Here is a 72,089-nt window from a genome sequence, read left to right on the forward strand (position 1 = left end):
AGTCATGAATATGACAATAAGAGGGATAGAAAGTCACAACACCATTTAAGGATTTAAGAGTTTATGAATGGATAGCAAATTGAATTTGAATGATGGAACACAAAGAACATTATCAAGCTCACTTTTTGAGGTCACATGAACCTTTCCGATGTTAGTGACCAGGTTACACTATCCATTTGCAAGCTTGATGGGTTTTGAAATCTTATGAGAATCAAAGCAAGAAAATATGGATGAATCACAACACATATGGTCGGTTGCGCCCTTATCAATAATCCAAATTTGAGAGGTAATGGTTATAGAGTTTAAGAGAGATTTACCTTCCATATTTGCCATCGAAGACATTTTACCTGACGGCACAAGAGAGATAAGATGTGAATATTACAGCTATAACAAGGTAACAAATCTCAACCCTTATTTTTAAGAACTAATCTATTGAGGTTGTTTCCATTTGAATTCATATGGATGACAATCTTATCTTCAACGTAATCTGTTGTGAGCTGGCCATTTGGATCACCTTTATCGGTGTATTCATTTGGATTTGGTTCAACACATATGCATACATACTCAGTAGATGTCATGCCACCTCCACCTAATTTGCTCGGCAATCAGCATGGGTTCGCAGTGGGCAGACCTTCAGTCAAGGCTTGGCATTAAGAGATGTCTTCAACACACTGGAGAAACAGGAAATAGAGTATTGTGTTACAGGAAATTGATGGAGTTAGCAGGTTGCTAGTCATTTCCTGCCATTTGGAAGTTGTGTTAACCATACAATCGTTGGTCAATTTGAAGTGGCCAAGCATGATACAGACTGGATAGTGGTGAAACCGTTGGGTTCTTACACTACAAGAAAAATGCTACTTAGCAACGGAAATTGGCGACAGATTTTTTCCGTCGCTAATTAGCGACGGATTAGCGAGTGAAAACTATTTGTCGCTAACGTTTAAAATATTTGCAAAATTAGCGACAAAAATATCTTCGTCGCTAAAGCCGTCGCTAATTAGCGAGGGATTAGCGACAACATTTTTTCGTCGCCAAAAATGTTACAAAAAATGCTAATTAGCGACGGAATTAGCGAGGGAATTTTCCGTCTCTAATCTGTCGCTAATTAGCGACGGATTAGGGACGGAAAAATTCCCTCGCTAATTCCGTCGCTAATTTTCGTCCCACCTGAGGCACGAAATTTTCCCTCCCTCCTTTCAAAAATTTTCCTCAATTTGTTTTTCCCTCCCGTTCGATTTAAACCATTCCCACTTGAGGTGCTTCTCAGGACGCCGGAAGCCCCGCTGACGACGTGCACAAAGAGTCGATCCCCACCTATGGAGAAGTCGCAGATGGAGCCGTCGTGGCTTCGTCGGAGCCGAGATGTCAAGGGGGCGACGAAGAGGAGGCTGCAGTTGGGGAGCCACTGGAGCCTGCCAGAGTCGAAGAGAGTGGCGATGAAGAGGAGGCTGCTGTTGGGGAGCCACTGGAGCCTGTCGGAGTCGCGAAGATCCACACGGAGTCGCGAAGAGCCTGCCAGAGTCCCGAAGATGCCGTACTCTTTGCTCCTCCCTCTGTAGCTCGCGAAGATCTGCATAGAGTCGCAGTTGAAGCTGAGCGCCCCCGCCGTGAAGCTCTTCGGCTGGTTCTCATGGCAGACTTGTGGAACTTGAAGAGAAGCTCCCCCTGAAACGCGCCCCCGTCGTGAAGTTCTTTGGCTGGTTCTCATGGCAGACCTGGAACTTGAAGAGGAGCTCCCCCCGGATCCACGCGGAGTCACAGCCTGCCAGAACGCGGCGGTTCTGTGCAAAAAAAAGTGCTCCTTGCCGAAGAACGCGCCGGCAGCAAGCAATTTTTTTTAATTTTTTTTTTTAAATTTAACGATGGATTAGCAACGGATATTATCCATCGCTAATTTAAAATAGCGAAAGACTCGCGATGGATCATATCCATCGCTAATCCGTCGCAAATTAGCGACGGACTTAGCGGCGGATAAGTTCTGGCACTACTTAGCGTCGAAAAATTTGCGATGAAAGTTTTCCGTCGCTAAACAGTTTAGCGACGGATTAGCGAAGAATTTAGGTCATCGCTAATCCACGGGTTCCTTGTAGTGTTAGGTGGTTTCAGTTCAAGGAAATGATAGCAAATGAAGGTGATTATAGTTGATGGAATTTCAAAAAGTAGAAACGATAGGGAACACTGTTCTTGGTGTTCTGTTTTCTTAGCTTTATTGCTTTGTTTTTGTGCAGTCAATACTAAGATATGTAAATTTTTTGGTGTTTATATTGATCTTATTAAGGGTGACTACTGGTCACTCCAATAGTTGTAATGTTCATTACATCTAACTATAATAAATCTTTATGAAAATTTCATACATTGACTTAGCATATCAGATCAATCGTTTTAGAATTGTATTCTAGCTGCTGGTAAAAGACTCGCTCAATTCCGAGCTATCAAAACAAACTCCTTCACCCTCGATTTTCATCATCCATTTTTTGTCTTGAACATTGATATTCTATTGAGTATTTTCATTGTGAAAGCATAGCAAACAGTAACTCCGATATTTGCAAAAAGAGGAAGAAAATGAGGGACTCGGAAGATTTTGCCAAACATAATATATCTAAATCAGCAATTGGCAATGGATGTAACTATAGAAAGTGTGGCAATTAAGTCCTAGTTTTGCCATATTTGTACCCTTCACACTATGGATCATGAAAGCACGAAGCTCTCTCTCTCGCTCTCTCTCTCGCTCGCTCTCTCTCTCTCTCATACCCAACTGTGAAAAATGGTGCTACAGGATACAAGAAAATATCAAATTAATGCATAAACATGGATATAAAGGGAATTTCAAAATAAAGGTTTCTTAAATACATTAAAAATGCATTCAATTGAAAAAAAAAGAAGTCTAGATACAATTTTGCTGAAGTACAATATTTAGGTTCCCATTTAGAGCCATGATCTTCATCTACATCAGCAAGCGAGTTTTTAACCACAATAGTTAACCATCTGAGTGCTTAAGGCAAGATATTCTTGGTGTTCATTCTTGGTCTAGAACTAAAAGCACAATAAAGACCGAAAATCCAACACTCATGAATAAATTATGCACTGGCTATTGTTCTTTCCGTCAGTTGTTCCATTCAATCTATCATCCTGCCAAGTCTGCAAAAAAGATAAAGAAACCTTAGTACCTGAAGAATTACAATTTAACAATTCATGAATTAATAGTAACCAAGAGAAAATTGAGAATAGTGCAAAACTAAGATGACATAACAAAACAAAAATTTGAGACCCTCAAAAAAATGATCAGTGCTCTTTTCGCTGCTAGGCAAAGCAAGTTTTTGCAACTAGGAACATGTTGAGTAGAAAGCTTTACAAAACACATGCCTTTCGTACATGTTGAGTAGAAAGCTTTGAAAACACATGCCTTTCTAGTTGTTTTTACAAAGATATTTAATGTACAAGAAAGATAAACATTTGAAAAACAATATTCTTTTCAATGAAACTATTGACTTCAATGCACAGACTGAATGACCTTGATGAGATCATTCCAATGCATCCAAAAGTCACTCTAGTCGACTCTAGTGTTTTTATCAAAAAATCACATTCAAGTGTCGTTTCCTTCATTAAAAAAAATGTTGTTTCCTAACAAATCAACCATGTTGAACGCATCTGTAGGGTCAGGTTTGCGCTGAAAACATTTTTTAGCGGCTGTCACGATGCTAAAAATGCTTTCTTTTGTTGCGTGGTTGTGCGTCCAAGCATCGTTCAGCGCTTATCCCGTCCATTGTTACAGGTTTCCATATATATATATATATATATATATATATATATATATATATATATATATATATATATATATATATATATATATATATATATATATATATATATATATATATTAGCGAACCGTGTACGCACGTATAAAATCATGTCTGCATGTATAGAACTTAGTGTTATATATATATATATATATATTACCGAACCATGTATGCACGTATAAAATCATGTAAGTTCTATACATGCATACATGATTTTATACGTGCGTACGGTAATATATATATATATATATATATATATATATATATATATATATATATATATATATATATATATATATATAGAGAGAGAGAGAGAGAGAGAGAGAGAGAGAGAGAGAGAGAATGTGTGTAAGGAGGTAGGGGGTGAGATTCTTACAGTGGGGATAGATTCATTGAGGATCAAGCATGCACAATTGAAGTACCGTTTATCCACTCAACCTGGATTTGATGGCCAATCATTGTCAACTAGCCATACCTGCCACCGAGGGGTGGGCAACAGGTCAGGCAACCCACCAAGACAAGTCAACCGGATCCATCATGAGCCAGGTTTGGGTCAGGGTTTTAAGCCTAGCCCATTAGTTACCAGGTTGAAACGAGGCCTGTTATATAAATGAGACGGGCCTAGGTTGTCCCACAAGCTACCGGGCCAACCCCATGGACCTGATGTACTTATTTATTGCCTTAGTAATATGGAAACTAAAGATAATTAGGCGGCTGTATGGTAACTTGGTAATTGTTGAGTACTTGAGTTATCATTTATCTAATTATTTGCATTAATTTTATAGAAACTAGAAAGATAATTAGTTGGTGTTATGAACTTTTGATTTGGATTTTATAATGTCATTTAATTTATTGTATTTTTATCTTATAAGATTTAATTTATTAACTTAATTCTAAAATAACTTGCAAATGAATTTGGATCGAGCTGGACTGACTCACTGAACATTGGCTCATTCGGCCAATGGGCCGGGCCATGTTTTTTTCTCAAAGCCGAGTCCATTAAGAACCAGACCTAAACCGGGCCCATTATTAAATGGGATGAGTCATTTCCCGTGCCAGGCATGCTCGAAACCTGATGAGCCAAGCTCCAAATGGGCCTGGACCAGTCAGATGCCCACCACTACTACCAGGTGAAGTTGCTATAGTAAGTAGAGCATGATCTTGTTCTCTAGATATCATCAACATTTTGAGGCAAGAAGTTGATTAGTGAAGAATGAGAATGGTGGTCTCATTTGAAACATTTAGATAATGCATGTGCTATACAACTTTATTGGTGATCGTTTGGCGGCATGATGCAAATCATGAGAAGATGCTAACTAAGATCCATTTGAACTCATTTTTTCTAGTATTGGGAAATTTATCAGAATTTTTAAATTGTCTTTTGATATTAATTTTTTGTTATTTTGTAGTTAATTGATCTTTTTTCCAATTCTTTTCTATGTTAGCTTGAACGTTGGTATCAATCTGTGAACTTCAGAAATGACCTTTCTGTATCTTACATCATGGCATATCTAAGGTTGAGTTGTAATTAGAAGGGTCACATACGATCCAATTCTTGCAGCATGACAGCCACAGCGAAAGTATTCAGCCTTTAGGGAAGCTAGCTTAATTTGGATATGGACTATTGGAAATAAAGAACAGGACCTATTCTGACTTTAGCTGGCATAGGATGTTTTTTTTATAGGCAAGCTGGGGTTAAGCAGATCCCTACCAGTTCATTAAACATAAAATCAATTTATATCGATCTTCCTAATTAAAGGAAGCTAATCCATAGAATACTAATAAAAAATCACTAGAGATAACCTCCCAAACAAAAATCCAAGACCCAACTCAATGTCATTGATTTACAGTGGACATGGATAAGATCAAGAGATTATTTGGGCTTGAAAAACTTCTTTTCAATTCTGGATCTGCCCAAAGGCCTGGTCAATCAAGCTGAAGCGAGGCCCCCGAGCGTAAGCTAAAGAAAAATTTAAGATTAATTTATCCAAGACCCAACTCTGGCTTTTCCATAAATCTTGACTCAACTATATTAATCCCACTTAAGAAGGTGATTAAGAAAGTTTAGCTGTCATAGGATACCAAGATGGAGATGCAGTAGTTGGTGATGTTCACTGGTTCTACAACAGAATTAACCATGAGTCTTACTTCAGCGATAGCTTGATTCTCCAACTGCAATAATTAAATTGCCATAGTGATGGGCAAATGGCTACAGTTTCCCATTAATGCATGCAGTCTTGTTGCATGAATTATGTCTACACATTAAGGCCCTCTGCATTGTGAATGAATAGCTCTGCAGATCCTTTTCAGAATTGATTTTTCAAAAGTCTGACAAGAAGCAATAAGTCAAATACCCAAGAGAGATTTCATAATCAATACAGTGAGAAAAATTGGAACTGCAACTGAGATTAACGAAAAAGAGGACATGAACAACAATGTGGTAATTTGAATCACAGAGACGCCTCTAAATTAGAAATGGAACAGGTTGTACTTCATGAAGATCTTAAAGAGTTCATTCATCAGATCTATGGAATTCATCTTAAATTATGGCATGTTTCTGGTCTCCTCTTTAAAACTAATGAGTGCACAATGGTGGAAGGCATTCTTCATTCAGATCTATGGAATTCATCTTAAATAGTGCTAGGGGCGGAGCCAGGAATTTAAACTAGGGTGGGCAAAAACATACAGTAAAAAAAAAATAATTATTAATAAAAAATATACTAACAATATGTTTTCAAAAAAAGGATCAAATAGTTTTTGTAAATCCTAACAAACATCATTTATAGATATTCTAATTGAAAAAAAAAAAGAAAAACCAACCTCAATTAAATATTTATGTTATTTAAAAAACCAAAATAAAAAATTTAAATCCTAAAAAATTAAAGATTTAGGGTTTTTTTATTTTTACTTAGAGAAACCACCCCAAGATCATAGACCTACTCGCACGGGCTCTGATTGCCGCACTTCCGGTTGTTGTCCTGGCAGCATAAAACTTTGAGGGCTTAACCCTTGGCCCCAGGGAGAGAAGCACTCTTTGAAATAATAGTTTGAGAATTAATGGAATCATATTTAATGATAGTTGAAAGGAAAAATAGCACAAAAAAATCCTAGAACCATAATTGAACATTCATGTCATTTGAAAAAAAAAAAACAAATCAATACCCTAAATCTTAAAAAAAAAACAATTTTTTGCTAATTGAAAAAAAATAAAACCCTAATATTCTAACAAAAATCAAGTATTCATTATTCATGCCTAATGCTAACTAAAAAAAACACTAAACCCTAATTAAACAATATTCATGCTATTAAAAAAACTAAATAAAAAAACCTAAACCCTAACAACCATCATAATTCTTACATTATGCTAATTGAAAAAAATTGATACCAAAAGAATAAAAATATCAATTTTATTCTTTCATTTTATCCATAATAGCATCTACCATTACACAGCCAATACCAATAAAATAAAATATCACATTGAAACAGCTCCAACTGTTATACTAATTATACAAAAGAGGAAATACAATTTGGTATACATAACATGATTCATAAATAATTCCTATCTTTGTTGCTCCAATACACAGTGAAAATGAAGATTACCCTATTGAACAAATAGTGCCAAACTCAACAGATCACCAACAAAACAACCACTATCTTCCCCTGTTTAAGTATAAGTTTAGAGATGAGTTGTGATAATGAAGCCTATTTTTTTATGATCCTGGTAATGAAGCCTTCGAACCACATTTAGTAACAATGATTTCTTTAAATCTGATAAGATTCTACAGTCGATTGGCCCATATTAATTTACGGCATAAATTTGAAAGAAGAACAAGAATCATGCAATTATCTCCAACAGATGATAAAAGAATCTTTAAATGCTTGTATTCTTCAGCCACCCTACTATTCCCTATGACAATATCATCACCCTTCATAGCATAGACTTGAATTCCGCCGATTTAATTTGGTGGATAGAGTCGTTCCTCCACTGGAAGGATCAGGATAGCTCACAGAGAAGAGACGAGGGTCAGATTCTAAAATACATTTCTTCTTGTTCGTTCTTATAGCATTTCAAAAGGTCTGCACGACTAGGAGTGAGGTTGTCTTCATTCAAGTCAATAAAACTTGCAGTGTACATGTTTTTCATACCCCACATAAGTTTTGGTATAGAATCCTACCCAGTGGAAGAAAGTCACCAAAAACACTATCTTCAATAGTGTTGTTTTTGAATGATCAGATCAAGCCTCTTCAGCTATCCATCAGAGGTTAATAGCCTCGTCATTACTAATTTTCAAAAAGCAAAAGAACATTGCAATTGCATCTTGAACCTGCTAAACTACATACAGTTAAGCTTCCATTTGATTTTCTTTCTAGTTTTTCTTCTGTCCATATTTTCTGATGTCTGCTTTTCTATCATCTACTGCATTATCATAAAATTATTAAGGATAACAACCATGGTAGCAGGCACATCAGAAAGCCTTGATCTCATGCACATCCGCTTTCCATCAACGCAAATGCTTCTCATAAAACTCTCAACTATTCACTGGATTCATGCAGAGCACTAAATGCATACTAACAAACTCTTTCGTATTATTTAGTAGCTTGCGGCATTCGTTATGCAATACAAGCACAGCAAGTTGTCGACCTTGAGAATATGTTATAGAACTTCCTCAACGTTTGGACAAAGCAAACTACAGTCAGTGTGGATAGAGAGAGAAATATAAGAAAAAAGTATCCCACTTAGACAACATAACATGAAACACATTTCTTTTCCATCAGAAAATAGCACATTTTGCATATTTCCATTCCATAACAAAATCATCATATTTACATGCAAAACTGATCACAAACCCAACCCAAAATCCAGTTATCAAAGTGAATAACCAAAACACTATATGGTGTAGTCTATCATAACACCCTGTAGGTAGAGATCAGATAACTGTATCTTACACTCTAATGCATATAATCTTTCTACCTGAAGTTGCAACCAACTTTCACTGGCCTGTTTCAGAGCCTAAGTATTGCTCATCTATCTTTTGCTCAACTTATGAGTTTGTGCAATTTTGCTCCTCTGCTGCAAGAGTATTTAGGAGAAACAAGAGTTTCCACATAAGTACAAGTATCACCCCACCGAGACCACGTATTTTGATCTCCCACTCTCGTGCACTTTCGTTCATCTTCATTGTTGGGGAACAAGCATGCGCTGAGCGCCCCTTCTTCCACCTGAGGAAGCCACGGAGAGAAGAGAGACTCAAAATTCTCACTTGGATTCCCATTCAAATATTTTTCTGTTTCAGAATATGTGCTTGGAGTAGAGTTGCCAATCGAGGAAGCAGGAGCGGAAAGCATGGCACTTCTAAAATTTTAGGAACCCGAAGGCGCAGGATGACTTAGAAGCAAACCCAGAATAGTCTAAGAAGCAAAAAGAGAAGTGAACCCCAAGAGGAAAGCGACCTAGGATTTGAGTGGGAAGCGAATAGGAATCGAGATTTCTCGATATAGGGCAAAAAAAATTTGTTAAAGACTCCAAGCCTAAAAAAAGAAAATTTACTTACTGATATTGGGAAGCGAGTGAGAAGTGAAATGGAAGCGTGTTTCAAAAGTGATGTGTTTCGTGCTTCCAAAATATGTTTCGGGAGCATTTTCGGTAACACTCGTTTGGAGTTCACCAAAAGTCTACAATTTTCATAATTCTGAACTTTTAGCTGTGGATAGTTTGACAAATATCACTATAATTTTGAAACTATAATGAAAATTGTCAGCCATTTTTAAACAGCCAAAATGGCACAATATTTTTTTCAAATTATGATAATAATTGTTAAAAAATTAATGATTTTTATTGTGGTATTTTACATTTTTGCTAGTGATATCTTGGGATGAGAACATCATTTATAATTTTTTTGGTTTTTTATGTTTGTTTTTATATTACGTTCATTTTCCTAATTTTTCAAATATATTTGTTTTTGAATACTTTTTCCAATAAGAATTGAAGAAAAATATGAAAATTTTGATTTTTGACAAGAAACAAATTTTCTTTTGATTGTCATTTTTTGTGTTTTATCCCTAAGCTTGTATGAAAGCCAAAGCACCCAAGAATTTTTAGATCCTCTATGACATCAAATGATGAAATGTGTTAGTGTTAGGGTTGCCCACAAGTGCACCCATCTGGTGGGAGTGACTTGTGATCACCAAGTTGACAGGACTTCACTAGTTTGAAACCCATATGGGACATCCTTTGCTGCAAAGTCGAAGCTGGGTGTACTCTCCGGTGGGCGGGGGACCTCAAGAGTTTTATCAATCGGAGGCCAGCCAATGTGAGGTTGATGATAAGAGTCCCTTGGCCTAGCCAAAAAAAGGGTTGCACACAAGCAGAGAGTTCATGCTCTACTCATTTTAAAAAAGAAGAAGAAATAAACTCAAGCCTTGAATATTTTGAGGGTTTTTTTTATTATTATAACAAGAAGAAACCATTATTATGGTTCAGAAATCCCCTTGTAGAGGCGCCATGTTGATTGTGGCCCTGTTTTATTGTCCATAATGTAAGACTTCACAGAGAAATCCCTCTATCCACTGCAGCTTATTTTAAAAGAAATTTATATCGAATAAACACTTGAGGAAGCTGGACTTGTGAGAGCTAGACATCCTATCTGATAGTGGTGAGACTTGTTTTTCCCTTACCAAACATATTTCACCAGCCCAATCGAGCTTCATTGATCTCAATAGAGCTTATAAAAAAGCTTACTATGCTTGGCTTGTTTTATAAAAAAGAGTGCATGCTGCTTCTACTCAAATTTGTCTCATTTATGTTCACGAATGAAGTCTAGAACAAAGCCGAGCTCAAGTTAGCTAGCTCGGCTCATCATGCTTGTATTTGCCAATGTATGGATAGCAAGTTGAGACTTGGTTAAACTAAGCTTCTGTATTGAACATATTGAGTTGAACATGGAATTAGTGTAGGTTCTAAAACAGTCTGACCTGCCCAATCATAAAGGAGAGAGAATTAGTGGTAAATAAGACATATGTAGGAGTTTCAATGGATCGGGTTTACTCAAACTCGACCCAAACCAAACCCTATAGGGTCAGGTTATGGTGATAATCAATATGACCCAATTAAGACCTGGCTATCGGACCCGAAGGTCCGATTAATATATGGACCCGGGTATAGTTTGTGAAATTTTATACCAGACTCGGACTCGACCCGAGTTTCGATTAAGACCCATAATTTTTTGATGTAAAAATGATAAAAAAAATACAGTTTTACCGGGTATGGTTTGGATCTAGTTCATGTAGTTCTTATTGGGTTCGGGTATGGTTTTTCTTATAATAGACCTAATTAGACCCGAGTCCGGACCCAATACCATACCTAAAAACCGGGTCCAAGTCTGGTACCACCTGGGTCCGAACCAAACCTGACCTGTTGACACCCCTAGACATATGTGTCCCCGGATCAGATCGGCAAGCATCTATAATGATCTATACTTCAACTATTTATTGCGCACCTCACTACGTGATATAAAATCTGTTTTCCACAGACACATTTCATCATTTCGATCAGTATTTTTGGTCACACCAAATTCAGATTCCGATCGAAGTTGGATCCAATTACATTTTTCACATGTAAATAGCTTGTTTCTAATCTGTTTTTATCAGATCCAGTATTACCACATATTTTCAAATTATGATTCTATTCTATCTCATGAGAACCAATTCGGATCTGGACTCAGATTCGGATTTACTGTTTGCATCTCAGATTTGGATTCGAATCTGGCAAGACATGGCCCATACCCGACTCTTTGCACCTTAGCTGCAACGGACCAATGGTCCCATCTCGAGATGGACGGCTCATCACAATCCTGCATGAAGAAAACGGCCCTCTATTATGGAACCAACACCACTTCATCTTCAAGCTTGGGATCAAAGCATATTCTTAAAGAATATTATGGTATTTCAGAAGAATCTTCCTTTCCTCGTTCCACCATCCACATACAAAATGAATAGGATCTCTCTCTCTCTCTCTCTCTCTCTCTCTCTCTCTCTCTCTCTCTCTCTCTCTCTCTCTCTCTCTCTCAATTTTGTATCAAAGGAGAATATGGTTTCACAAAATCCAGACTATGAGGTATGAATCTTTACCTTGCTCTTGCTACAATCACTGGTCCAATTTCATGATACCTTTTTATTGTGTAGTTTGTGCATGTTTCATGTTTAATAATTGGTATGGCCTTGGATGTAGAATGGTGTCTTAACCCAATTAGTTGTGTGGGCTAATGCCACCGACCTTACCTGCTATTCTCTGAATCCCATGTTGGTGCAAACTGTAGCAACCAGAACCTGTGAAAAACTTGGGCACAAGCTTCATTGCCTACTTGGTATGCCTGCCTACCATGGTACTTAAAACTGCTGCAAACCACTTTGGGCACTCGTCATGTGAGTGCATTTGCGCTAATTTATTTGAAGAATCAAGGGTTTGAAACATCAAAAAGATAGTGTGATCAGGTACATGTATGGCCTTCAACAAAAGATCTAGCTTGTCTCAGGAGCTGATCAATAAGAACTGGGAAGAGGTTTTAGGCTGAGTTTAGAAAGAAAGGAAAGGTACACGGGATTCTAGTTTCTTAGTTTTTGTGAGACGAACCGTTTCAAATTTGTCGCACATTATATATATATATATATATATATATAATTGGCTCCTCCTACCGTCCATATGGTGTGAACAATGCTGATTTTTAATATTTCAAGCTCTATTTTGTGAGTCAGACCCCATATATGTGTTGAGCATGATTCATTAAATAGGAATCAACTGTTGAATCATGTTTTTTTTTATGAAAAAAAATATGATTTTATGATCTTCAAATTTTATGAAAATTCTGAGACGCTGATTTTTGAAACCTTATGAAAATCTACTCACATGTCATAATTGGATGATCTAAAAGCTCATTCCCACTAAATACGTAGATCACATATGTAAGGCCAGACTCCAAAAAAAGTACCAAAAATGAAAAAAAAAATTAAGTCCACACCCTCCTAGAACCAATCTCTCTCTCTCTCTCTCTCTCTCTCTCTCTCTCTCTCTCTCTCTCTCTCTCTCTCTCTCTATATATATATATATATATATATATATATATATATATATATATATATATATATATATATATATATATAGAGAGAGAGAGAGAGAGAGAGTATATATATATAGAGAGAGAGAGAGAGTATATATATAGAGAGAGAGAGAGAGAGTATATATATATATAGAGAGAGAGAGAGGGGGGGGGCTACCCTCGACTGTATTGTACCCTTTAGTAGAAACCACCTGTTCACATTTTCGTAGTTTTTTTGTGAATCAAGCACTTAGTCAAAAAACATGTTTTAGATCATCCAATGGTGTTGTATCAGCAGATTTTCTAAGTGCTACAAATTCAATGGTCCACAATGCCTCAAAATTTAATATGAAGAAAAACATATTTTTACATCGAAACCACCCATTCCAAAGTGCATTTCCTAGTAAATGGACCACGCATTCAGCATTTGTGGGGTCAAATTACCCAAATAAAGCTTTCACCCATGAGATTCAGCTAGAGAGTACATAGTCTAGAGTGTAGCCAATATTTTCCCTGCATGTATGTGCCTGTGAAAATTGGTAGTTCCTAAATAGTTTTGTTTTCATCTCCAAAAGATTCAAACACTTCAATAAAGAACAATTTACAGGGTTTTTTTCTCCTTGATCTAAAACCCATGGATGTATTTGTTATTGTTTATTTACTAAGAATCATGCTTTGGATCTTATCAATTTAACTAAAAAAAATGATTCTTTCCATTATCAAGTTTTAGTGTGATATGAGCCATTGTTTTGATTACTCCAAAAGCACATCTAACATAACAGCTACTTCATCTAAATATGTTTTCTACTAAGTATACGTAGAATACGTCTGAAAGTTCAGTTTAAGCAAAATCTGTAGCATGTTTCTTTAGGTTGGGATCTAACAAGGAAAATCATTGTTATTTGTACTTTCGTGGAGTTTGATTTTGGGAACAAAAAATTTTGATGCTACTTATTCTCTAACATCTGCTAGCTAGGATTGCTTGATGCCCTCTGAAGAAAGAAGCTCCCACTGTTTTCCACTGCCAACTGCAAAAGCGTAGAGATGAGATAGCTTTTCCCCAAAAATTTCCATCTTATTTTTTGTTCATCCCCCGCCATCCTGTTCTATACACACGGTAAAATTTATATCAAGTTCATTTAGGGTGATTTACATCATTTTACACACCGTCATTCTTCTAGCATACTCTTACATCTTTCTGAGATATCTGATTTATTCAACTGTGGTCACATATATCATGATAATACATCCTTTATACCAAGTTCATTTAGAGTGATCTACATCATTTTACACGGACATTCTTTTAGCATGGTTTTAAATTTTTTTGAGATGGCTAATTTATTCAACTATTGTCACACATCATGAAAATACAAGTGATATACATTGTAGTGTCGAATTTGAACCATATACAGTACAACTGATTTATGCTCTCTTTTGGGGTAAACTGCAGCTTTCCGTGAAAATCTGGACACAGATAGATAGACATACAAGATGAGCAAAATGTGAATGTACATAACACTTTTAAGCAATAGTTCTTATGACAATTCATTACATGCTATGGACTACCCCAATACATAAACATGGGTTTCTTCTCAATATTCTTGATTACATGTGCCGGACTCTTATTATCAAGAAAATCTTGGTATCTTTAACCAATGAACTTTATTCTTCATGTATGTTTCTCTGGAAAGAAATACAACAGCCCTGAGATGGAAACATTTTTATTCAATTCTTATAAATAGTTGGTTATCAGCACTCCACAGAACCTGCATCTGCTGTATGACTTTGGACATCCGGCATTCCTATTGAAAGGAGCTTCAATTACACCTTCAACCACCAATGATTCTTCAGATGACTTGTTATCATCCTATTGAAGGACCACTCGTAACAAGTCCTTATTCCAATGTTATCTTACAAAATCACCACATGCTTCATGCTGTCAATTATACAAGTGGGGTCCTTAGCTATCTTATAGTCAGTGGATGCCACCTTAAGATGCTGCAGCTGCAACTTTCACTGGCTTTAGGTTCTGGACTGCGTTCCTTCCATGATCTAGCAGCATGGCAAGTAAGCCCAAGAGGTACAAGAAGCTAAATTGTAGCTTCATGACATAGTCTAGTGTATGCATAGAAATGAATCCACTTGTCCTCCTAATCCATGACAGTGTTGTTATCTCCTCCCCACCTGGTGACAGAAAAAGATGCAGATAGACAAAGTCAGCTTTCAACAGATCCACACATAGGGCTGGTGTGTGTGTGTGTGTGTGTGTGTGTGTGTGTGTGTGTGTGAGAGAGAGAGAGAGACTCACTTCCAACCCTGAACAAGTTACTCCACTCAGCTGCATCCAACTCGTACTTTGAGGCCTTGAATAAATCCATTAGGGATTCATTGACCTGAAAATTATTGCATGGAATATGATGACATCATCAGTAGATATCATCATATTAATCAACTTTATCCATTGATTCCAATTCAGTGTCAAATTCTGGTTGTTAGGATTTCTCCGATCATTACACATGCAAAGTCGACCATGGTTTCCACCTTTAATGGCATGCTTCTTTTATCAGCGCAATGTCATAATTTGTACTGCTATGCCAGCGCATGGGAACATGAATTTTAAAAAGGATAACCAAACAATAAGATAAGCTCTATAAACTCCTTATGCATTGAAAGTTGAAACCTAAAATGTTTCATGCACTTAGGTTATCTGGTGCAATTTTTTCTCAGTTTACAATAATTAACCCACCTCTTCAGGTTTCTCATGGCTCACCAGATGGGCACCATCAAGTTCTATCATTCTTGCCACAGGATACAATTTCTCTGCAATTCTCCTTGCATGAGAAACCTGAGCAATTATGTCATCTCTGCAAAAAACAAACCTTAATTTGTATGCCATTCTTCAACAAACCATTTTCATTAAATAATGACAAGCTTCCTAGATGCATATCATACTATCTGAATCAGAGTTGCCAGTTGAAGAAGTGGGAGCAGGAAGTGATTCGAGAAGTGGAAGCAGAAAGCAAGGCACTTCTAAAATTTTAGGAAGCAGGAAGTGTGAGACAACTTAGAGGCGAAACAGAAATTGTATCGGAAAAGAGAAGAGAAGAGAAGCGAACCAGAAGCGATTTAGGAAGCAAACTGGAAGCGAGGGAGAAGTGAAAAAGGAAAAAATAGGAAAAAAAAAGGAGAAGCGAGCTTCCCCTAAAAAATTGGCGCTTCCAAGCACGTTTCGGAAGCGCCACTTTTCGCGCTTCTGAAATGCACTTCGTGGAAGCACGCTTCCGGTAACCCTGAATTGAATGCTAGAAATGCAATGCTTGGTAGCTGCAGAAAGTGGTAAAAAGAAGCTTAGTACATAAATAATAAGCTTAGTACATAATAAAATTCAGCATAAAACCAACCTGCCATGAATGACAGAAACAAGAAACCCAGACGAGCGAAGAATATCATATTCCTTCTGTGTCATGTTGTGTGTCCAACAGGCATGTACTTGCCCTTCAAATCCATGGTTGGACTGCATGCCAGTGGAGGATATGTTCTTCACATACTCCTGCAAAATGGTTTTCTTTCCAAAGGTGAGCAGACCCTATCCTTTTGACAATGGAGAGGTATCATGGTTTGAACATTGCACACAAACAGCTTGCTACATTACACTATGATGCTTAACACAATTGCACATTTACTTGAAAGATTTAGCAGCTAAATTAATCTCTTGAAAATGATCATTATTTTTCCCTTGTGAGAAACCATAAAAAACATGGCATAGTAACAGGAAGCATTTGATAAAAACGTTTACTTTCTTTCATTACATGGATGGATGGTAATGTGAAAGCCAGAGACATGAAACATGCGCTAGATATTGGTGCTCGATTGTACGGTGACACATATTATGCTTTAAACTAGTTATTTGCTCGTACAATTAAAGGTAGCTTCACTTATGTCACAGATTGGCTGGTTCTCCGTGAACAACAGATGTATTTTCATCCAATACACTGTATAGAGAATCGAGGTGTGGTTGATGGTTTAACATTCTAATGGTTTTTGAATGATTGATGATGATAGCAGTTTATGCATGGATATTAGATTTATAACTAGGGTTATAAAAAATGCTAGTTACATATTAGCCAAGGAAATCATTTCCAAAATGTGAAATGCAATATTTTCAGAACAATTGAGAAAGGCCAGTTAAATATGAAGGGAAAATGTAATATGATATACAAGGGAGATTATTTATGTAATTTGAGTTCACACTTAAAACAATAGTTTTTGAGAATTCATCTAAAAGTTCTAAATCTAACTTCTAGACAGTAAAGCCCCATTGTAGCAAGCCCTCGACACTTAAACTTGTGTGATTCTCCAATCCTTCTTTAACTATCTTAATATTTTGTTTAATTATTACAATATATAATTTTTGTATCTGATATAAGTAGCCCTACAGTGCCCGATTAATTTGTTGGTGCAAAACATGAACAACTTGCATGAATATGTAATTGTAAATTTATACAGATGCAATCAATGTATTCAAATATTTTATAAAAAAAAAGTTGAGAAAAAAGTTGTCAGTTAATGTATTGTATTAGTATTGTTTTGAATCTTTTAAACACTTGAAATTAAAATGGAAAACTACCTTCACTTTTCAAATGCTTCCTAATTCATTTCTTGTTTTGCTTATCAAGTTCATTTAGAAGTGCAAATGGATCAGATGTTCGATCCGAATCTGACATGCTATTTCCAGATTTGAATCCATAAAGTAAGATTCAAATGTGCAGTAAGATCAGATTCAGATTTGTTTAATCAGATTATTTGTGCATTCAGATCAGATTTGGACCATTTTTTTAGACCGGCCTAATTTAGGTTCAGAACAAAATCTGATCCGATTGCATTTAGGATAACCTCCGTGGGTTCAAAGCCCAAGACCCTTCAGTTATAATGCTGCAACGTTACCATCCAGCTATGTCATTCAGCCTATCCAATTGCATTTTTTACAAATAAAGAGCTGGTTTCTAATCTTTTTTTATCCTGACCCAGTTTTGCCACATATATTTGGATCATGATTATACCCTACCTCATTGGTTATGATTCAAATCTAGGCTGGGATTTGGATCTACTATTTGTATTTTGGATTTGGATTCAGATCTGGCATGATCCAGACCGTAGCCAATCCTTGTACACCCCTACCCCATTTAAAAAAGGAAAGACTTCATTCCTTGTTTCTATTTTGCTGCTTGCTCCATTCGAAAGCAGGCCTCACTTGTTTGTGGAAACTATATTGTGTCCAATTTCCATTTTCATTTTCGACAACCTTAGTTACGACAATGATGCAAGTACTGGAAGTTTAATATAATCACATGAATGTGGTAGGGATGGCAGTGGACCGGGGGACAACGGGCCCCCACCCCGCCTCGCCCCGTTTGGACCGGGGATGAAGGGCATGAAACGGGGATGGAGGCGGGCATGAAGGTTAAAATCTATGTCACATGGGTGCGGGTGCGGCACTTTCAAAAAACCCGGGTGCGGGGGTGCGACAAAAATATAAAAAATTATATATATATATATATATATATATATATATATATATATATATATATATATATATATATATATATATATATATATATATAAAGTCCAAAAGTTGGACATAAATGACCCTGGGTGCATTGCTTGCACCCAGGGTCAGGTTGACCGCATCGGGTGCAGGTGCGACATGGGTGCGACACCTAGTTGGAGAATCCCTGTGACATATAGGGCAAAAAAAAAATCTTGGCAATTTTTTTTTAAGTTCGAAAATTGGACCAAAATGACCATGGGTGCGTTGACCGCACCCGCATCGCATCGCGTCGATGCGTGTGTGGCACCCTTCTAGCCGAATCCCTGTGACATAGGTTAAAATCTATCCCCGTGCGGGGATGGACTTACACTTTCCCCCACCCCGTCCCCGTCTCAATCCCCGCCTTGCCCCACCCCGCCCTGTCTCCAATCCTTCAAGGGATGACTATAGACCAAGGAGAAACGGGGCCCCGCCTCGCCCCCGTTTGGACCGGGGATGGAGGACATGAAACAGGGATGGAGGCGGGGGTGGAGGTTAAAATCCATCCCCGTGCGGGGATGGAGGCGGGGATGGAGGTTCGGATTTTGAAACGGGGCGGGGGTGAAGACCTTGTCCCCCGCCCCGGTCCACTGCCATCCCTAGAATGTGGTGATGACATATAATGAATATGGTAGTGTTGTTTTAGTTCATGGCTATGATAGGATGATACAGCAAAAGTACTGTTCTTCAACGATGATGATACTGATACACAAGAGATTGAGACCAATGCAAGGCACGGTCAATTGATAGTTATACAATACCCATGGATAGGATGGGCATTCTGACTATTTATCATTGGAGAATGTTGTTAGTTCTCACTCACTATAGACAATATAGAAGTCTCTATTATTGTAAGTCGTTAAGCATTATAGACAATTAGATGGATAATTGTGTTTAGACAACACAGTCAAATTATCAATCCAATAAAGTATGAACCAGTGTAGCTCTTGCCACGGGGAAACTGAATTAATCATCAACCAGTGAGTAGCCATTGAGGTTAATCAAGAGGCTTCCTGGCAAACTAATAAACTGCTGACTGATGACACAAATTATTTTGTGTTAGTTATCTTAAGTTACATGCATCTTAAGCCAGCCAGGCATGCAAATAACTATTGCTCAATAGGCAGATTTCTTGCTAAGCAGAAAAAATGTTAAAATAAATAGCACCATGTAGATCAACATATTTGTCTACATAACAAACTGGTATTAAGCATGTTTTCACTGAATTTCACTTGCACTATGGCAACCATGGACCAATAATACAATCTCCTCTGTGTCATGTGATTATTCTCTAAATTTAGTCATAGCAATCTAAAGACTCCAATCTGGATCTATATTCTGAAGTGTTTACTGTGTAAAGGCCTCCGGTCTCTTCCCTGATCATAAATATTTGTGATTTCATTAATGTGAACTGCACACAATTAGTTATTGTCTGTTGCAAATAGTTATCAAAATATACAAATGCATCACAGCTACTCATGAAGAATCATGACAGCAACAATATTCACAAGTTTAATCCATGTAACCTTGAGCCAAGATTATGACATGGTGCTGTTGCATTTACAGGCATTTCAGACTTCATTTCTTACAAGGTTTTATAACTTCAAACCATCACTAGAGTAATTAGAAATCCAAGACTTTTACAGATCAGAATTGATTGTACCCAGTGTTATTTGGGTATGGTTCCAAGGGTACACATACCAGGGCATTTGATATCTATTCACCTTACAAACCAGTTTGCCCTTTGTTTGTATAACTAGATTTGTTTTAGTCTGATGGTTGACTTTGTACCTGTGTAAAATTTGGAAAGTTGTCTCATTATCTCTTATGGACACCAGACTTCCTCCAAGTTCTTGGAAGGAAATCAAATGGTAGATCCAATGTTTATCAACATGCAAAAGTTGATTAAGCGGATATTCTACAACTGCACACTCAAGATCTTTCAAAAGCTTAAGCATTGTCTGGAAAAGGAAAAACTCACTAAGTGTTCAAGTAAAATGTGAAATTATGTGTTCTTATGATGCTGATTGCCCTTACTTGGTGCAAAATTGTCCTTCTTGTGTGGTTTCCAATATATTCATTGAGATATTCCTGCAGACACAAACACAACAATATGACAAATGTCTAGAGGTTACACTACTTAATTTACAGCAAATTTAAGAATGATTATTTGAACTCAAAATATGTGCAAGACAAATAACATATTATGTATCAATCAAAGCAACATGCACAATAAGCATCACAAAAGCACAAGAACAATATTATACTTGATACAAATGAAAGCCTGCCAAAGAAAAATGAAGCATGTAGAAGATGGAAATTCATGAAATGAAATAAACTAGGTTGTCACAAACCTACATATTCCTTGTCAAAGTTCTAACACTGCCATCAAACATTAATCTTGATGCAGAACAACACACAAGTGTATAAGCAATTTATTTAGAATGAGGTAAGTGAACTATATTAAATTTACAATGACGCCAGTGAACTAATAGCAAGTGTAACATTTCTTTTCCAATATGGTCATTTTAGATGCAGCAAGGTTCTTGGCATATACAATTCAATGTTAGCTAGCATTTTAATGATGACCACTACATAACATGGTTTCAGAAGTGATTAATTGAAAAAATCAAGAGAGATGTCAATGCATTTTGACAATAACATGGAATAGAGATACTGTCCTCTAATTTGATGCAGTAGGCATCTCAAAGTGAATACTGGCTTTTAAATCTAACTTCGTTCCATATACATTTTTCTTAGATCATGAAAAGAAGTATATTTTAGTCAATATGTGCTTTTTATATTATAAGTGAACACGAATTTGAAGGTTCCTGAAGTCATTGCTTCCCAAGATGAATATTAAAATATCTTCTGATCAAGGTTATAAGAGCCATAAGTTAGGGCAAGCTTGAGATACTCTAACAATTTGAGACTCATTGAACTTGAACATATGCTGCTCAAACAATGCCGAATTGCAAATCTCCAATTTCTAATCATGCATTCTCGTAAGTCTAAATTTGTTCTGCTTTCTGCAGGCGACTCTGCTGGGAACTCGAGTATGCATCATTTGATATGAGAATCAATATCATACTATAAATTGTGTTTCTCCTACTGTATTTTTTCTATCAAGCCTAGTAATCTCATTACTTAACAAAGTCTCTCACTAGACAGACGAATTTGTGACTAAACATTTATTTGGCATCCAAAAGCACATAATGCATCTTGTGATGTTAGTTGAGTATAGCATGTGCATGTTTATGTGTATATACTGAGAAAAATTATAAAAGCAAGCTTAGGGGTAATAGCAAAACAATTGTTTTGTGCCAACGATATCTAACAGTTGAACACTTTACAGCTACAGTTAATTTTTTTTCTCATACATAATAAAACTTGATTACACTAGGTTTGTATCCAAGTTACTTACACTGCTTCTAGACAAACATACCACACGATATTAACTTACAAAGGATAAGATTATAATTTCTTCCGAGGCAAATTCTGATACTGATATTAAGAGTAGAATACCAATCTTCTCTTATAAAAGAGATGCATAAGTATAAAGCCTCAACTAATGAAGATAAATATTTGGAGATGTAGAAAAGATGTGCTCCATCGAATATGTTTCATAAACTGCACTCAAACTTCATGCTAGTTCCATGAGGAGTCATGCTAAAAAGGAAAAGAAAAAGCATGAAGTTGTTCTAACATGTCCTATGGTTACACTTTATATGTAAATGTTCACCACTGTAGGATGAAAAGACAGAAATGAGAGGCAAGAGATTGAAGAATCAGCCATATGCTCAAGGGTTAAATTTGTTAAAATGTAAACTGTAATATATATATATATATATTATTTAATATTATTATATTTTCTTTTATTATTTTATTTTTCTTTATTTTCTTTTTTAGCATCTAGTTCAATAGAAACTAGATATTTGATCCAGTCAAGTTCCTGTTGGAACTTGACTGTGCAAATAGTTGTTGGACTGTAGTCCAACAGCTATAATAAATGTTGTTGGACTATAGTCCAACAGCTATAATAATAAATGCTGTTGGACTGTAGTCCAACAGCTATATTAAGAGACGTTGGAATCCAACGTCTCTTTTGGAGAGCTCAAAATGAGCTCTCCTCTCTCTTCCACTTTTTTGTATATATAGGGGTGAACCCCTTCAATGTAAAGAACGATGCTTCTTAAGCATTTTGTTCATGAATAAAGTATTACTTATTTTTCAAGTGTTCTTCCTTTTATACCCTTTCAAGGGTCATGCTTGTAGTGTCTCCAATAGACACTTGTTTGTGAGTTATTTGTGCATTTGTTGAAGACCACCATTTCATTACAAAATTATATGTATCTTTGTAACTATATATATATATATATATATATATATATATATATATATATATATATATATGTTTTCTGTGTTGTGTAAACTGAAATACCCATTAGGGGTATTTCAGTCATTTCTCATGTAATAGGTGTCATCCTCTAGGGACTGACTTATTTTTTGTTTCCTTATTTTTTTGTTTTCTTTTTTTATTTTTTTTGTAATATAGCTGTTGGACTGGTCCAACGGCTAGTTGAACCAGCCCCTTGTATCTTGGAGTGCCTATTTAAAGGAACTTCCTCTTGTATTTTTCTATGCTTGTTCTAAGCATTTGGCCATCAATAATAGTTATTTTTTTAATCTTGTAGTGCTCTCACTTGGCTCTTCGAAGCTTGTATTTGCACTTTTGTGCTTGTGTAGTGCCTTGGTGCCTTGTGCTGTCCCTTAGTGGACTTGTATTTGTGCTTGCGCACTTGTATTTTCCACTTTCCATTTGTTTTCTTACATGGTATCAGAGCTTAGGGCTCTTGGGATTGTGTAAAGCTTATTCAACGTTCATGATTGCTAAAGGAGGATCATCACATGCTAGCATAAAAGAAGATCTTAAGGATTCTATTTGTCATCTAATGGAAGCATTACAACTATTCCTTAAGATATCCTCCACTTCCATTTCCGGTGCCGCCGCATCCACTTCCTCTCCTCCAGGTTCGCTCTCTTGGATTCTTGAATTGGGTGCCTCCTTTCACATGACTCCTTTAAAATCCTCATCCGAATGTACAAAAATCATTTATAATTATTGCATTTCTATGACTGATGAAACCAATTTAGAAATAAAAAGTATTGAAACTTTCACCAATACTTCAAAAGATTTTCAAGTCCCTAAAGTTAGAGTTGTTCCAAAACTTAATCTAAATTTGTTTTCAGTATCACAAATTTATGATTATGGGTATAAGGTTTCCTTCTCATAAAAAAATGTTGGGTGCAAGATCGTCAGTTAGAGAAACTGATTGGGGAAGGCCATAGGAGAGAAAATCTCTATTACATGAACTTTTTCATCTTCCTAAAGATTCTTTTTTTAGTTTTGTTAAGGAAAAAGACATTTACTTATGGCATCAAAAAATCAGGTCATCCCAATGCATCTAAATAGACTCTTTTTCCTTTTTTGAAAAACTCTTGTATTAAAAGGTTAATATGTAATGATTGAATTCTTGAAAAAAATGAAGAAAAACCCCTTTGGCTCTAAAACTTTTGTTTCTACCAAACCATTTGAACTTGTGTATTCAGATGCATGGAAACCGGCTCCAGTCATGTCAAAAGGAGGGTTCTCTTATTATGTTATATTTTTTTATGATTATACTAGGTATACTTGCATCCATTTCTTTAGGCAAAAATATGATGTTTTTTCATACTTCAAAGAATTTTATAGAGTTATGCAAAATCAATTTCAAACTAATATTGTCATTTTTTGATCAGATTCCAAGGGTGAATATTTGTCTGATGATTTTAAAAATTATTTTAAAGAAAATGGGATTTCACATCAAATATCTTGTCCAAATACTCAACAAAATGGATTAGACGAAAGAAAAAACCGTTGTATCATAGGAACTTTGCTTATTTCAAAAAAATACTCCACCTTAAGTGTTGTATATCTTATTAACCAGATGCCTTCATCCTCTCTTGGAAATGTGTCTCCAATAGAAAAACTTTATCAAACTTCTCTAGATTTAAGTAGATTAAGGATTTTTCGATATAAATGCTTTGTATTTATTAAAAAAAGAGATAAATTATCCACCAAAGAACTTGAATATGTGTTTCTTGGTTATGTTAATAATAAAAAAGGGTATCGATATTATGATATAAAAAATGATAAATCATATATTTCAAGAAATGTAAATTTTCTCGAAAATGAAAATGGTTTTGATAGTGATAAGCCTAAGGATGATCCTGAGTAATCCTTTTTATTTGACTTCTTGCCTAAAAAGGTTTTTGATGAAATTATACATGTTGATGATATGCATATTGATGATTCGAGTGTTCCCATGGATGAAACCCAAAGTAGTGATGTTTAAGTTTATTCTAGAAAAGTTGTTGAAAACCCTCTGTTGGAGTCGGCTAGGGAGACGACATGAAGAAAAGAAAAAACAGAGAAAAGAGAGAGAGGAAGAAAAATCGTATATTTCATTTGATAGTTAGGTCTAATCTCTCACTTAAATAGAGAGATTAGACACTCCTTATTTACAATAATGCCCCTGTCACATATGAGTAGTTACTAAACTAAACTACCCATATGTGACGACTACTTCTTAACACTCCCCCTCAAGCTGGAGCATATATATCAATAATGCTCAGCTTGTCACAACATTTCGAAAAAGTTGAACTCGCTAAAGGTTTTGTGAAGACATCAGCAATTTGGTTTTCTGAAGATATGTGCTTGGTGCAAATGTACCCAGTCTGAACCAGGTCACGTACATAGTGACAATCCACCTCAATATGCTTTGTTCGTTCATGAAATATTGGGTTATTTGCAATATAGGTAGCAGCTCTATTATCACATATCATCTCCATAGGTAATGAGACTTTCACTTGAAGATCAGTCAACACAGATTTAACCCACATCATCTCAGCAACAGTTTGAGCCATAGCCCGATATTCTGACTCAGCGCTTGACCTGGCAACAACAGTTTGTTTCTTGCTTCTCCAAGTAACCAAATTCCCTCCAACAAAAACACAGAATCCAGTTGTGGACTTTCTGTCAACAATCGACCCTGCATAATTTGCATCTGAATAGGCAATAACATCTAAAGACAGGTTTTGTTTAAACCATAGTCCTTTACCAGGGGAGAACTTTAGATATTTGAGAATCATCATAGCAGCATCCCAATGCGTCTTTGTAGGTTTGTCCATAAATTGACTTATCTTGCTCACTGCGAAAGATATGTCAGGTCTAGTCACAGTCACGTATAATAGCTTGCCAACCAAGGAGCGATAACGGCTATAGTCCACGTACTCGGATTGTTCATCAAACAGATGAGACTTGGGATCCATAGGAATCTTTGCAGGTTTGGCACCTAACATCTCTGTCTCCTTCAGCAGGTCCAAGACATATTTTCGCTGTGACAAAACTAGTCCATCTTTACTCTTTGCAACCTCTATTCCTAAGAAATATCTGAGTGGTCCCAGATCCTTAGTTACAAAGTGTTTCTGAAGATGGAGCTTTGTGTCAGAAATATCTTTTTCGCTGCTTCCTGTGACTATAATGTCATCAACATATACTATCATGACCACAATCCCTGTGTCGGTCTTTTTAATAAGAAGAGAATGATCTGAGGCAGAGCGGACAAACCCAAATGTTGACATGACCTCAGTCAGCTTGAAGAACCACGCACAGGGACTCTGTTTGAGACCATAAATTGCCTTGTTCAACTTGCACACCTTCGGACACTCCCCTGGAACCTCAAACCCCAGAGGTTGCTGCATGTAAACTGTCTCCTCAAGGTCTCCATAAAAAAAGGCATTTTTCACATCAAGCTGACATAGAGACCAACCATGGTGTACTGCGACAGACAAAACAAGACGAATAGTCCCAAGACGAGCGACAGGAGAGAATGTATCAAAGAAGTCCACCCCATAAGTTTGAGTGTAGCCTTTCGCAACCAGGCGAGCTTTAAACCTTTCAATCGATCCATCGGAGTTATACTTAATAGTATAGACCCATTTATAACCAACAATATCAGCCTCAGGCAGAGGATCAACTAAGTCCCATGTTCTTCGAGAAAGCAGTGCATCCATTTCATCCTGCATGGCCTTCGCCCATTTGGGGTCTAGAAGGGCGTGATGGTGATTGAGAGGAACTGAGGTAGCAGATAATGCTAATACAAAATTATTCATATTTTCCCCAAGTCTGGCCTCGAAAATAAACTAAGAAATAGGATGAAGTGTACATTGCCTTTTTCCTTTCCGAAGAGCAATAGGTAAATCATCATCAACAAGAGAATTGTCAGTAAGGTCAGGAACACTCACCTCAGGAGAAGCTACTGATGGCACAGGCATAGAGTTGGGTGGAGCTCGATGTGTGTACACTACAGGAGGATTTTTGTAACGAGACGGAGTCGGACTGGGAACAAGAGGCTCAAGACAAACAGACTCTAATGGAAAAGGAGGAACAGGAAGTGGGAATAAATCACCTTGACTAGCATGTATTCTCGGAGAAGTACTTGAAAAATATGGGATAGACTCAAAAAATGAAACATCCGCACTGACATACTCTCTCTGGGATATGGGATCATAACAACGATATCTTTTTTGGTGCTTAGGATACCCAACAAAAACACATTTTATAGATTGGGGTGACAATTTATCTCGGTTAGGACCAAGTTTATGAACAAAGCACACACAACCAAACACCTTTGGAGAGATAGGGAAAAGAGGAGCTTCGGGTTTGAGAATTTGAATGGGAATACGATCCCCCACCGAGGTTGAAGGCATACGGTTTATTAGGTATCCTGCAGTTAGAACCGCATCTCCCCAGTAAGATGCAGGCATATTAGACTGAATCATAAGGCAACGGGCAATATTTAAGATGTGTTTATGCTTGCGCTTTGCTACTCCATTCTGTTACGAGGTAATGAGGACAAGAAGTCTGAGGTTGGATCCCAAGATTTTTGTAAAATTGTAATAAGTCAAAGGATTTGAATTCAAGAGCATTGTCAGTGCGAACAACTTTGACGCAAGAATTAAACTGAGTTTTTATTTCAATAATCAAAGATTTAAGAATAATGGGGGCTTCAGCCCTATCTTTTAACAAGAATACCCAAGATAATCTGGAAAATCATCTACAATGACTAAATAATAACGACACTTAGAACAACTAAGAATTCTACTTGGACCCCAAACATCAACATGAAGAAGATCAAACAGATTTTGACTCAAAGGACTCTGACTGGATGAAAATGAACTCCTATGATGCTTCCCAAGCTGACATGCTTCACACAGCAGAGTAGTGGATGGCGAGATGTGAGGAATAACTCTACGCAATTTAAGCAACGGAAGATGACCAAGACGATGATGCCAAAGCAATGGACTAGAAGAGGACTCAACTGCGGAATGAACAGAGACAACTGGTTGGTGTAGATAATAGACTCCACCTTCCTCATAGCCTCCACCAATCGTCTTCCACGTCAGCAAGTCCTGAAAAGTGCAACAGGCAGGATCAAATATTACTCGACAATTCAATTCCTTTGCAACACAACTAACAGATAACAAATTTTGAGGGAATGAAGGGGCATGGAGAACATTTGATAACTGAAGAGTAGGGGAGATAGAGATATTTCCCTGGCCAACAATGGGAGAGGAACTCCCATCGGCAAGAACAATCTTTTTATGATTAGCAACACTATTCAACTTTAAAAAATCATATTCATTTCCACACAGATGGCTAGATGCCCCTGAATCAATAATCCACCTACTACTTTGACAAGATAATTCATCACCTACAGAGCATGCCGTATCAGCCACGGTAGAACTAGACGGAATATGTGCCAACAAATCATCATACTCAGCACGAGTGAGTGTAACTGAGTCACTAGGAAGAACAGTGGGGGACTCGGGTTTGGTCACTTGTGTTGTAGGAACAGCTTTAGCTGAAAATGCAGGAGGTCGTCCATTCTTGTCAAAACATCTATCTTCTAAATGCCCAAATCTTCCGCAGTAGGTACATTGGAGCTTGCCTCGTCCTCTAGGGCCTCGATCACGTCCACGACCTCGAGAATTAGGAAGAAAACCTCGGCCTCGACCATAGGAAACAGACAGAGCAGAGGTTTGTGAGTCTGATTGAGATGAGGGAAGGGACATGGCAAGCCTGCTCAGTCGATTATATGCCTCGGGTCTCTCAAAAGCCGCCTTCACAGAGGCATAATACTGGGCCAAAGTTTATTCTCCTTACTGGAATTTATAGATCTCCTGTTCTACTTGAAGAATACGACTAACATTGGTTTCTTGAGAATAAGTATTTTGCAAATTATCCCACATTTGTTTTGCATAGGTGTAATAAATAAGCTTGTCGGCTATGTGAGGTTGCACACTATTCATAATCCAAGACATAACAATATCATTGTCCTCTTCCCATGTAGCATACTTTCCAGTTTTTTCGGTAGGCTCATTTTCCAACAAAATATGTTTTCGACGATGCCCTGAAACAGACATCATGAACATACGCGACCATCTAGCATAGTTAGTCTCATCCAACTTTACAGATGATCCGTATGGAAAAGGATTAGCAAAGGCCTTATAATCGGACACACTTTCAGTCTTCATGTCTGACCGCTGCATATAAGCCATAAAACTACAACCACACGCAACTACCAACTGCTGAAAACTCAGGTCTGACGTGCGCACCAACGACTAGTCTTACACTATCAGATTTTTAATCATACTGATAAAATCTGATATATATATAAAAAAAAACGTAAACGCAATATGTTGTTCAGATCAAAAACTATTGTGCACACCAACTACCAACCAAAAAAAATTCTACCAGATTTAAATCGCCCTGATAAAATCTGAACTATTCACCTTAAAAGCTGCAACCAGATGAAAAAAAATCGACGACCTGCATACCACAACTGCATCTTCGGGGCAATTTCGACATCAACGCAACCATCAACAACCATACCTGCTGCTATGCACCATTGACACAGTCAGGGCTTCCCTGTTGCTGCGTGCACATACCTGCTTCATCGACTACAACTTCAGCCGTAATGAATACTGGTTGCATCACCATCAATCGACCTCTTTCATTTCAGACCTTGGTTGTGGTCATGAGGCTGCTGTGAAGCCCAGACCTGTCTTCCATACGACGGTCCAGTCACGGCAGAAGCATCGGCAACCCCAACGATATTGCAATCGGTCGCATCACCTGCGCACGGAGGAGACCCCAGCAATACTGCAGACATCTTCAGGCAATGACGTCTCACGGCGTGAACCTGCAGTCCTTTGCATCACCTGCGCACAGAGGCGATCTCAGTGATATTGCAGAGAAGTCTTCAGGCAGCGACGTCTCACGACGGTGGCTGAGCAGCGTCGCCGACGACGTTAGGCACCCAGGGTGGATGGCTCTGATACCATGTTGGAGTCGGCTAGGGAGATGACCTGAAGAAAAGAAAAAACAGAGAAAAGAGAGAGAGAGGAAGAAAAATCGTATATTTCATTTGATAGTTAGGTCTAATCTCTCACTTAAATAGAGAGATTAGACACTCCTTATTTACAATAATGCCCCTATCACATATGAGTAGTTACTAAACTACCCATATGTGACGACTACTTCTTAACACCCTCCATGTGCACTTGATAGATATACTCAAAACCAAAATCTAGATGCAACTAGTGTTAGAAAATCTAGTAGGATCTCTAGACTTCCTGAAATGTTTGTGTCCTATGAAACCTTTTTTTCTAGATATAGAGAGTGCCTTATGTCTATCCACTCATTTCATGAGCCCTCAACCTACAATGAAGCTAAAGATATTCCTGAATGCATTGATGCTATGAATCTAGAACTAAAAGTCCTCAAGAAGGCCAAGACTTGGGAAATTCAATTGATACCTTTAAGGAAAAAGACTATAGATTGTAGGTGGGTTTATAAAGTCAAAACCAAAGAGGATGGGTCTCTAGAAAGATATAAGGATAGGCTAGTAGCTAAAGGTTATGTCAAGAGTATAGGATAAGCTATGAGGAAACGTTTTCTCCTGTAGCTCGTATTACTAGTGTTAGAACCCTCATTGCCTTAGCATCCATTAAGAAGTATCTCATTTACCAACTTAATGTTAAAAATGTCTTTTTGAATGGTGACCTAAATGAAGAAGTGTACATGGAGCCTCCTTCTAGTCTTGAGATCGAGAAAGGAAAAGTTCTTCTATTAAGAAAAGTTTTGTATGGGTTTAAACAAGCCCCCAAAGCTTGGTATGATAGGTTTAGTAAAGTTATGATAAACTTGGGTTATAAATCTTGTTATATTGATTCACTGCTCTTTTTGTGAAAGATACAGATACGGACATCGTTGTTCTCTTATTATATGTTGATGATATGATCATTACATAGAGTAACAAAAAGGGAATTGATGAAATTAAAAATATCCTTAAGAATCATTTTGATATGTCTAATCTTAGTTATCTAAGATATTTTCTAGGTATCAAAGTGGCTTATTCTCCTCAAGGATATATCTTGTCTCAAATAAAGTTGTTGCAGATATTGTTGTTAAATCTAGAATTTCTGATAATAAAAAGGTTAACACGTCAAAGGTTGTAAATGCAAAATTAAGATTGGAAGATGGGTCTCCCTTTGGAGATCCAACCCCATACGGGCAACTAATTGTATCATTGGCCTACTTATCCATCACTAGACCAGACATTGCTCATGCGGTTCACTCAACTAGTCAGTTTTAGCATGCACCATCTGCTATGCATATAAATGTTGTTCTGCGAATTGTCAAATATATCAAGAATTCTATAACCAAATGGTTATTTTTATCCTCCTCTTTTTTTAGATTTAATTACATATATTAATGCAGATTGGGAAGGTAATCCTAATGGTAGAGTCTCAATTACTGGTTTCTGTGTGTTTTTAGGGTACTCTCTTATTTCTTAGAAGTGTAAGAAGTAGCAGAAGGTCTCTCTATAATCCACCGAAGTTGAATATTGAGTCATGGCAACAACAGCTATGGCAATCATTTGGTTGAGGAGTCTCCTCAAAGATATGAGTTGTCATCTCTAGTACTTTGAAGATGTATTGTGACAATAAGAATGTTATCTATATTGCAACCAATCACACCTTCCATTAATGAACCAAGCATGTAGAGATGGACTGTCACTATGTCCGAGAGAAATTTTTGGGAGGAACTATTGAATTGCCTTATGTGATTTCAAAATGTCAGCTGGCGGATTTATTCACTAAGGTTTTGCCCTCACTTTGGTTTTTATCTTTTTTTAGCAAACTTTTGGTGATCACACTGTAAGTTTGAGGGGAAGTGTAAAATTATATATTTATATATATATAGAGAGAGAGAGAGAGTATTTCAATCATTTCTCATGTAATAGGTGTCAGTCCCGGACTGACTTATTTTTTTGTTTTCCTTTTTTTATATTTTTTTTTGTAATATAGCTATTGGACTGGTCCAACTAGGCTATAATTATAGTTGTTGGAGCTGGTTCAACAGCTAGTTGGACCAGCCCCATGTATCTTGGAGTGCCTATTTAAAGGCACTCCCTCTCTTGTATTTTTCTATGCTTGTTTTAAGCATTTGGCCTTCAATAATAGTTATTTTTTAATATTGATGTGCTCTCTCTTGGCTCTTTGAAGCTTGTATTTGCACTTTGTACTTGTGTAGTGCCTTTGTGCCTTGTGTTGTCCCTTAGTGGACTTGTATTTGTAGTTGTGCACTTGTATTTTTCACTTTCCGCTTGTTTTCAAGAGAATGGTTGAGATGAACAAAATGCAAATTATAAAAGGAAGATCATATAGTGTGGTTTGCCAGGAACAATTGTTTTCACCCACAGACACACACCATATTACTGAAAACCTTGTAGGAAATTGTATAAAGAAAGATAAGATTTCAGGTTAAGGCTGTGATCAGAGAACCCTTAACACAACAAGATGATGATGATGAAAAGCAACAATCACACCAAAAGAAATTTTCAATGTAATCAGGAATAACAACAATAAAAGGTATTTGATCAGGAGTTTTATTACCAAAAGTGTTTATCAAAAATATTGTGACAAGCTAAAACTGTTACATCAAAAGTATCCATAGGCCGACTAACCGCTGTATAATGAGTATCCAAATCAACAGCAGCTCTTTGCTCAGGAGTCTTTGCTTTTAAGAAACGAATTGCAACTGATAAGAATTTCCGATCGACCTACATGTCGAAAAGAAAGTAACTTGTTGTAACTTATCTATGGCCTTCCATAATATTTGATTTCTAAGAGCAAAGTATGCTAATGCTCTGCTGCTAAATAAGCAACACAATATCAGTATGCCTTCAACTGTCTATGAATATTGCATTTAATTCCCATTCTAGTGATCATTTCTGAAAATTTTCAGATTGCATATAACAAGGATTTGTTCCCTCATATTCATGTTTTTTAATGTCACTGATTCACAAAGTGGACTTCATGCAACTACTCTATGTATGGTGGTTCTGCATGAGAAATTGATGGAAACTTGTACACAATATGCACAGAATTTCCAACTGAGGCTGGTCATTAAGAAATAGGATGGCCTTGGTGACAACAGAGTTTTTAACCATTTTTACAGTTAATTTTTGGTTTCTTCTTACCAAGGTACAGATGGGACCTACCTCTCACTAGGTGCAAAATGAGCTTAAAGAAAATCTTGAAGTATGCAACAATGCCTGAACCAAAAACCAAACTGTTTTTTCATCCAGTGCACACATATGACAGAAATGAATATCCATGACCATACATATTGATTGAAGATAGCAACATATAAAACCTCATTCTGTAGACTGGTTGCATGGAAACTAATGATTTTTTCCATATAGATCAAACTTAAGCTGGCATTGCCTAGGTCATTTATACTTCTATTTTTTTTCTGCAGCTTTTCAACAGGTTATAATGTTGCAATGGCATAATGAAGGTCTGTTAGCTTCTTATACTAAAGCTAGCTCATGCATCCCAATGGTTTGGATCAGAAAATCCAACTGCTTTTAAGGTTTTGGACTTCTATTAGCTTGACATCTTCATTCAAAATACTTGACACGTTTCACTTAAACCTGTAAACAAGGAACTATTAAGCTGAAGTTAGCATGATCATCTGACAGCAATCCATGCATATTCATTGCACCTCAACATTCAATAACATGCAAGGCCAATGTGCGCAAAAGCATGTGCAACAATTCATGTTTAGAAAAAAGAAATGACAAACAAATTTAGTCACAATTTAATCTGATGCAATTTAAACCTACATCTGAAAGTACTAACACAAAATAAGGTAAAAGTCTTCAGCCAGATAAATTGTTCCTTCCATTTTGTTCACACTCCTAGATAATTTCAGGTTATCACGATTCTCAACCTGTTCAGAAATGGCAGGAGCTTATTTGAAAAGAAGCAACCAGCATAAAGTGGAATTTAACGATTTATCCACTCTAGATCACAAGAAGTTGGGGTACCTTTTGTTTTGTGCATGTGGCTCAAAATAAACTACAAGGAATTAATTGCTCCAGACTTCCGTTTACTAAATAAGCAAGAACATACCTTGGGGAAACATTCAAAACCCCCTCCCGTAACATTAAGTAAAGCCAATGATAAAATTCTCTCTGGTGCAATAGATGCTAGTTTACTGGCTATCATGGCACCTGTTCTAAGAGCAGCAACAGTCAGAAACAATTTCCCATGGTTGCCAGCAATGATGCAGAAGGATGACAGGAAATATGCAAAACCCTTTTCTCCCAAAAACTATAGATCATCAAAGCTTTCTTGATATCAACCAAATTCTTTTGATAAGATATCATGATATCATGGCTGGACATGAAACTCAACCTCGTTAAACAAGCTAGCCAGAGTCTTGAACTGAAAGTCCTATGGATCCAGACTATAATTTCATCTGCATTCTTAACAGAGCAAATCAATGTGGAACTCCAGCCAATGCAGGACATGGTATTAAACTATACTTTCATGAGTATGGACGTGCATCATTCAGTATAATACAAAGTCAGTTTATCATGACATGGGCCAGATATTTAGAAAAGTAGTATCAAGAGCACATGGACTCACCCATTGAATGCCCAAAAACATGAGCTTTTTTCCAGCCTAAATGATCCATAAGAGCTAAGGCATCCTTTGCCATGATAGTTGTGCTGCCATCAGTAATAACTTCAGTAAGCACATGAATAAATATCTTATGCTTTTTCTCCCCCAATTCATTTTAAAATGCAAAATTTACAGAACCATTTTATTTGAATCTGTGCTCAATTATATGATGGCATTAATTTTCCTGTTTCAGACTTGGAAATAATATAATAATGCAGAATTATGTAGAAGATAGGTACTGGCAATGCAGACAACGAAAAAGAACACAAAAAAAGATAAGATAGTAAAGAGGGAGGGGACAAAAGCCATATACAGCCGTGAAAAGGAATAACTTTAGATTTACTGTGTCCTTGATAAACTAACCTGTTCCTTTAAAAGATAATATGGGAGGTGGAGAGAGTGGACAAAATCCAGACAGAGTCATGAAAAGAAAGCAGCTTTAGAAAATATAGTCTACTCTGTATCAATGATAAACTAACCTGTTTCTTGACATTCTTTAAATTCAATCTAGCTATTGTTGTACTCTTTCCAAAAAGAAAAAGCCATTGCTGTAGGGAAACAATAACGGTCAAAGAGAAAAAGAAACTTCGTGGTTAGCCTTACACTTATGAGAGAATGGAGGCCGTACAAAAATTATTTTATGGCTATAAAACAGACCAAATAGCCGATAACGTCAATGTTCTAGAAAAATAGCTTAGAGGCGTCTCCTCTTTTCTGTGTGCAATGCATGATGACCGTGTCCCCTTCAAGTGCAAATGGAGAAGATAATAATAATAATTGATTTTCATACTAGACCTACAGAATCAAATCCCAACCTCAAGAATCAAGGGGAAAACAAAAGGTCACATTGGGAATCCATGGCAGTATTGTAATTGAGCAACATAAAACTAAATTTCATATGGATTATCCAAGAAAAGGAATTTTTTAGGGAAAAATCATAAGTTGTAATCTGGTTTATGGCAAATTTTTAGTGGAAAACAGTCGGGCTAATAAATTAATCTATTCAGATACACTCAAGCGGCAAGAAGAAAGGAAGTTATGGGAGACACTTTGGGCTGGAAATTTGCACAACTATTCTTATATAAAAATCTCTTGCTTCCATTAAATCAATCCTATTAATCAAATCCATCCTTATAAAGGAAATGTTGGAAACAAAAAGGAAATCATGGGCAACAAAGAAATCAAATATGTCCGTCATGATTTGAAAATCTAGAACACACTGTAATGGCAAACAGCAGAAAAGAAATTGAATCCCATCATACCATGCAAACTGAAGGAGTCGCAAATTAGGAAATTGATGCGCAAAGAAGGATCAAAAAGTGGATTCCAATTACGAATTCATGCCACTAGGCAATTGTCATTCGAGTGAAGATCAACACCCAAAAAAAACTGACAAAAACGATTCGAAAAAACGATACATACGTATACTCCGACTTGTCTTTGAGCACGGAGCTCCGGCCCATTCCGCGATTGTCGAAAGTGCAGACCTCAATGCCATCATCATCGCACATTGAACCACCATCGTCCAGGCCGTTTGATACAGGATCAGCGACCACGAGTGGATCCGGATGGTCCCTCCCTTCTTGGCTGTTGGGGGCGTCCGTCCCTGCTAATCCTTTGACCTGAGGACCCCATGAATCGTGGGTACCCGCCAAACCTTCACAAAATTCCACGGACAACTCGATAATCAGATGCCCACCATGAGAGAGAGAGAGAGAGGCGCGTACCAATTATGAGGAGGACCTTGGTGAAGCCGCGACCATAGGTCTGGTAGAATATTCTCATCGCATTGGTGAAGATTGACCCGTCCTCTCCTTTCTGATACTTGTTCACCTCGCAAAACGGCATCTTTTCGAGAGAGAGAGAGAGAGATGGTGATTATTTCTAGACAGAGTTGGTTTCTTTTCCTATTGGTCAGTTATGTTTCTTTAATCGATGAAAAATAAAAAAGAGGGAGGCTGGTGACTTGTGTGTCTCTGTTATTATCGTGATAGTTGAGAGAGAGAGGGTGGTGTGTGTGTGTGTGTGTGGTGTGGGGGGGGGGGGGGGGGGGTGGCGCTTCTCTGTTAGATAAAAACGAATCATCATCGTCCTTCCTTCCTCTACCTTGAAAAAAAACAACTCATTTTTCTCGTGTTTTACAGAAAAAGTGTGTGTGGTATGTTGACACATAGGCCGTCGGCTGCCACCCTTTTTGTTAGAAGCCATCCTCATATTAATGTATCATTATTATCACTTTGGAAGTCTATGAGACAGGTAAGGACCTCTCCCTAACGTGCATTTATATGATATCATTATTATCACTGAGAGGTGGATTGGGTAGGCTTGGCCTCATTTGGGGATGGTTATATCTCATGCATGCGTGGTCATGTCATGGCCCATTTACCAAACTACCTACTTTGTTGTGAGCCATCTATTTCAAAGATGGACGGCTGTGGTTGCCTCCCTACCAACTGATCCATTAAAGACTCTTGGTGTGGGATCATGGCTATACTTTTCCTATTTTCTTTATTGGTTTCCTAAATTTCCTTCCGACAACCCATTTGAAAACATGCATGAAGGGTGCAAGGAATTTACCATGCGCACCTACATGAGCTCTGCAGACTAAGCTAGGGACGACTGGATTTCTTTTAAGATGAAGGGACATATCTCGAGTTCAAAACGTGCAAGGTGCATCTCGTGCATAAAGTAAAGCTTTTCTCATGATCAAACAAGGAGAATGCCAACAGGGGGGCCCCGTCGGTTGGGTAGGAGCAGTTTGTGCAAGTCACCATGTGATGGGATGTTGTAAGTTCAAACCCCACTGGTATGTGTGGTTGAATAACTGTCTGGTTGTATAGCCACCAGTAAGGCTTGTCTGCTGGAAAGAAGGGGGACTTGTTCTCCAAGCTTGATCATCACAGCTATATCTCTGTAAGGCAATTTCTCATGATAATATAGGTTTAGTTGACAAATCTTGAAAAAAACTTGGTACTTAAAAAAATTTAAATATAAAAATAGTAAATATAAGAAAGAAATTTTTACATGTTTGTGTAATAAAATACTCATATAATAAAAGAAAGAAAAAAATGTAGTTAAGATATAGAAAAAAAGTAAAAGGTAACTCATAATATCATGCTAATATCATGACATATTTAATTTTTTGTTATTTTTAAAATCTCATGATATTTTATCTTTAATATCATTTTATAAATTTACAGCTATATTATCGCTATATTTTTTCAAAATATCACCTATATCCAAAGGCGGAGCTGGGGGGGGGGGGGGGCGCAGTCCTGCCTCCCGGCCCAGTTAAAAAAACTAAATAAATAAAAGCCCAGTCCTAGCCCAGCCCTGATTCCCGGGTAGGATCCAGCACCTGGAGAGGGCCGGCACCCGCCCGTGCTGGAGGCTATATCTATGACTATGGTTGGAATAGAGCACTGCCAATGTTGCACCTCTTGGCGATAACTTCAAAAGAAAGGAACCAGGTGCCCATGACAATTCGAGAAGAGCTACGCACTCTTATTTTACAAACTCAGGACTTTATAGTACGTTAATTTATCTAGGTTCAATAAGAGAATGGGCTTTCATTTTTTCTTTTTGAGGAGAATAATGCAGGAGACTTGAAGCACATAAACCTGCATCGAGGCAATGCAGCCAATAGTACAGGCTGGAAATCTCAGATGGTGCTTTGTTTCATACCCTTTCCTATGAAAGAGACCCTCTTTCCTATGAAAGAGGATCCTTTTTCTTTTATTAAAAAGGGAGAAACAAACATCTCGATAAGAAATATATAGTGGGGGCTGCCCACATAATAAATGCAAATTAAATTGCGTCTTTCCTATCAAAATGAGTTCACACCTCCCCTTCATGGCGAAACACTTTGCTTCCTGGGCATCTCTTTCAAGCTTCCCTTGGGTGGAGTGTAACAAACACCCTCTTAGTTTTTGCCGCTTTAGAGACTGGTAGCCCCTTTATTTTTAATAGTTTTTTGTGTTTTTTATTAATAAATATAATATTTTCGATAGTTTTTGCGATATATTATTAATGCAGTATACTTTCATCTGTTATAGTTATATAAAAATATATATTAAATATATTTTTTTTAAAATGTGCCCTTGTGTCCGACCTTTCATCTAAAACCCGCATTCATGCTTCGAATCTGTGCCGTATCTGTATCAATGTAACATGGTTTTTTGATACTATATAAAATGACAATAAGCTGGGCGGCTCAGTGTGCATTTTTCAGTGGTTTGCACATATGTTGCTGAATCAGAGCATCTTTCAGCACCTGTATAAGATCGACCATTAAAGAATGGATCACCTGTTTCTGCTGTCAACAGGCTTTGGCTTCTCAGCTCTACTACAGCACCAAGCATAACAGAGAGTTTTACTGAGGCAAAGAATGGCATCACCTTTTCGGTGCTTAATGTTTCTTCATTTATTACAGAGACACCGCACCCAGGGTTGAAGACCTGGCTGTGCTGATCTTAGCCTGTTTGGCACTCGATGCTGTCTAAATGGAGTTGGGCATTAAGTAACTAACTGGTTTTAGCTATGCAGGTGATACTAATGGTTTTTGGCTGGATAGGCTCGGATCAGGAAGAAAATTCTGTGTTACTCATGCTTCTAAGAATGAGCCTTTTTTTTTTCTGATAACAAGGAGAAACCACCGTTAAGGTTCAGACGCCCCCGTTACGGGGCCGAGAGGTGCCATGTTGACTGTGGCCTTGCTTTGGTGCCTGTGGTGTACAACTCTCCGAGTACTTCCTCTCTGCCTACCGAGAGAAGTTTCCCGTTGGCTTCCACCCTGCAGCAAGCCCCAGTCCTTTGGGGTATGTTTGAATCACTGTACTTCGCCCGAAATGGGACGGGGAAGGTGATTTCAACAAACTTTGGATGCGGCCTCATCCTTAAAAAGGTATTATTTTTGTAACACCCCTCCTCTCCTGTTACAAAAAGAATAGGACGTCGGGGAATACATTAAAAAAAAAGTCGGTAGTAGGGATCTCTCTCTCTCTCTCTCTCTCTCTCTCTCTCTCTCTCTCTCTCTCTCTCTCTCTCTCTCTCTCTCTCCTTTGCAGCCAGGGGGGTCACCGACGTCAGGGATGAGGCCGCCGTCGAGGCGACACGAGGCCAGCGAGGCAATGCAAGGCTGCTGGGGATGAGGCTGCCGGCAAGGCCACTGGGGATGGGGATGCCTGCGAGGTTCCCCTTTTCTTTCTTTCTCTTTTCTTCATCTTTCTTCTTCTTTTATTTTGGTTTGAATCAAATTTCTTTTTAGGACATTTTTAAGTTTTCATATGTGAGAGTTTTCTTAGAATAAGGGTTTTTGTTGATTTTCATAGATTAGGTTTTTGTTTGATTTTATTGATTAGGGTTTTCTTCTTGATTAGGTTTTTTTTTTCATTGATTAGGGTTTCTTCTTCTTCTTCTTCATTCTTTCCCCATCAAACAACGGACATTTGTTAGACTTGGAACAAAAAGAACGGAACGAATGTTGTATTCCGTTCTGTTTGTTCATTTCATCCAATCTTGGATAAGCCATCAAACAACCCCTTAATCTCAATGCCTTAAGCCAACTCGCTGAATGAACATTTAAACAGCTACATGTGCAATTCATAGAGTATTTTGTGTTTACGAATAATGCCTAGCATTTCACTAACTACATGTAACTGCCCAGTTGTATAATTTGTGTTTCAAAGACACACTTGGTCCTAAGATCATTCAATTTACCTTTGTTTACATTAAACAAAGTCTCATTGTTGATTTGTTTAACAAAAGATTTTAAGATGACATGAGTTGTTTTAACAGAAAGGGTTAAAAATATTTTATACGCTCACGGAGGGTATTTGATATGACTTCACATAAACTAGGCAGTTAAATGTAATAATGCAAATATTAGGAGCCTCTTATAAATAGATGATAAGTGGCTTTTTGTAAAATCTTCCAAAGAGTAAACCAAACATACGGGTGATCGCAGGCAACAAAGTTCTAGAAACCATGGATTCAGGGCAACTAACCTCCCATAACTATCATTGAGGTACCAAACAAGTACTGTTGGTGAAGATTTTGCCACCGGTCCAGAGGTTTATGTAACCAAACACGCAGGCAAACTCTGGGATCATTTATCCATTAAGACCTCAAGAAAAAAAAAAAGTAAACATAAAGCACATCCAAGGTATGGCTGCTCTCCAGTTTCAAGATTCCATTGTCATATTTCTCAATTTCTCATAAATTGAGAATGATGGGCATAAGAAATAACCAGTCAACTTTTATCCAAACTTGTGCAATGAACATCAACCACTAAGAAAAAAGAAGGTTCTCTTAATAGAAACCAAAGAACCATGAAAGGTTGGTAAAATGGCAATGTTAAGCATTTAACAAATTGCTTAATGAATAAGGAAAGTACAAAGTTCTGTCAGCATATTTTTCTCATATACATTCACGTAGTCATACAGGTGTTAAATCTAGAGTATACACAATTACATATTACAAGTCCAAATCCTACATACATAACAAAGTAAGAAGACTTACAAATACATACACGGCAAAGCCATATATCTATGGTGCCAAATATTCATAGCATGGCAAAGAGTGTGCATGAATCACAACTTTGAATTGCATCTAGAAAGTGGGCAGCAACCATCCCAGGGTCCAACCTAGGAACAGCCCAGCACCGGCAAGACTCAATCCAAGTGCCACTGCAAAGGCAAACTTACCAACATCATACTTGTGAATGCCACCTCTCTTCCTCTTCTTGTTCCAAGCCTGTCCATACTGTTCGCCTCTTGCAGACAGCCAAGGGAAGAGTGCAGAGAGCTGATCCCATGGCACCATGGCATTGTCCTTGCATTTGAGCTGAAGGTAAATGGTCTCTAGCTGCAAAAGCCGGAACCACTGCTTGTATGCAAAGAGGTGCATCGCTTGCTTGAAGAAAAGTTTGATGATGCGCTCTTTCTCTGAATGCGCTTGTTGGGCTGCATCTTCTGCCTTCCTTGCTCGTGTTTGGGAATGGCAAAGGGCCTCTAGAAGCTGCACCTTGCTTGCGTCAACATCATAGCTGCATCTGCTCCCAATAGATTCCTTGTTGCTGGCAGTGGAGCTGCTGCATTGGAATTCAGAAATTGCCTGGTTACATGGAAGCTACCAATATTTTGAGAAATAGATACCAAGTAAAAAGCAAACCAATGTGAGCATAGCGTCATCATTTTCAACACTCAAAAATTGTCATAAAGCTGTGGATAAAGGAAAGAGAATATACCATACAAATGGTAATCAATTTGCTTACGGACCAATCAGAAAAATAAAGTAACAAGAAATAGGTCTAGAAAGCCAACCGGACCGTTCAACCTTATCTATGCTGTAACTTGCTGAACTTGTGTCTCCGCGTCATCTTATAAGAACCTTGATGTGTCATGACAAATGAAACAGGTGAGACATCTGATAGAATTGGACTAACCTCCATTTGGTAGCAAATGGTGGTCCAGAACTGAATGGGGTGATCCACAATGACACATCTAATGTATATTAAGTGGTCACCTTGAATTCAGCATCCAATGCAAGCCTGTTGAAGCATCTCTTGATGCAGTCGGTGAATCAAATATAAAGAAAAACCAGATTGTGAAATGGCAAAGACATCAAGCTCTCCAGTTCAACTTGCACTAAATTGCTTTTTCCATGAAATTTGATGGATACAAAATGTATGAATAGTGATGACTGAATGCTTAGAGTTGTCATATAAACAAAGACATCTCAAGTGCACACCAGGATCAGGTGTGGGTGGAGTTGGGGGGGCGCAGGCTCAAAGCACACCATATTCATCCACTTCATGTACCCTCTTAATGAGTTATATTATAGCCATTGACATCCAGGAAAATTTTTGGAGTCAATCAAAACCACAGCACCAATATATACCATAATTTGTAAAATGAGTGATTCTTCCAAAAAAAAATTTGTAAGATTAGCACATTTGACCTTAACATCACAAAGCAGATAGGCTTCCTTTTCCCAAAATTAGAAAACAATAACTAAATCATTACCTGGAAAATTTGTGTGAACAGTTGGATGAAGTCTCTGTTTCAACAGATGGCCATTGGGCCCTATTGACCTTTGCAGAAGAAAGGCATTGATGAGAATCTTCTACAGGATTGCATAAAGCTGCATGCACTTTATGATCAAATGATGATGGATCTAGCTCCTCATTATCAAAACCCTCAAAACCATCCAATGGACTTCTCCTTGAATGTGCATTTTGGGGTCGTGGAAGATCACAGTTCTCTATATGACGTAATGAACTCTCTGCAACCAAGGATGCCAATTCATCCTTATCAGTAATTCGCCACCAGGGTCCTGCCTTGTCACTCACCCAAGGCATTGAGATATCAGAGGAATTCTTTTCTGATTGGTCTATCATTAACTGGTCAAACTGCTTCCAATCCATCAACATTTTCTCACCCAATTCAGCCCTTAGATGATCACCAATAATTATGTCATGCTTAAGCAACTCACCCACATTTGCTGCTTTCAGCTCTTGTGTTTTCGATTCGAACTCGTGCTTGAGACAAGCAGCTGAAAACCTGCAGTGTGACTCCAAACCAGGATGGATGACCTTATTGGGGTCAGCATGACCATCTTTGTTGGTGTGACTTGCCTCTTCACTGAATACAGAATATGAATTTATATCGGCAGATGTCATGCCATTAAGCTCAGCCTCCAAGGATTTTAGCTGTTCAAAGATGAAATCCCTCTGGTTTCCAAAGTTGGGCTGCAGCTGGAGCCACCACTTTGCGTCTGGGGACAGATTAAAATTGTAAGGATTCCAGCTGAATGGCATAAAATAAGCACCAGTTTGATCTATCATGTTTCCTGCATTCCCCTGACATTGGTCAGGTTGCAGTTTTGCAGATGATGATGAACAGCATGCTAACTTGGGAGCTCTTTTGGCATCCTCTTGGACAAAACATCGGTTTGCAGTACGCTGCCAAGCAGCCCTTGCTTCAGCTGCTGCCATCACACAATCATTCTGCACTATCTATGTCTGTGATAGACCCAAAAAAAAAATCAAACAATGAAATATAAATATAACCAAACCAAGTAAAAAAATACCGAAGACAAAAAAAAATTGTACAAGGTTACTGACTGTAGTCACAGACAAGCAAAGCTGTTTACAGTTATCCAATCATGAGCGTCATGAACCTACATCACATCCATATCTGCTCTTTTGCATAGTTGCTGTTCTAATTACATACAAGCCTAATTTATTTTAAGCAGTAGCAACACCTTGCTATAAATTAAATGTGGCTCCTTGCTCTGATTGGATGAAGCATAAGCAACAAATTTTAATGCATAAATAGTATAAGATATACCATTCAAGAGAAATTTAAAAGTTGAAAAACTAAGAAAGGATTAAATATCGAATATGAAAATTAAGAAAGCATGGACAAGTGGGGAGGTTATAGAAAGCAGGAACTGCCATGTGAAATGATGAAAAAAGTAATAAAATAGTAAAATTGTCAAAATGAAACCAAGTACCAAATTGAAATATAACAGACTAAGATCATAAACTAGGAATTGAACAATTTTATGTTAATTCAAGTTCTGAATATTTTGGCCCTCATGTTCAGTAAATATTTTCAGTTTAGCTACTTGACAGTATCCACGAACTGTGTCCTGTTGGGCCAAGGATGTAAAGCTCATTCTCAGGATAGACCATAACAGTTTCTTGCAGAGGATTGAATGGTTTCAAGAACAGGATAACCAATCTTATCAACAAAACCAAAATTAGGGTAAGGTAACAGACCACGCAAAAGAATATATATAGGGTAAATATTGGCTACTAATGAAGGTAAGGAACTAATGAGCAGAAATCACTTTTTTCTTCAAAAATTTCCAATTTTTTGTAGATCAAATGTTACGAATGTGATCTACATGGTTTGTTTAGTAGGAAACTTGTTTTGAATCATGTGATTATGAGAAGTAAATTAGGTTTTTAAAGGGGTCAAAAAATCAACAGCCCACAATGTGCCAAAATTTCATAACTAAAAATATCACATTTTTACATTAGAAAAGCATGATCCAAGGCTTGATCCTATGCAAACAAACCATGCTGAACATATCTATGTGCTTAGATTGAGTCGATACAACTTGCACCTATGATTTCTAGCCCATTAGTTCCTTAACTTCATTAGTAGCAAATATTTTCCCAGATATATATATATATATATATATATATATATATAAGCCCAGAAATATTTTCTTAATCTACACGCTTGGGTTCCTCGAACTCAAGTTCATATTGCAACAAACTTGATCTCTTTGAACTATATCAGCAATGCACATATCAAGGCTAAGAAGTGCATATAGCATGTCTTTTGAATTTTCTGTCTCAAGCTGCCAATTGGAAACTAAAAGCCCTGGCCTTGCCATGAGGTATCAATATGAAACAGCATATGGTACATATCATTTCGAGTTTTGGACTTGGGGGATCCCATCTTCGTTAATAAAAATCCAGAACATACTAGAAGCATCTGCAAGGCAGGGGTCCAAACAGCTATTCTATAGGCAAAAAATTTAAGAACTTTCAGGATTTTGAATTTTCTCAACATAACAGAGCATGAATTCTTGGATGTCATTTCCCCATCCCTAAAGCTCCAATACTTTGGAATATAGAACGTGAAGTCCTGTTTCTGCACAAATTTCTTGCTCAAGTTGTATTTTCTTTACCTTCCTCCTCTCTTCTGTCTTCTCCAGCACGATTGGCATTTCTATTCCCCTTAATGTAAGTTGCTAGACAATCAGCAGCAGCAACAAAGAAAACAGGGTATGCCAACAATAAATAGATACAACAGTATCCTAAGTAATCTATGTTCTAAAATTATTAGAAAAAGAACATCATTTAACTTTATAATCATAGAAAATTTACGCTGTTAATGATCTTTATCAAAATATAATCCTTCTTTTGTCACCACTCTCCTCTTTCCAGTTTCTCCTTCAGTCCTGCCCTCTCCTTGCAGCACAAAACTCTGTTCATTTTATTTTTTTACTCAAAATAATCAGAAAAAGAAGAACCATGCTGGTCCTGAACCTTCCTCCCAACAATTTTATTGATCAGATCTAAAAACAATTTTCAGGTTTTTTACATTATTCTCAAAAACAATTTCACCTTAAGAGCCCTTGGTATTTCTGATTTGCCATGCGGTTCTTTTCATTGTTTCTCAGTTTTCCTCATGGCAAGATCTCTGTGTAAAAATGGTTTCAAACAGTTTCCAGAGTTATGGCTAGTGCATGGCCCATCTCATGCTAAATTTCATTGTTCCTAAAAGTAAATTACATATAGTTATTTACATCAGGACCATGTACGTTTAAAAACACACCTCATAGGGAACCATCTATGGAACTACATAAATGGCATATTCATATCCATGCACCTTTATATTCAAACTTTCTTGGAAAATAAGCTCAAGCCCTATCAACAACAAGATGGTTTCATTCAACAATTTGCAATTTTCAATTTGTTTAAAGACATAAAAACATGAATTAAAACAAGAGAGACTAGAAATGAAATAAAATGATAAAAAATGTAATCTAAATTTTAAAATATGGAAAAAACTTTTACTTGGGACAGGTTTTGCTATGTGCTTGACTTGCTAATTCTTTCATCCCTTCCATTTCTTCTTCCTCCTTGAAACATTCTCTCAACCCCTTCCTTGTAGGTTTACTTTTCTTTTCTTTTTCTTATTATTACCAAATAATTCTAGATTTCTCCCTTGATAAGAGAGAGTTCTCAAGGTGAAGACCATGCTCTCAAACTGATGCATTTTCTGAGTTCAAACTACAGAATTTCAAGGCTATAGTTGCCATCTTTTTATAAATGTTGGGCTTAATCATTTTTTCAAGAGGTTCTCCAAGTGAGAAGACTGATCCAATGTAATCAATATATCCGCAGCACAGATCCAGGCCCGATACATGTTCAGACATTTCAATCCAATATGGATCTCTGATAAGGTTATAACTTAAAAATAAATACATAAATAAAGACAACAGAAACTGGATATGAATAAAGAAATTAAGAAAACATGTTGCATGTGTACTTCAAACATGCAAGGTGTCTCAAAAATTCTGCAAGACTTGTTACCTAAGAGCTTTCAATTAATTAAGATAATATGTTATGAAATTGGATAAATCATCAAGAGCTACATTGAACTAAGACAACTGTTTATCCATGATAAATCAAAGTTAATGCATGCTGATGTCATTAACCAAAAAAAATACTTGTTTAGCACGAGTGAATGCCATAACATCAATTAATTTCACAAGCTCCCTTCTATGGCTGAACATCAGTCACCAATCCTCTTGATGCAGCAAGGATCCAAAACATGTCAGTCTAACTCAAAAGCAAACAATCCTTTATGACTTCATATCGGGCCAGAAAACTCCCCACTAAATATTCTTAACTTTACCATTTTCTTAAATAAAAATGTAAAAAAGTGGTCATCATTTGCAAATTTTAGTATCTTCTTATGCAATACTTCTATTTTGCTGACTCCAATCAGGAATTTGCACGGCACTCATACTTTTAGGGTTTAGATGATAGTATGAAACACATATTTTCCCCTCAAGAGAATGGTCAATGGTCAGCCAACTATTTTGCTCATAAAGATAGAACAACTCCAAAATATGAATCAGAAGAAGAATACCTGGCAGGTTGAACAACACAGCCAAATCAGAGTCCATACTTGAAATCTAGCAACTTCATGCCGAGCACTTTATTGGTTTAGTAATTTTTCAACAATTTTGTGTAGCCTAGATTTAAGAATCATTTTGCCATCATCCTGATCATACAAAGAACATGGTAGCAAATATGTTGGTGTAGTTAGCTTTCATTAGTCTTATATCTTATATCATCATTCCCTATGAATACAGTAATGCCAACTAATCTTTATTATTTCTTCATTTCACGATTCTGATCATGCATAGAACAGAATACCAAATATGTTGGTGAAGATAGCATGCATTTTGTCACATATTATTATTCATTTTTTATTATAGTAAATGCCAATTAATCATTCATACTATTCTTCATTCTCTCAAATGAGGTCTCAAAAAGTTCTCTAAGACACAAAGAATGGGCATTCAGAATCGTGGTTGCCTTCATTAGTGGCTGCAATATGGATTAAGGAGCCAAAGAAAACATTCTTGAGCAGTCCCTCCTTATAAATATCCATCATTATTATGGATGTTATTTGAAAGGTGTATCTTTGCTAAAGATAATTACCTTGATGATTCATGAACTATAACCAATGAAATTCCTTCAGTTTCCTTCACCAAAAGCTCAAAAAACAAGAGTGAAACATGGCAAACAATTCCATGCTATGAATACACTTTGTGGAATTTATCACTGTTAAATGGTGACATCTTTTTTATCCGCACCCATCATATCCAACAATATACAACTGGCGTATGACAAATCTCAAAGAAAGCACAATAATCTCAAGTTTCGACTAAAAGCCACATCATCAATCAACACCTTCACTTCAAAAATTTCTTTATAAAATTCACTTGCCCGATCCAACTACTTGTCATAGTTTCCACTTTCGACACCCCACCACCAACAGAGGAAAACAGAAAAAACATACATAACCAAAATTGTTCAGGTTCCAAGACAATAAAAAACCCAAACAACAATCACAAATTCCAAAAAAATATATATCAGGACAATGTTCATGGGCACCGTATTTTGCCCCATTTGAAACACCCATCGACAGATCCAAGCGAAATCGATGCCAGACCCATCACCACCGAATAGAAATATTGTAGACAAAACCTTATCTTAACGCACAAACACAAGAACAGAACACACACGTATCCACCGTTTAAAATTATTCAAAGCAAAACAAGGATAAAACAACGAAGAACTCGATCCAGACGAAGATGGTAATCGGAAGAAGCGAATTATGAAACATGGAACACAAAATCAACAAAAAAAAGAGACCGAAGCAAATTTTGACGGATCGGAAGTTGGGAAACTCACCCTCGGTGGTTGTCGTCAAGCCCGAGTTTTGAGAGAGAGAGAGAGAGAGAGAGTTTTAAATCTGTGTGCTTTGATAAGAGTTACAAGTAATATGGTACCCTCAGAATCGCAAATTGAAGGCGAAATCTGTGCAACCCAAATCAAAATCTAGCTCCACATAGAGAGAGAGAGAGAGAGAGAGAGATGTTGGGTGATGAAATCTGTGTACTTTGGTGAGATCCACAAGCAATATGGTACGACCCAGAATCAGAAATGGAAAGCAAAATCTACGTGACCCCATAAAAATCGAGAGAGAGAGAGAGAGACGTTAATTTCCTCTTGATTCAAAAGGGTAAAAGAATTATAAAAATATCGGCTGATGTACCATCGAACAATTTATCCTTAATTTTGTTTGTTCTTTATTTAGTTTTCTGTCACTCTCAAAAAGACATCCTCCTGCCTTCACTTACATGCCCCAACAAAAAACAAACATTAGTTAGTTATAGTTAATCTTTTATTAGCTTGCAATCAATCTTTAATTCATTTGCTGTGAAACCACAAAACCGTCAGTGGGTTGAATGTTTAGCAACATAATTATCGTTTGATGGTAGTTTAGGGTGCCCGGCAGGCTTTAGGGTACCCGGCCCGAATCCGTTCGGGCTCAGGCTGTAATTTGCTGCCCCAGCCCAAATAAAGTCAGGCCCAGCTCGGCCTGATTACATAATCGGCAGAAATCAATCCGGGTCCTTGCGTAAATTACATAGAGCCCGACAGGCCCGAGCCGTTAACTGGGTCAGGCCTAAAGGGCCTGGCCTGAGTCCTGCCCATGCCTGAGTATGACTGAGTCAGGCCTGAGTATGACAGGTCAGGCCGGCCCGATGGCCACCTCCTAGTCAACAGGGTCAGAATCTTTGTTGGAAGAGTCCCAGTTAGAATTTTTGCCTTGTTTTGGCCTCATTCAAGATGAAAAAGTGCCTACAAAGGCTCCATACACCTGGCTAGCTGGCCCGGGCTTAGGGTTTTTAAGTTGAAGCAGATCAAGAGTTCAATGCAAGCTTTGTCTAGTTACTAAATGCATTCAATTCAACGTGGTTTGTTTGTTAAGAATTGCATCATTTCAATATAAAAGCATGTTTCCCTGAATCGTGAAATTTTAGCACATTACGAGTCACTAATCTAAAACAAGTTTTCCACCAAATAAGCCATGCAGACTTGCATATGAGATCTTTGGCAATGTAAAAAAACATGTTGATTAGACTGCACATATTATTGAGACTTTTTTGTTTTTGATAGGCAAGTTGGGGTTAGGCAGACCTCTATCTGTTTATTGAACAAGTAATTGATGAAGTTTGTACACACACAAAAAAAAAAAAACCACCCTTCTATCAATGGGTTTCAGTCTCAGGGGTCCCGGGTGATCTTTTAAAGTATTGGTCATTCTCTCTCACATATACCTTGCTTTTTGCAGGTGTATCCCATATACCAATTTTCTTGGAAATTTTTTTTTTGAGATAAAATAAAAAATGGCTACAATTATTAATAAAAATCTATTTCATATGGACAAATCAAACTATTTGCTGCAGTCAGGGCTGGGCTAGGACTGGGCTTTTAAAAAAAAAACAAAAAAAAATTAACTGTTTCGGGAGGCAGGACTGGGCTATATATATATATATATATATATATATATATATATATATATATATATATATATATATATATAGAGAGAGAGAGAGAGAGAGAGAGAGAGAGAGAGTATGTGTGTTGCAGAATTAACTGTCGAAACGATGATAGAGGGTTGGAGTCAATTGAGAGATTTTGGTCATTTACCAATCAATTTTTGACAAAAGGACCAATTTGCAATAAGGGAAACAAGGTGAGGGAAGGATTTGCAAAACCAAATAAAGCAGGTACTATTTTGCAAAAAATATATATATTAAAAATATTAATTTGGACAATTAGATTGAACGGTGGAAGATGAAATGGTCCTACTTTTTGCCTTTTTCCTGCCATTGGATTCCACCATTCTTTGGCTAAGATACTATTAAAAGTGGAGTGGTGAATGGTGGTTAATTAAGCCCACAGAAGCTTGGCTCATTTTTGTGACATGTTGAGCGGTGCTCAAACTGAGAACAACTCAAGCTCGAGCTGGCTTATTTAAAAAATACATTTTTAAATTAAAAATAATAAAATATGTACTCTAAACCAATTGAGCCGAGTTCTCATTTATAAAATAAATATATTTTTTTAAAGATGTAAGCAATAGCATTTGAACTTTAAAACTTACTTCACCATCTATGCTATAATATGCAATAGAAAATATTGTTTTACTGGGTCTGATTCATATAGTTTTTATTGGGTCTGACTATGGTTTCTCTTATGGTGGGTCTGATTAGACCCGGGTTTGAACCTGATACCATACCCAAAAATCTAGGCCAGGTCTGGTTTCACTTGGGTCTAAACCAAACCCGATCCATTGACACCCCTACGTACGTGTAGAGGAGGCGGGTGGCTTAAACTGTGGTGCTTGATTCTCTATCCATACCTCATCACAGACAGTCCTTAATTTTCACATGAGATTTTGATGCTTAGATTACTTTAGAAAAATGGGGTTCTTGATGATTGATAATAAATGACAAATTTTAGCTGCCTCAGTTTTCAAATACTTAAGATAAAAATGCCTGCTTTTTTTTAAGAAATTGCTCAATTTTATAACTTTTACCATCTAAAAATTTTATTTTCTCATAACTGTAGCTACAAAAAGTGGCGTTCAAAAAAATTATACCACCAAGGCAGTATCCCATGTGGTAAGTGGGGTCCCAGGATCGAATTCCTAAGACACATGGGGCGGCTGTTGTTCTGTTAGGGGTCCGCCTAACCCAAGTTTGCCTTTAAAAAAAAATTATGAGGTTTTTTTATGAGGACATTTAAAAATTTAAATAAATGAAAAGGTTAAAAATGCCATTTTTAAGGGTTAGGTGATACAAAAATTAACTAAAACGGTCATTTGAGAAATTTCTAGAATATCTTAAAAACTTAAAATTAAACTGAACCAGTTAAACATAAATTTGCCATACATTAGGTGCCTATATGTAAATTACACAAATTACGATAAATATGTGCATACTGAGTAGGGGTGGCAGTGGACTGGGCCCCGCCTCACCCTGTTTGGACCGGGGATGGAGGATATGAAATGGGGATGAAGGTGAGGATCGACTTATGTTTTCCCCTTTCCTGCCCCATCCCCGTCCCGATTCCTGCCTTGCCCCGCCCCGTCCCGCCCCAAATCCTTCTTTAGGGATGGCAATGGACTGCGGGAAAATGAGGCTCCATCCCGCCTCACCCCGTTTGGACCGGGGATGGAGGACATGAAACGGGATTGGAGGAGGGGGGTGGAGATTAAAATCTAAACCCATGCGGGGATGAAGGCGGAGATGGAAGTCCGGAATTTGAGACAGGGCAATGGTGGAGACCTTGTCCCCGGCCCCGGTCCACTACCATCCCTAATATTGAGAGTTTATGTTCTTTTGAGGTACCCAAATTTCAACAAAGTGTGACCAAACTTTGGTAACTTACAAATATTTCCTTCTAAGAGGTGAACAAGCCTTAGACATTTTGCTTGGTGCCCTCGCATGCCCTAAGTTAGGGGTGGCAATCAGGTCGGGTTGGCGGGTCGTGTCGGCGGGTTGACGGGTCAGCATACCTCAACACGAACCCGACTCATTTATTAAACGGGTCGGCTGTGGCAAACACGAACCCAACCCATTTATTAAATGGGTAACCCGACACGACCAGGTTAACCCGTTTAATAAACTGGTTGGGTCGGGTAAACGGGTTGGAGGGTCGGGTTCGGGTAGACGGGTTGACCTGCTCGCCTAACCCGTTTATTAAACGGGTCAGCCGGGTTGGCGGGTAGGCATACCCCTAACACGAACCCGACCCGTTTAATAAACAGGTTAGGCGGGTCAACCCATTTATGGCACGAACCCGTTTAAGCCAAACCCGAACCCGCCTAAGAGGCGGGTTGGCGGGTCGTGTCCGGTTTTGCCACCCCTACCCTAAGCTACTGTTTGGTCATTAGATGTGGATTGACATAGTTCATAAACTCCATGGTTTTGAGGTATAGAAAGCAGTATAGTTCATGAACCTGGTCAAACTGAATTTGCATAACAAATGTGCCCTTAGTAGGTTTAAGAAAATAAAATAAAATACAAAATATGGGGGGCAACTCATGGTGCTTGATTAAGACCTTACATTTGACTCTCATAACAAGTTTGGTTTCTTATTTATGAACTTCATTCATAGCAAGTTTGGTTCCTTACAGTTCTTTATAATATAAAATCTTAAAAAAAACTTTGAAGATTTAATCAATGGTAATCTGCATATATGCCTAATGTATGACCAATTTACATTTAGCCACCTCCGATTTCAGACTTTTGTGATAGATGGCTAACCTTTTAAAAAACTGCTCAAATGACCACCTGAGTTGCCTTTCTATTCACTCAATCCTAACTATCATTTGAAAATGACAATTTTAACCTTTTCCTTACATAACTGAATGTCACTTTTTTAGCACTCTTACTTTTGTAGCGTACTTAGGGATAAATAAGTAACTTCAGAGCAATTTCTTGAAAAGTTGGGCATCCATCTTAAAATTTTAAAATCTAAGGTGGCCAAACGTAAATTCGCTGGAAATTAACGTATAATAAATAATTTATCAAATTACAAACTAGGGATGGAGCTGCGGAAATTGGTTTGGATCTTAATTGGAACCAAGAGTAAAACCGTTCCACTTCATTATGGGTCTCAGTGAGCATAATCTGATCCAGAACCTGATTCATCCATCATTCAAATGACGTGCGGAATCGACAGAAACCAATAGGCCAAGTCCAACAAGAGTATGACCTTTGCTTTTGGGTCCGTATATAAAACCAGGTTCAGCTGGCTCAAATATTGACCCGGGTCCAAGCTATTTTCATCGTCAATGCCAACTTGCTAAACTCTATAAAAGCTTTTGATCATCATCCATGAGGAATGTACAATCAAATTGCCAAAAGAAAACACAAGGATAAGATATGGGACCCAGTGACCCAGTTACATCCAATGGACTTTGGAGCATTTACTGCCTTTTCTCGGTGACATTGACCTCTTGCTGGATCCAGGTAACCTTATGTCATTAGGGTCCCTTTTGCGATCCATTTGGTATTGGTACATGCCCAAGTTCATGATGTACAACCTCTCATGTCATTTGGAGCAGTGTTGTCAGTATCGTTTATACGTATATGTATCATATCTTCAGAAAAACGATACGATACTGATCTGAATTGGCTTTTTTAATAAATGTAAAAATAGCTTAAAATTATTTTTTTTAATATTAGTTTAATATTGCTTTAACGGCTTTAACATGTGTCACGTTCTGATTGACACATAATAATTTTTAATTATTTTTTGGCTGATTCAGAATGATTCACTTGAGAATTAGTATTGGCCCGCCCGATTCACTGAATCGTTGAAACAGGTCCGATTCCGATACTGATAACATTGATTTGGAACGCTGCCAAGTTCATGAAAAATGTTGGGAATTCGTGAACTCCATCATGTTTCGTGTGGCACAATGTTGTCAATATCGTATCAAGCCTTGAATCATTTTGAAAACGAATCAGGTGAATTGGCCGATTTGGATTCAGTGATGAATCAAACTGAATCAGCCAACTTTCAACCAGAAAATGACATGTGTTACAAAAATATTAAAATAATATTTAAAAATATTTTTAACTATTTTTTGAAATTTTTAAAAAATACGCCAAATCAACATTGTACTATATCGATTTCTGGCCGGTACGATACTAATAGGCCTGAGCCGATTCGCACCGATACTAACAACATTGGTGTGGCATCCAAAAAACCTAGAAAATGATATGAATAAAAGTTATGGATCTATTATATGGACAATGTATGATACTTGGTCCCACAGTGAGCTCGATCCCTTTTGAGATGCCAATGCCCATGTTGAGTAGGGCCTTACTAAAGATGGATGGTGTTGGTGGTATTATGAAAATATTGTGGTTTTATTATGGCATTTCAAAAGCCAATAAAATACATAAAAAATTTCTGATATATTTAGAATACCATGATTTTATCACAATATTAATACTTTTGAAAATTATAACATTTACATTTTCTTGATGAGTGCATTTTTATAATTTTAAAAACTTTATATATGCTCATATTTTTCTTGATATTTTCTCTCAAAAACAAATTTCTAATATATTGCGAGATTTTTCCTCACTGAGAAAATATCAATAATGAGATTAATTAGTCGGCCTGGAACAAAGATCATCTAAGGCATAAATCATGGCAATATCTAGTAGGACATCCTGTGGCCTTCCATCTCAGAAGATGGACGGCTCACAAGATGAGTAGTTGTAAACACTCAAAACTACTTATGGTCTTGTGGTTGAAGGGTGGGGCCCGACACAACAATACTATACAGGATCCACTATACACAGTTGTTTGATCTGCTCCCAGTCTCTATCAAACAACTTGTGGTGATCCAAGCATTGGTGCAAATGGATTCACACAATAATCCAAAGCAGTCACCATCCTTGTTTGATTAAAGAAGATGAGATACTAGCTGAGCTAGCTTGGGCTGTTCGACCTTAGCTCGTTAAGGGTATATTCCTACTCCGGCTAGGCTCATGAGCTCATCACGAGCCGAGCCCGAGCTCATTATGAGCCAAGCTTTCTGAGCTGATCACGAGTTGGCTCATTTTTTTAAAATTGTTTTTTAACTGTTCTTTTAAGCTTGATAATATATAAATAAATAAATATATATATATATATATATATATATATATATATATATATATATATATATATATATATAATATGTATAGAGTAATGGGTCCGTGCTAAACCCATTTGAGGATAAACCGCATGCTAAATGGGTTTTTAGGCTTCTCCGGTGCTTTTTATGCGGTTTTAGCCCTATAAATGTGTTGGGCATGGTCGATTTACTAAGAATCCACACCTGGATCATGTGTTTTGGATGAAAATTTTGATGTTTAGAGCCTTAAAAATTTACAAAGATTTTGGACAGTTGATTTTTCAAACTTTATAAAAAAACACATATGTGTTGGAATCAAACTCTTCAAGAGCTGATCCCTATAAAATAAAGTATAGATCACATCTGTACGGACAAAATTAAAAAATGAAATGAAAAAAAGCTAGAAAAACCCATTTAGCATGTGGTTTAGCACCGGCCCATTACTCTATATGTATGATACATGTACAAAACATATATAATATATACATATATAATATATAAAACAAGCCTACACAAGCTAAGCTGAGCCGAGCTTGGCACGTTTGTGCTCCGCTCATTTGCTTTTTTGAGACAATACTTTTTAGATGAGCTTGGCTCATTTACCTAAACGAATCTCAATTTCCAAGCTGAGCCAAGCTTCTTACAAGCCGAGCCGAGCAGAGGCGAGCTGCTCATCTCGTTTCCCAGCCCTACTTGCAGCATGACCAATAAAGACAGTCATACCTCAAAAGTTTTTTTCGACAGAGAAAGCTGGGGTTAGGCAGACCCCTACCAGTTATACAACCATACCATTTGGGGTTTGAACTTGAAACGTCCCAACACAAGGTGACGTTCACTAACTGCTCCTGCCAGACAAGAGGTGCGCCGTTGGTGTCATACCTCAAAAGTTGACATTTCAAAAGTTTGTGAATTCTTTGGACCCTGTCCCAATATGATGGATCCATCACTAGATCCCAATAATTTCAATGGGTTGGGTGAAGTAGGACCGCTAGTTCATCCTAAAATATCCTAGTAAGAACCACATAATGCCAGGAACAAGTCAAGATGGGTTTTAGTTGTCGGGCCCAGATCTACTACACTGGATTCAGAAGGGTCTCTGATGGCTGGACCCGTATATAGGCTTACCCAGGTCGGATCTCGGAGTCTAATAGTAGGCCCTAATTGCCAAGGACAAAATGGTTGATTTATAATGTATAATAATTCACAAGTAGAGGAATTTTAGAAAGTCGGTGTTCTCAACTTGTGTATATGGAAAAACGGTTGGGTAATAATATAGTTTGGATTCCATGCAACAAAAAGAACACGCCAATTTTTTCATCCTTTTTCTCTACATTATCAGAGACATTGAATATGACTCTGGATTCACAATGAGAGAGAGAGAGAGAAAGCTTGGTAGACAAACTAGCCTAATGCATTCCTAAGGCATCCATTGTTTGGAGGCAGGATTAGTATAGACAAAAGTATGCCCGGTCATATGGTATCATGGTTTAGATGGGGGCACATTTGCTTCCACCCCTGCGAAAATCTCTCTCAAGTTTTTGAAATGATTCTCAGAAGGGTGCATTTTTAAGTAGCATTGTGATTGTTTCCTTGTGACTTACATTGTAAAGTTACGTCTAAAGTTTGTTTTGCTTTCGTTGAGTCTGATGTAAGTTGTCTAGTTCAGGTTAATCAATACCCTGAAAGGGTAGCCCGTATACTTGAACTGTAAGAGGCTTACGGGCTAAATTGTAAATGAATTAAATATGTTGAGCTTTCTTTTATTCACCCTCGTTGTGATTGCTTCTTATGATTGCAATTCTTCTCCCTCCATTTTCGCTTGCTCTCTTGCACTCTGATTACTAACTTTCGCGACTGGCAAGCGAGCGATAAGTAGGCTTGCAATGGTAAGGAAGAATTGTCGCACCACACTGGCCTATTGAAAAAAATAAGCTCATAACAAGTGATACCAAAGCTCATTCTCGTGCTGAAAAGGGGACTCTAGAATCGGTGTTGACAGATGCACTGACAGGCTACACTTTGTGAGCAAGACATCGTGGCGCCCTATCAAAACTTGTGTAACACCAAAGGCAAGACAATTGCCGAAACTGAGGAGATGGGTTCACCTCGGGTCCAAGAGCAGATGACAGTAACTGTCAATAAGCTGGTGGAAGATGTGACTTCGCACAAAGAAGTGATTTCATAAGCAGCTGAATCATTCAGTGGACTGAATAATGTGGTGGCGAGCCTGCAAAAGCAAGTGATCTTATTGATAGAACATGTCATTTCGTTGACGACAACAGTGGCCGACTTGCGGACTGAAGTAGAGGAGCTTCAGTTAAAGAATCACACATTGCACCGAATAGTGACCCTAAATAGGAAAAATGGTGAGAGGCGATCAATGATTGATGTGCTAAGACCAGCAAAGTTCAATGGTTCTCGTGACAGCAAGGTCATTGAGAACTTCTTGTTTCAAGTAGAAGACTACTTGGATATTTAGAACGTGACGCTTGAAGATCTCACGATTAAGGTTGTTGCGGCCCTACTGGATGGAGATGTCATCGCTTGGTAGAGGCAAAAGCGCAGAGACATGGAGAGGGGTCAATGCGTGATAGACACTTTTGACGACTTCAAAGAAAAATGCGCAAAGACAGACTTACAGGATTGTGTCAGATCTTAAATATACTGATTTGTTGCAAGACTATGTCAAAATATTCAAGAAGCTTATGCTTGAGGTGCCTATCATGCCAGTATGAGGACAAGATCAATTGGTTCATTCTGAGACTTCAGCCACGAGCACAATTCAAAGTGGAAAGGAGCAACCCCAGTATTTTGGAAGATGCATGTGTGACGGCCGAGCGCTTAGCTGACACTCAGCGCAAGCCCTTCACCCCATCAACCAAGGTCGGAAAGAAGCCTCACTACGAAGGCAAGAAAGATGAGTGACGCGACAACAAAGGTGAGGTGTCGACATCCCACCAATTTGATAAGAAACAGAACTTCAAGAAGTATAACAACAGCAACAAGGGAGCAGTTGTTATTTGTTGGTTCTGTGGCAATAGGCATATCGTCAGGCAATGTCCAAAGCGCCTTGTAAAAGATGATGGACAAGTCAATGCAGCGCAGGCAGAATGCAGTGATACTAAGACCATGCAACCAAGAATGGGGGTCATGCGATCGATTAACACATATAGAAGTTGCGCAGCTGAAAACATGCAGGTCGGTAAGGAACTCATGTACCTAGAAATCATTACGAATAAAAAGTCTATTTCAGTAATGGTAGATTCCGGAGCCACACACAATTTTGTTTCGTGAGAAAAGGCAGAGCGGTTAGGCATGAAGCCTGAGCAAAAGCAGAGGACCATCAAAATGGTAAACTCTGAGGTCAAGCCTATCCTTGGTGAAGCAAGGGATATGGCTATCCAAATTGGGAGTTGAGCCGGTAAGGCCAGCTTCTCTATGGTTCCCCTGGATGATTTTAAGATAATTTTGGGTATGGAGTTTCTACGCAGCTAGAATATGATAATGTTGCCAAAGTTTAACTCATTGACAATTATGAGGTCAAACCAGTCACACACTATTCAGTGCCTTACTCAGAAAGGCAAGACTTCAGTGTTCTCGACAATGCAGTTGAAGAAAGCTGTCAAACGTGGGGAGCAGACATTCTTAGTTGGCGTGCACACAGAAGAAGGGAATGTGCAAGCAGCAATGTCGTCGACCCTAGCCCCACTGATGGCGGAGTTTTAGGAGGTGATGCCTCTAGAATTATCGAAGCGTCTTTCACCAAGACGTGAGGTCGACCATAAGATTGAGTTAACTTCATAAGCGAAGCCTCCCGCAATAGTTCTATACCGCATGGGGCCAGCTAAGCTGAAAGAGTTGTGTAGGTAGCTGGATGAGATGTTGGATGCAGGCATCGTTCGTCCATTGAAAGCACTATTTGGTGCACCAGTCCTATTTCAGATGAAACATGATGGCTCCAAGCGATTGTGTGTGGACTATCGTATGGTAAACAAGGTCACAATAAAGAACAAGTACCCATTGCCACTAATAGTGGACTTGTTCGATCAGTTGGGCAGTGCCCAAGTCTTTTCAAAGCTAGACTTGAGATCGGGTTACTGGCAGGTGAAGATTGCAGATGACGATGAGTCGAAGATAACTTGTGTCACCCGTTATGGTGCATACAAATTTTTAGTACTACCATTCAGGTTGACGAATGCTCTAGTCACGTTCATGACCCTAATGAATCAGATTTTCTACTCTTACTTAGACAAGTTTGTGGTAGTCGACTTGGATGACATCATGATCTATAGCAGCAACATGGAGAAACATGTTGGGCACTTGTGAACAGTGTTTCAGGTGCTAAAGGTGAATGGCCTATGTGTTAAATAAGAGAAATGTATCTTGGATCAGGAGGAGATCAGCTTTCTCGGCCACGTTCTGGGGCGTGGTGTGCTGCGCATGGATGGGCAAAAGATAAGAGTCATCCAGCAATGGGTTATGCCAAGTAAAGTACCAGAGTTGCAGTCATCCCTTGAATTGGCGAATTACTATCGACGATTCATTGAAGATTACTCCCTCATTGTTGCGTCCCTCACTGGCCTATTAAAGAAGAATTGAGTATAGCTCTAGACAGGAGCATGTCAAGATGCCAGTGATGCGACTGCCTGATGACTTGAGACCCTTTGAGGTCCACACAGACGCCTCAGACTTTGCCATTGATGGAGTTATTATGCAAGATGGTCATCTGATCGCATATGAGAGTTGTAAGCTAAAGGATGCAGAGAGGCGTTACACAGTGCATAAACGTGTAATGACAACCATCGTGTATTGCCTTAGGACCTGACGACACTACTTTCTGGGTGCCTAGTTTATCGTCATGACGAACAATGTTGCCATGAGCTATTTTCAGACACAGATGAAGCTGACGCCTAAGCAAGCTCGATGACAGATGTTTTTGGCTGAGTTCAACTTTACCTTAGAGTACAAGGTTGGCAAGACCAATGTAATTGCGGACGCCTTAAGCTGCAAGGCTGAACTGACCGCTGCACGTGCGGAGCCTTCTGAAGTACATTTGGAGGGCTCTTTACTGAGCCGCATCCGCGAAGGTATGCAACAAAATTTGACGGTGCAACATCTTGTTTCTCTGACACAAGTAGGGAAGACTCAGTGATTTTGGCTACAGTACGGCTTCCTTATGACAAAAAGGGGACGCATCTTCGTGCCGCGGTGGAGAAGCTTTCATCGAGAATTTATTAAGGAGTGCCATAATACATTATGGGCCGGCCATTCTGGTCAGGAGCGGACATTAGCACTCCTTAAGCACGATTACTATTGATCGCAGATGAGAGACGATGTGGAGGGGTATGTGCGAATGTGCCTCATCTGCCAGCAAGACAAGAGAACCAACCATAAGACAATTGGTCTCCTTAAGCCTCTACTGATTTCAGAATGTCCTTGAGAAAGCATCTTCATGGACTTCATTGTTAGTCTACCGAAGGTAGATGGCACCAGCTCTATCCTTGTGGTGGTTGATCATTTCTTAAAGTATGTCACCTTCATCCCAACTTTTAAGGAGTGTCATGCAGAAAAGACTGGAGCATACCAAAGAGCATTATGAGTGATCGTGATGTTTGCTTAAGAAGCAAGTTCTGGCGTGAAGTATTTTGATTACTTGGCTATGATTTATTATTTTCAATAAGCTTTTATTCGCAAACCGATGGGCGAATAGAGCACATCAACGGAATACTTGAGCAGTACCATAGGCACTTTGTTAGTGCCAATCAAAAAAATTGGGTGAAGCTCCTCGACATGGCACAATTCTGTTACAATCTACAGAAGAGCGAGTCTTCAGGCCACAGCCCGTTTGAAATAGCCACGAGGCAGAAGTCGCTGACTCTGCATACTCTTGCCATGCAAGAAAAGGGAAGGTCATCCTTTGCCTATCAGTTTGTTTGAGACTGGCATGAACATAATGAGTTGGCGAAGGCATTCCTACACAAGGCGACAAAGAGAATAAAAAAGTGGGCTAACAAGCATCGTCGGCCCGATGGGTTCCAAGTTGGGGACCAAGTTTTGGTGAGGCTTTATCCTAATCGCACAGGCATCTTTCGCTAGCGGCACCACGGACTGATCCGAAAGTATGAAGGACCATTTACCATCACAAAGAAGGTGGGCAAACTGGCGTACAAGCTGGAGTTGGCCCCAGATTTCAAGGTGCACCCAGTGTTCCACGTGTGCAACCTCAAACAATTTTATACAGATGACGGAGATCCAGAACGTAGCTTGCCACAATGCACTCCCATCATGCAGAGGGTCCTGGCAACACAATGGGCCGAGAAGCACCTCAGCTAGATCATTTGCCACATGGTCAACTACTTGGGTGAAGCAAAGAAATACCTAGTTCAGTGGGAGGAAACAGTGGAACCTACATGAGAGCCAGCTTTTCGGATGAATAGCTGCTACCCGGCTGAAGTCATGGCTTAACATGAAGCAGAATGACATCGAGGGCGGTGCATGATTTAAATGGGAAAGCATGTTCCCTTGTGACTTACATTGTAAAGTTACGTCTAGAGACTGTTTTTCTTTCGTTGAGTCTGATGTAAGCTGCCCAGTTCAGGTTAATCAATACCCCGATGGGGGAGCTTGTATTTGTATACTTGAACTGTAAGAGGCCTATGGGCTAAATTGTGAATGAATTAAATGCGTTGAGCTTTCTTTTGTTCACCCTCGTTGTGATTGCTTCTTGTGATTGCAATTCTTCTCCCTCCATTCTCTCTTGCTCTCTTGCACTCTGATTACAAGCTTCCACGATGGGCAAGCGAGCAATAAGTAGGCTTGCGATGGTAAGAATGGATCATTGTGCTGTGCTGGCCTATTGAAGGAAATAGGCTCATGACAGCGATCGACAGATAATTATGCATGCCTTGAGGTGGTTCTGTCATTTAAGAAAGCAGTCTCATATCCCTGAGAAAGGCAGCCACAAGTTTGAACTTAGGCCTCCCTTTCTCAGGGAAGAATCAATGTCTAAGCTTAAAGGTGCTTGCAAACGTGTATGTTTGGAAACATCTCATGAAATTCAGTTATTGAAAATAGAAGTTTTATCAACACCACCATTAAAAATGGTAAGCTCGCCCACAACAACAACAACAAAGATGGTAACCTCATTCACAATAACAGCAAGTGTGGTAAGGTCATCCATGAAGATGGTAATTATTGAAAATGTGTGCATGGTCTGTATGGCACCATTGTAGGAGATCTGGAATCCTTTTTGTTATGATCATTGGGAACGATGCTTGAAGGCATGCAACAATGGTGTTGTCTTAAAAGTGACAGTTGCCTCATCGAAAATGAACCAGTAGTGTTGTACACAACTTTACTTTTGGGATACAATCAAACTTGGACCTTCTCGTGTTATACTAACCACCTGACACTGGGTAGGTTAGCCTCCATCATACAACTACTCTAAATAGTTTCACAGTGAGGAAGAGTAGACGGAGAAGAAGAAAACCCATAGGAAAAATAGGAAAGAATGAGGAGAATTTCACACTTCATTTTTTTCATCTCTTAAAACCCGACCTTCTTTTTGGAACAAAAGCCATCTAGACCAAGTGCAAGGTAACTCGCCCATCATGGGAGGCCATCACCCTAACATGGATGCCACATGTACTTACCATCCTAACAAATTGACATGTTGAGGCAAACTAAAAGATGCAAGTAATAAGAAACGTCGCAAAAGGAAACCTGCATATAATAACGAAGTTCGCAAGTCACAGAAATTTTGTAAATCACAAATAGAGTGGTAAAAAGATAAGTCAAAAACCAAATCCAAATTCAAGGCCAAGGCCGAGACCAAGATCGGGATAGAGACCGAACTGAATCTGAAACCAAAGCCAAATCCAAATCTAAATTAATAATTAATCAAACCAAAAGACACAAGTAATAAGAAAGATCACAAAAGGAAAATTGCATATATTAACGAAGTTCGCAAGTCACAAACAAAGTTTGCATGTCATAAAAGAAATTTGTAAGATGCAAATAGAGTAGTAAAAAGATAGGTCAAAGACCGAACAGAACATAATCCAAATTTAAGACTGAGACCAAGACCAGAAACAAAACAAACTAAACTGAACTAAATCTGAAACCAAAGCCAAATCTAAATCCAAATTAATAATTAATAATTAATAATTAATAATTAATAATTAATAATTAATAATTAATAATTAAAGTTCTTTTCACAAACCTAACATCTAATACCCCTTAAGGGCCTTTCTCTTTATAGCCACTCTCCTTATTTTAAACTCATGGAGTTTTCCAAAGATGATCAATATGGGACTAAACATTTTTCATAAAGAAGGTTTTTTCCTTCACAAGTTTTTCTCGAACAACTAGGGAAAATAAATTGTTATGTTTTCCAAAACCTTGGTTCTAGAGAGGTATATTTTAAACAAATAACATTAATCCCCCATGTGGGTCAAATTTTTTCTTTACTGGGTTTCCATCACAGGTAATCTCTTTACTAGGTTTTAATCTCATTCCCTCATATGTACTTTAAATTTTTCATAAAAGGTCTTTCGTTCATGAATCTGCCTAATTTTTTGTATGATTTTTTAATAATCAACAAATATTACTTCTTGCTTGAGTAATTATTCACATAATTGTGCTTTAAACTTTATATATCTAGTTTTTTCAAGTTTATTTTTGTTGAGAAACTATGTTTTGATGATATATATGCTTTCATGACGCATATATATGATACATGATAAAAATGATATGCTTTCATGAGATATGATAAATATGATATGCTTTCATATATGAAACTGAATATGTTATATTATGACTGGATATGATGTGCTATGAATCTAACATGTATTTGATGCAAGGATCTTTCACTTGAAGATAGTGAAGGCTTTATGTTCAAGTATAACATCCTGATGCAATCATACTCATGGATTGAAAAAAAAACTTAATGGGCCAAAGAGATGCATTAAAGACTATCCAAGATGATCGACTACTTCAAGATGTCTTTTTTCTTCTTTAGAGTCATATGTAATAGAGCTTTCAGAAGCATGTATATTTCATATTAGAGTATATGCTTTAAAATCATATAAAGTCATTCATATACAAAAAGACAATCTTTCATAAAAAGAATCGTTATATATATTGTATTATTTCAAAAACACCTTTTTGAAACAAATTATTGTACTTCTCAAAGCATTTATAAAAAAAGACAAATTGACAAGATATAATAGCTCATGATTTAAAAAACATTAATTGTACTTCCTACAAGCATTTATAAAAAAGACAATTTGACAAGATATAAAAGCTCATGATTTCAAAAACATTTATATAAAAAAAGATAAAATACATTGGTTCATAATACACAAACATTTACGTAATAAATTTTGGTTTATAATACATAAACATTTATGTAAGAAAAGATAAATTATGAAAAGATATATTGGTGCATAATACACAAGCATTTATTTGAGAAATGTCTATTTGTAATATAAGTATTACTCAAGCATTTATTGTACTTCAAATCATTCATTTTAGAAATGACGATTTGAGAAAATAAATATTATTTTTATACACAAACATTTATTGTTGAACAAAATAATTAATTTAAGAAATGACCAATTATTTCTTTAAGCATTAAATACAATTTCAAAAATAGTCACTCAAAAGGTGATGACTTGTATTTGAGAACATCATTCTTTTAGTAAGCATTAAATGGTACTTTAAAAACATTTACTTAAGAAATGATCATTTGTAAAATAAAATACTAAACAAGCATTTATTGTACTTTCATGTATTTAAACAAAGAAGTGACAACTTGTAATAGAAATAAACTCAAACAATTAATGTACTACAAATCATTTATTTGAGTAATGACAAATTAGAATATAAATTATATTTCTAAATACTTCAACGTTTAATGTACTACAAAACATTTATTTAAGAAAAGACAGATTATAAATAAATTTTATTTTTAAATAACTCAAACATTTAATGTACCTCAAATCATTTATTTGAGAAGTGACGATTTGAGAAAACAAACACTATTTTATTTTACACCAACATTTATTACTTAACATATATTTAATTTATGAAGTGATGATTTATAAAAAAGTAATATAGTACACACACTATTACACACCTTTTCTCATAAAAATTGTTTTTGAGATGACTAGGCATCTCATATCACAAAAGGACAATTATTTCAAAAAGTAACGACTCTTTTTGAAATCATATATATATATATACAGACAAAAGGTGTTATCAAAATATAGATGAGCATACAAGAGAAATATTCATATGCGACACACAAAAAAAAGAGCTAAGAAAAAGAAAGAGAAAAAGACAAAAAAAACTATGTGACAAAAGAATCAAGTGTGTGTCTGAGAAAAAGAACATTTTGTTCTCCTGAAAGATTATTCTGCCTATTTTCAAAAGAGAGAAAATTCTGAGAGAATCTTCAAACGTGCATTCATATCCTGCATATCATTCTGAAGGTTCTATAGGAAAGTGTTGTAACTTTCTTATTCTGGTGTTTTCCTTCTCTGTTGAGATAAGTAGACCTCTGAGGAAGAGAGTGTTTTTTCTTTTCTATTGAGAGAAGTAGACATTTGAGGAAGAGAATGTTTTCCTTCTCTGTTGAGAGAAGTAGATCTGTGTTTTCCTTCTCTGTTGAGATAAGTAGACCTCTGAGGAAGATGATGTTTTCTCTTCTCTATTGAGAGAAGTAGACCTCTGAGGAAGAGGGTGTTGTATTATTTATCCCGTAACAAGGATTAAATAGTGAAAGGCTCAAGTGATTTCACTTGAGTACTGGACGTAGGTCAGTAACTCGATCGAACGAGTATAAATTATGTGTTTTTTATGTGGTGCATGTTGTTTTATCTTTTAATTATCGATCTGTGCACATATATCACTATTCCCCCCCCCCCCCCCTCTAGTGGTATTTCAATTTTTTCATCTTTATATTGAACTATATCATTGGTAGCTTTCATACTAACAAAGACTAGTACCCTAAATTGAATTCATAAAATTGAGTGGGTTGTTACTATGTCTTTAGATGTCTAAGATACTTAAGCATCTAGATATTCAAGAGTAAAATTCATTCACTCATCTATCCAATAAAATTGGATTCGAATTATCATTCTCATCATTATACTTTTAAGTATAGTTTGTCTCATAATTTTAAATTCTTAAGATTCTTCAGAGCATAACAAGAATATCATTTTATCCTGCTTATTTCCTTAAATTATCAATCATTAGGTTTATCTCACTTAAAATGTGATTAGACTAGTTCCAACACATAGTGCAAGTAAAATTCACAATGATATCCATACACTTTAGTTTAGACCAATATCTTCTAGTGTAAAACAATACATCAAGGATTAGACTTTTCTATAAAGCCTTTTGATATGAATAAATTGTGATCCACCGTATGATAAACAGTTATAACATCACACATTAAATCAATATCATAACATGAAAATTTGGTAAGAAGCAATATTGTAATCCATTCTATTGCTCATAAATAATGTCACCCATATAAAATATATTAAAATTCAATCATAGCATGCTAGGATCATGAAATCTATTATTCATTAAATTTGTCTAATTAAGATACAAAACTCATTTTTCAAAGTGATATATAATTGCCTAATTGGAATCGCTCTCAAATTCATAACTACGTACAAATATAATGGGTATCTCAATGTTAAAGAATCTTCTTCTAGAGATCAATAAATTACCCACATTTAGGTTTTAACAACTCATAAAATGTTTTTTTAAGAGATTTTTCTTTTTAAAGAAAATTATGAGCATTAAGATTCTTCGAGAATTTCAAACATGGTATATATAAAAATCGATTGTAAATCTTATCAATCAATTCTTACCCGCACGAGTTTGAGCGTATGACAAGTCTCATTTAACTCATTTAATAACCTAGCAAGAAACCAAACCAATTATAATTGAGAAATTATTTTACCACTTTGTCTATGATGTCCCACACATGTAGATCCATGCTTGATAAAGATTCAGCAAAGAATAATAACATGCTCATGCTTTCAAGCATCTAAGGATCTTATATCAACAATTAACATATTTCTCAAAATGTGAAGGCAAAATGTTATCAACTTAATATTTAAATTTGATTTCACAAAGTCACATTAACCTCCAACAATGAGTTCTCTCAAAGCATCAAGAGTAAGTTTAACCTACTAACCATACACAATAAGTAGATGGGCAGAGTCGCTACAGTGGATACACGATAAAAAAATCATAAGATAAGACATTTACATATATGAAGTAGAATTTTATACACATATTGCCATCAATTGAATCTACAATAGTGTTCATAAAGATTATATGTCTACCTCTATGATAAAGTCTAATTTACAAATATAAGAATGGATAAAAGATTCAAATCCATGTTTCACCCTTTATCCAAATCAAAACATTGTTACCCATTTTTATCATTACTATGTCATCGGGTATAATGTCACATGAATACAATTTGAATTGGCGCACTTAATCAACGCTTCCCGGTTTGCTATAAAAATGAAAGTAACACATGAAAATGATAAGATATCTTATTCTTGATCCTTGATTCAAATTGAAATATGATCATTGCTATGAACCCTCTTATGTTTCAATACATGCATATACACAATTAAATCATCTTATGTTTCAATACATGCATGTGCACAATCTAGTCCATATCATGTTCTAATACATGACATGTTATATGTTTCTCAAACAATCTCATTTTAATTCACAATATGCCAAAGAGTTATCTTAGACAAATGAAATATATATATATATATATATATATATATATATATATATATATATATATATATATATATATATAATTTGCAACACAAAGAACATCGAGAACTTTCAAGAAATAAACAACATATAAGCATATGAGAGTCTCGTTTAGATCCATATAAGTAGGTTAATTAAGAAGCCACCATGTCATTTGTTATTCAAGAAAAACTTTAGATATTTACATCAAAGAGTTCTTGAGGTAATCACCATATAATTTAAGAGAAACTTTAGATATACACATCAAAGAACTCTTGAGATATGAAATAAAGGTCTTTCCCAATGATAATATGGATATTATCTGTACACAATAAGATGAGAGCATTCATATATCCATACCCAAATAATTCTCACATGACATGCATTTATCAGTAAAGATACATGCTGATCAAAATAGCCATAACGAATAAACAGGTTGACCTAATTAACAAATTTAGATCTAAAATCATACTTGGATTCATAAATTTAAACATGGGTCAAGATCCAAACATAACCAAAAGGGGTCTAAATCAAAAACGATTTAAAAAGGGTCTTGACCACCTCCACAAAATAAAAATTATCAGCATATGCATATAACCTCTTTAGGTACACCAACAATAATAGAATCGAGACATATGAATCAAATAAATATGGATTTGAATCCAAATATATAACTTAACAAATATGAAATGGACCCAATGTAAGATTCATTTCCAATTATAATTAACATATAATCACATAAAATCAGCTTGCATGAATATGAATCATTAATCTCAAAAAATTTCAAAGCATGATAGTTGATATAAGTATGGATCTAATACCAAGAGCTTATAAATCATACTACTAACAAGATCGATCAAAAATTAATAATGATCTTCAATCATCACAAAATATAAAATTTAGCTTATATGGTTAATAAGTACAAGTAGCCAAACATCAATCTCAAATGGATCTGAAATATGAAATGAAAGTGAATATAGATCCAATATCATGATAAACATACTTAATGTAGAAAAAAGACACAATACACGACCTTGAGTGAACACTAAAAATCATATCACAAGAATCACATAACTTAATGGATCTCAAAAGAATAAAAATTCTAAAAGAATTAGAATAAGAAAATTGATCACAATGAATATCTAAAAACTCAAATTTAGATAAAAAAAATAAGGTCTGAAATCATAATCATGCATGCATCAATATTGTACATTCTAATGATAGAAAACATCAATATAACATCTATATGAAAGTGGTTTTAAGAGATTAGAAAATATCCACTAGAAACCTATAGTTCATCCATTGATAGGCTCAAGTATGCATGAGCATGCAACCCCTTAGTCCTAAAGGCATAGGCTATAGCTTCTTGCCAAGAGAATGAAGCTAAATATATGATTAACAGTGAATCATATTCCATTTGATTTCCTACGATCGATCAAACATCTTCATATACAGTCACCATGCCGCATGATGTTGCTGTAAAATTATTGGAATTTTTTGCATGATCCGTATGGCAACTGTTATAAGAGATTTGGCACCCTTTATGCTCTGATCAATGGGAATGATGCTTGGAGGCATGTAACAATGGCGTTGTCTTAAAAGCGATAGTTGCCCTACCAAGAATGAACTTGAGTGCAGTAGAGTTGTACACAACTTTGTTGTTGGGATATAACAAAGTCTGCACCTTCTTATGCTATACTAACCACCCCTAACACTTGGTAGGTTAGACTCTATGACACAACTATCTTGAACAACTTCGCAGTAAAGGAGAGGAGAAGAAGAATTAAAACTTGACCTTCTTTTTTGAACCAAAAAAGCATCTAGGGTGTCAAACCATGTGCAAGGTGACTTGTCTATCATGGGTGGCCACCACAGAAATTTCGTAAGTCACAAAAGAATTTGCAAGTCACAAAGAAAACTCACAAGACACAAATAGAGTGGTAAAAAGATAGGTCAAAGACCGAACCGAACCAAATCCGCATCCAAATCCAAGGTTGAGGTCTAACTGAATCTGAAACCAAAGCCAAATCAAAATCTAAATTAATAGTTAATAATTAAAGTTATTTGGACAAGCTCAAGATCTAATGCCCCCTTGAGGGCCTTGGATTTCTAAAGATGAAGTTTTAAATTCATGAAGTTTTCTAAAGATGATCAATATGGGACTACACATTTTTCATAAAGTGGGTTTTTCCCTTGAAAAACCTTTCTCAAACAACTAAGCAAAAGAAATGATTATTTTGCCAAAAAACATGGTTTCAAAGAGTTATATTTTGAACCAAATAACAACACTAAGATCATTCACGATAACGGCAAGTGTGGTAAAATCGTCCATGAGGATGGTAAAGTCATTCGTGATAACAACAAAAATGGTAAGATTTTTTCTTGTTAACAAAAAGTCCACCTTGTTGAATAATGATGTTGGTAAGCTTATCCACGACAGTGAATAGCTTACCTACATTACCACTGATCATGGTGATAACAGGAAGCAGAACATGCAAGATAAGGAGGATGGTTAGATCATAAACACCAATGGCAAGATCCAACATGTTAGCCAAATCAGGAAAGATGGTCCCAACAGCAACATTGACCATGGCAGAAATAAAAACTCAATCCAACATGATGAGCAGGACGATTAGAAGAGAAACAAACAGGAAAATGGTAAGAGGGCAGACAAAAGCAAGATTATACTTGACAACAAATCGATGGGAGCTGTGAATGGTGTTAACAAAGGTAAGAATGGTCATGGTGGATTTAACATGATCTTCATTAACGTTAAAAACAGACAGTGTGCTTTGAAAAGTGGAAGGGAGATCAAAGACAATTTTTGTTAGAAAGAAAGACTCAAAAAATCGTGAAGTTATTGGATTTTCCAACGATTCTTGTTTTTTTTATTTACTTTTTCTTTCCTCCCTACCAGTTTTAATGTTGTTTTTTGTGTATAAATAAAGCCTCACATGGCTCATGGTTGCAATAAATGGTTTCTCCTCTCTTTCATGGACGTAGGTTGCATTAGCCTGACCAAGTAAATCACCCTCTCGTATTCCTCTTTTTTTTATGGTATTAGAGCAAACCTGAGAAAGCAAAGGTTGCAGTTCCTTTCTCATGGCTTTCAGCTCATCTATGATTTCGATTTATTTGTACCCTATGTTTGTCAACGTTTCAAATTTTGTCATCCTCACTTCTTGCTCTGGAAAATGCAAGCCATGGCTCTCGTAGAGAGTGAAGATTCTGCAAGGATTCTTGACTGCAGAAACACTAATACCCAAACCAACCATCATCGAATCAGGTGTGGATGATGCCATGAAGGAAGTTTTGAATCCTGCCTATTTAGCTTGGTGTAAATCCAACAGACTACTAAAAGGGTGTATCACTAGCACATTATTCAAGACTGTGCTCAAAATCGTGGTTGGTCTGGAGACGTCCATGCAAATCTGGACGTCCCTTATTGAGTCTTTTGTGCACGACTTGCAGGAGCACTAGTTCCATTCAATGTCAAAGATGACCTCCATGAAGAAGGGGCTCTGAGACTCGCGCTGAGTACTTCACAAAGTTCAAAGTTGTTTGTGACGATCTGGCTGCCATTAACAAGCCAGTGGATGATAAAGCCAAAGTCTTTTTGGTTATTGCAGGGCCTGTGACCTAGATATGATTCCTTTATCACTACCATGATAAAGCTGCATGTTCTTTCCTACCAAAAATTGTTTATCTTCCTCAAAGCCATGAAAACATGTATAATGGCGACAACCAACCCCAAATAGCCTTTTATAATCAACATGACCATGAAAAGCGCAGAGGGCAAGGTCGATTCAATTGGAGAGGAAGAGGTTTCACTCAAAGTGTCAATAATAATTGGAGG

General features: G+C 37.1%; 2 protein-coding genes across 4 annotated transcripts; both read right to left on the reverse strand.

Moving 5' to 3' along the window:
• Nucleotides 1–14,384: 14,384 nt before the first annotated feature.
• LOC149836988 (uncharacterized) lies at nt 14,385–36,620 on the reverse strand. 2 transcript variants are annotated; one of them, XM_090005722.1, is made up of 10 exons: nt 36,347–36,620; nt 36,042–36,276; nt 34,584–34,666; nt 34,065–34,165; nt 32,612–32,707; nt 20,514–20,567; nt 16,291–16,439; nt 15,636–15,753; nt 15,198–15,282; nt 14,385–15,073 (listed from the first exon to the last, which is right to left on the reverse strand). In XM_090005722.1, exons 1-10 carry the CDS (start codon nt 36,465–36,467, stop codon nt 14,880–14,882), a joined length of 1,236 nt encoding a protein of 411 aa, XP_089861848.1. In that variant the 5' UTR covers nt 36,468–36,620; the 3' UTR covers nt 14,385–14,879. The 2 variants fall into 2 exon arrangements, with proteins under 2 accessions (XP_089861848.1, XP_089861850.1); XM_090005724.1 differs by lacking the exon at nt 32,612–32,707.
• A 4,340-nt stretch (nt 36,621–40,960) lies between these two features.
• Nucleotides 40,961–48,889, reverse strand: LOC149836989 (uncharacterized). 2 transcript variants are annotated; one of them, XM_090007204.1, is made up of 3 exons: nt 48,634–48,889; nt 42,644–43,641; nt 40,961–41,706 (listed from the first exon to the last, which is right to left on the reverse strand). In XM_090007204.1, the coding sequence occupies exons 2-3, from the start codon at nt 43,612–43,614 to the stop codon at nt 41,229–41,231; spliced, it is 1,449 nt and encodes a 482-aa protein (XP_089863330.1). In that variant the 5' UTR covers nt 43,615–43,641; nt 48,634–48,889; the 3' UTR covers nt 40,961–41,228. The 2 variants fall into 2 exon arrangements, with proteins under 2 accessions (XP_089863330.1, XP_089863329.1); XM_090007203.1 differs by having other exon boundaries at nt 40,961–41,709.
• Nucleotides 48,890–72,089: the final 23,200 nt, after the last annotated feature.

Source organism: Nuphar pumila, chromosome 5, assembly GCF_984573655.1.
Source record: "Nuphar pumila chromosome 5, dmNupPumi1.hap1.1, whole genome shotgun sequence".
Classification (NCBI taxonomy): domain Eukaryota; kingdom Viridiplantae; phylum Streptophyta; class Magnoliopsida; order Nymphaeales; family Nymphaeaceae; genus Nuphar; species Nuphar pumila.

Bases quoted from the DNA above. Each gene is read 5' to 3' on its own strand.
- LOC149836988 (XM_090005722.1), bottom strand. From the start codon at position 36,467: ATGCCGTTTTGCGAGGTGAACAAGTATCAGAAAGGAGAGGACGGGTCA. The intron at 32,708-34,064 runs GTATGTTCTTGC...TTCGACATGTAG, and splicing joins GTTTTGAATGTTTCCCCAAG to GTCGATCGGAAATTCTTATC. The intron at 15,283-15,635 runs GTGGGTTAATTA...AATAATTTTCAG, and splicing joins GCCATGAGAAACCTGAAGAG to GTCAATGAATCCCTAATGGA.
- LOC149836989 (XM_090007203.1), bottom strand. From the start codon at position 43,614: ATGGCAGCAGCTGAAGCAAGGGCTGCTTGGCAGCGTACTGCAAACCGA. The intron at 41,710-42,643 runs GTAATGATTTAG...ATTCCAATGCAG, and splicing joins TGTTCACACAAATTTTCCAG to CAGCTCCACTGCCAGCAACA.